This window comes from Glycine soja, chromosome 3, assembly GCF_004193775.1.
Source record: "Glycine soja cultivar W05 chromosome 3, ASM419377v2, whole genome shotgun sequence".
Lineage (NCBI taxonomy): Eukaryota > Viridiplantae > Streptophyta > Magnoliopsida > Fabales > Fabaceae > Glycine > Glycine soja.
In genome coordinates, this window is record NC_041004.1 from 9258916 (window position 1) to 9331004 (window position 72089).

The 72089-nt window shown below is 31.7% G+C and overlaps 1 protein-coding gene, 1 long non-coding RNA gene and 3 other non-coding genes across 5 annotated transcripts; 4 read left to right on the top strand and 1 right to left on the bottom strand.

Moving 5' to 3' along the window:
* The first annotated feature begins 6533 nt into the window (after positions 1-6533).
* On the top strand, positions 6534-8535 carry LOC114405411. The gene is made up of 3 exons (XR_003665202.1): positions 6534-6628; positions 8298-8358; positions 8494-8535. It is a non-coding gene; the product is annotated as an uncharacterized LOC114405411 (long non-coding RNA).
* A 14304-nt stretch (positions 8536-22839) lies between these two features.
* On the top strand, positions 22840-22933 carry LOC114407947. The gene has a single exon (XR_003665754.1). It is a non-coding gene; the product is annotated as a small nucleolar RNA snoR126 (small nucleolar RNA).
* A 9802-nt stretch (positions 22934-32735) lies between these two features.
* LOC114404930 lies at positions 32736-43588 on the bottom strand. The gene is made up of 3 exons (XM_028367649.1): positions 43544-43588; positions 33186-33749; positions 32736-33116 (listed from the first exon to the last, which is right to left on the bottom strand). The coding sequence occupies exons 1-3, from the start codon at positions 43586-43588 to the stop codon at positions 32736-32738; spliced, it is 990 nt and encodes a 329-aa protein (XP_028223450.1).
* Positions 43589-49251: 5663 nt separating this feature from the next.
* Positions 49252-49345, top strand: LOC114407944. Its single transcript, XR_003665751.1, has one exon. It is a non-coding gene; the product is annotated as a small nucleolar RNA snoR126 (small nucleolar RNA).
* A 22285-nt stretch (positions 49346-71630) lies between these two features.
* Positions 71631-71724, top strand: LOC114407940. Its single transcript, XR_003665747.1, has one exon. It is a non-coding gene; the product is annotated as a small nucleolar RNA snoR126 (small nucleolar RNA).
* The last annotated feature ends 365 nt before the right edge of the window (positions 71725-72089 follow it).

The following is a 72089-nucleotide window of genomic DNA, read 5'->3' on the forward strand; positions in this document are numbered from 1 at the left end:
AACGAGGTGAAAGGTCTCGTTTTAAAATTCAATTTAGGCTCAAGAATCACTTAATTTGAGTGCGTAAAATGGGAGTTATGGCCACGAGATAATTCTGGGCAGAGGTGGATTTTCTGGAATTGTGGTTTGAAAGAACAAGGGTGAAGATGAAAGGAAGGAAAGAATCACTCTTTCCAGCGAGGGCAACACACAAAGGTTGTGAAAGTCCTTTGATACAGCCAGGGTGTTCTTGAATCACTCAAGAATTTAGGAGAATCACTTTCACTAAGATAAAAGAGATAAACTCTAATTTTCTGAATAAAACTCAACTTGTGTTTATTGATAAAATGATTCAGCTTATATAGAAGCTTTACAGCAGATTTTAGTAATGACCCCACTAACCTAGAATTAAAATAACTTAATGCCATTAACCTAGGGAATTAAAAAAAAAACTTAATGGCTGAGTGTAACTGAAATTGTGGCAACCAAAAGTCACCCCCAACAGCCAACAAGTCAGCCACCATTTGGTCTCCCAAAAGGCTGATGCCTAGGTTGCCAATTGGGCCCTTATTACAACTTGAACTAAACCTACTAAAGCCCTTTTAGTTGATTAACCCAAAACATATTTTTGGTCAACCAACTTTACAAGGATTGGGCCATTATTTAGTCAAACTAAACACTCTAAAATTGAGACAAAGTGGTGTCATTTAGTCCTCCTCCATTTGGGCCATGATACAACTCACAACCTTGGACTTTTCTCCTTGAAACTTGGGCTTGTATTCAAATAGTATGGACAACACTTGTTGAAGAGCTTCCTTGGCTTTCCTTGCTCTAGCCCTTGTCATAGGCCCTCCAAGTCCTTCAAGTGGATCCTTGCCCTTGCTCTTGATCATGTCCTCATCACACCCTCTACCCTTACAATTATAACTAACTAACTAACTAAATCATACAAAATTTATTTAAAAGTTTATAAACACATAAAAGAAAAGAAGATAAAAAAACATAAAAAAATTAATAATTTTTCTTTAAACATATTTAATTTAAATCAATTCAAGAGGAGAAAAGGTTCACATCCACTTAGTGAAAACATAATAGAATTTTTTTATTTTGAATAAAAGATAAAATTATCCTGGGTCAAAACAAGGCTGTCCACTCTAAATAAATAATACTTAAAAAAACTAAAATAGAAAAGTATAATGCAATTATATCATTCAATAAATCATAATATGTGAAAATCATAATATGTGAAGTAAAATCGTATGCCCCAATGTCACACTTATCAGAGCATATCCATATCACAAACTAAGTCTCCCCATCTCTAACATGTAACTCACCATATGAAGGCTCACCTGAAACAAAGTGGCAATCAGCCCAAACACAAACACACACCGGGAGTAAGTTATCACATTCGTATATAATAAAACATTAGAGCATGTGAAACATATAATACTTAAAGCTGAATTTATATAAATAACATTACCGCACAACATCGCACACATTATTCACACCCATTCAAGTTCACCCACTCCATAAAATAACTTCAACCACAATTGTTAACTCAATGAAATTCAAATACAAGCGTTATGCAACAATTATACTAAGACTCAAGCCTATATGCAATGTGGTACCATTTCAATGAAAAATAACACTAGGGCACTTAGGAGTTCATGACAAGACACACCACACAATGGGTATACTCGGTCACCCTCACTAAGTAACATCATAAGGTGACCACTCAGGGTTACTCTGTTTTGCGAGAATGCCCCAACCACATGGGATCAACATGGGCTTAAAGGAGCACTCAAACCGAGTATCTTTACCCCCAAGGCCTAGACTCCGAAGAATCCGTTTGGGCCTCACCTTCCTGATTCAGGTCCAACCCCTAAAATAATTTTTTTTGCACACAGACACTGTTTATGAGTTATATAATACCCACGACCTCACTCCTATATTTCAAACATATTTAACAAATTGCGCTACAGTTTAACCCTTTAGGATCCTAACTAGGAATCCTACAATTTCCTTTAACACTGCGCATAAAAGTTCTCTCAAGGTAAACACTGGTCAGGTTACTATATAACTCATAACTCACAAGACAAGTAATATCACTACAAATATCAATCACACACTCATTCACAACCATATTTCATGTCTACAGTTTAACATTTCACACTTTAACTAATTACAAAATATACTCAACAATTAAATAACAATGTATCATAATACTAATAACATACAATATTTAACTTCAAGACTTATAAACAAATAACTGTAAAAATACATGTGAAACATATATATATATATATATATATATATATATATATATATATATATATATATATATTAACGTATACGTAGTTAACATAAATATATTAAAATATAAACTTATTAATCTATGTATATATAATATATATATTAACTTAAGCGATACATTAACTTTTCAGCGTAAATGTACATGCATATAAATATAATATAACAAAATGTTAACGTAAACGTACATATTATATATATATATATATATATATATATATATATATATATATATAACACATATAAAATGTATTATAAAATAATCACAATAATATCAAACATATCATTAAGTAAATACAAATTATATATAACAATAAAATATATACTCATATTGATTTATATAAACAAGATGTATACCTATATTCTAAACATATTTCAACTAAGTTACTAACATCAAGAAAATGCCTAATTACAATGTGAATACAACTTTAGTTAATTTCTTTAAATGATTTTAGCCAATTCAATTATCCAACAATCCCTACACATATGAATTTCATGACAAGAAATCACCCAGGTAAAAAAAATATAAAGTTTGTGAAATAAGAGTATCAATATATATGTACACGTATACAGTGCGGTGTGAAAAAAAATAAAAAAAAATAAAAATGAACAAGATTGAAAGGCCAAGATATCTGGTATAAACACAATCACCATCACAGAACTTTTATGCTAATTATAAAGAATTCTAATTCCTAAGGTACACACCAAACACATAAACACATCAATTCTACAACAAACTCGTATCAGAACATCAATTAGTTCATCAAACACACTCAATCCGCGATTAAACATGAAAACATAATTAAACTTCATAAACACCCAAAAATAACCCAAAAATTGATCCTCTAAGGATCCCTACACATGTTCATTCTAATCCCCAAGCGTGAGTAACTCATCCCTTACCTCGATGTAGTCGCTTAAATGTTCTCCGTTAGTAATTGTGGCGTCTCTGGTGCTCTCTAGAGCTCCGCCTCTGGTTGCTCTGTTAGGGTTCTTGTGCGTCAGAAAAGAAGAAAGGAACAAAATGTGTTTTCTAAAAGCCGCTCTAGGTTAATATTTGATTTATATAGTGGGAATTTATGACCTAATCATTTTTTTTACTTACTTATTTATTTATTAATTTATTAATTTATTAATTTCTTATTTATTTATTACAAGTTACGGCTGTTACAGAGATTATGTTGAAAGTGTGCATAGAAGAGGTGAAGGTGAATGCTGGAAATAAACCTCACAACCACTTCACTAAACTTGGTTGGGCAAATATTGCAGAAAAGTTCAATAAGGCAACAAATTTGAGATATGAATATAAACAATTTAAAAATAGGTGGGATTCTTTGAAAAAGGAATGACAATTATGGGCTAAGCTTATTGGGAAGGACACAGGTCTTGCCTGGGATGGGGAGAAGAAAACCATTGCTGCTAGTGATGAATGGTGGGAAGCCAAAATTCAGGTATGCATTATTCAACGAAAATAGAGTTTTTGCGGAGGCCAGCTCTTTTGTTTTTTATGTGTGATTCTGTTTCAATGAAAGAATGATTAATAGTTTATCTTGGAATTCCGATAAAAAAAATAGATAATCATGAAATTGAACAATGTGTTTTAATTACAAAGATTCTTGATCTATGAAAAAAAAAGATTAATTCTTGATTTTAGAACAAAACAATTACACACATTTAGCATTTTAAGAAACAGTGATAATATCTTTTGTTATTTTCTTTAAAATATGAAATAAAGTTATAATAATGAGAATTTTTTATAGTTATTCAAAAATCAACTAAAATAGAAAAAAGAAGAGACAGTAAACGCACAACCTATGTTTTCAAGATAGAGGGAGCAAAAATAATTTTTTACAGGAGCTTAAAAAAAGAATTAATAATGACAACAAAAATTATTGTTTTTTTATTTTTTTAGATAAAAAAATAAAAACGAATTTAACAACATGACACAGTTTTTTGTTATTTTTTTTATGTGTGTGTGTGTGTTTATCAAATATTTGAAAATAATAATATTGATTTATTTAATATCATTAACATAATATTTTAAAATTGACTAATATAAATTAAAAAATATGAGATTTACTATAATAATTTGAATCATGCTATTTCCTATAATGTGATCATTAATATCATAAACATAAATAAAAAAGGTAAAACAAATAACAATGTATTTAAAAGTAATATTTTAATAAGTTCAAAGTTTCAATCCTTACAACTAGAAAAATGTTATTTTGCAACTGAAATTAGTGACCGAAAAATTTTGGTGTCCGGCAACGACCGAAGTAGAGACCACACTGTTATTGGTGCAATACGCGACTGAATTTGCGACCGAATTTGATAATGATGCCTAACGTGTGTCAGCGACGGAATTAGCGACCGAAGTTGAAGGTCGCTGAAGGCTTCGGTGGCTATTTCGATTGTTGTACATGTAAAAAAAACAAAAGTACTTTAACCACTGAAGTAGCGACCGATATGTAGTTGAAGATAGCAACCGAATAGATTTCAGTCGCAATATCAAGGTTATAGCGACCGAACATAATTCGGTCGCTATACGTATTTCTGTTTCGAGATTAGTGACCGAATTAGCGACTGAAATGTCACTTGTCTATGTATGTGAAGTAACAAAAATTTTATTTATTATAAATCGTAATAAATATATAATATACTTAAATATATTTTATACCAGAAAACTATTGAAATTAGTATATTAGTAATATTTTTCAATTAAGAAAATAATATTTAAATTATTTCATTAAGATCAATAAGCCATGCTTATCATTGGTCTTTTAATTTGTGTTTTTTACAAAATAAATATTTAAAAATGACAATAAATACCCTTTATATTCTGAAAAAAAATATATGATAATCAAAATTTATAAAATTAAGTAATTCAAAATATACGGTATAAGTGTAACACCAATTATTCAATAAGTTTAAATATGACATAAGTAAAATTTATGCATTGATGAAGACCCAATTTGACTTTAGTACAACATGTGCATTGAGCAAGGCCCAATAAGATGCAATGTGTAACATATGCATTCACTAAAATCCAAATTTACTTTAATTTAAGGCTTAATTGCAAAATACATCCCCTTATTTTACCTATTTTACCAAATTAGCCCTCCTATTTTTTTAAGAGAAAAAACTATATTTATTTTCAACTTTAAGTGTTTATTTAAAAATTAGGCCCGTGAGGCGGGTGCAGACCAATGTATTAAGTTCGAGTAAGAGTGCGGGGCAGATTGGTCCGTCTGCTACCAATGTGGGCTTATGCGGGGCGAGTCGGCCCACTTACCCACTCCTAATTTTAACCGTTGATGGTAAAATTTCAAAAATTGATTATAATAAAAGGTTGATTAACATTTTTCTTAAAAAAATAAAAACTTTAAAGAAGCTTGAGGAAGGACAAGAACCATGATATTTAGAATGAGAAACACATTCCTTTATGACGACATCAAAGTGCTCATTTGAATATTTCGTGCAAAATATAATATTAATAAAAAATTTATGCAAAAATAGTTCAAATTCAACTTTTTTTATTTATTATATTTTTATAATCTTATATATTATATTTTCAAATATAACATATAACATTAAATTCTATTTTTACATAAATTAGAATATGTATATTTATATAAGTTTTTTATTTTATATATTATATTTAGCTTTTAAAATAATGTTTCTGATTTAGTGACAACATTTTTTTATCTATATTAAAAAATTCATGTTATTTATTGTAATATAGATAAAACAAACTGTCAGTAAATTACATAAATAAATATTTTAAAAATAGAAAATATTCTCATTTTATTTACTATATAAATTAATTTCAGTTCTCACAATTGAATTATATAACATATATATAATGCCTACCAACATTGCTTGTTTTAGCATTCCTGTGAATTTTTATCAAACATTTCTTCTCCCCCAAGGCCCCAACGCTTTCTTTTCTTCTCTCTCGATGTTCCCAGTTCCACTTTCATGGCAAAACTTTTTATTCCATCAAAATCACTTTGAGTCTCACTTGAAATTATAAAACAATGTTCACATATCCATTAGCTTCTCATTGATAGTTCTTAATCCTCAAATCAACTGTATTTTAATTTTCTCTCCTTTTTATTCTTTTTTCTTTTCTGTCAAGTTGTTGTGATCCATATAGGTTCTAGGTAGTAATTTTTAAGATTCCTTGAATTTTGATATTTTAAAGAGTGAATTTTTAAGCTCCTAGAATCTCCATTTGGGTGCAGGAAATAATCTTCATCCATCCTTTCTTCATGTATTTCTCTCTAAGGAAAAGACAAGAGTTGGAATCATTTTGGGTTTTGAAGAGTAAAGATAGGTGGGAAAAGATGAGGATTTTCCTAATCCTATAATTTTCAATTTGCATGCGAATTTGATTCTTAGAGCACTAAGTCTCTCTTTGTCTAATTGGTTGCCGTTGTTAGTCTAATACATATTTAGAACCTGTTTTTGATTTGTATTGAGCCCCATGCCCCAATTTTGTTCTGTAAATATGGATTTATGAACAGCCATGGTAATTGCCTTGGTGTTAAAACAAAGTTGGCCAAGGACTAGTGTCTTAAAGCTTATTAAAATTCATATAATTTATTTTCTTGATTTCCTGCTGTTGGTGAATTTATAAAATTAAGAGGTTTTCATGCAGGCATTTCCCATATGTCTAATGCATGATATATGATTTTAAGTGACGATATTATTGTTGCTCTAAGTTCCAAGTAGAATAGGAGCCTTGCAAGATTGACCAGCCAAGTATTGAGAAGCCTTGCAAGCCTTTAGGAAGATGTATTAGAGTGGTATAGGTCAACATCGAAATTGTAGATGATAGTGATTGTTAGCAATATGCTCGAAACCCATACAAGCAGGCCCAAGAGGAATACGGCGTGAAAACAAATCATATATTAGACATGAAAATATAAAAAACAGTCTCCCTTTGCTCGACTATTTATGTGTGTGTCATGAAAATTTAAATAATTTCAGAAAATATACTTTGATATTTGTTAATTTTATTAGGCGCAAAACTTATAAATTCATTTAATTACCTTATAATCTACTTCAAACAAAATGAAATTTGTTTAGTACACAAACTTATTTTAGTTGTTTATAGTTTATTTTCAAGCTAATTGAAGTAGCAGTTAACTTAAATATAAGTTATTAGCATTTTTTTCTTCTCAAATTTTATTTTCTCTAATTTATTTAAAAATATTTTTTATCCTTTATTGAATTTAAAAACCCTTTTACCTATTTTCATATTGCTAATTTATTATGGGAAACTATATACTAGATGACATGTTTATTACCTTTTTTATTATGAAACTTTAAATACTGCTTTTTATATTTTGTTTCGTAAAACTATTTATTTTAATGAATTATTGCATTGTTAATTTTTTATTTATATGTAAATATTTGGTCCCAAAAAAAAGTTAATAAACAAATCAAGCTTATATGGAAAAAAATTTCTTTGTTGTTTACAAATAATATTCTTAAATAAAGTATTTAAATGTTCAAAAATAATTTTAAACAATATAAGTTTATTTAATTTAATTATAATATATAAAAAATGAAAAAATTATTTAAAATCATATTAGTTGATGAAAATACTTAAATATGTAGGTACGTAATTCCTTCTTTAAGATAAATAAATAATTAGTTCCACCATATCATGAATTTTTTTTTAGTCTCATAGCATTATATTTGGTAAACTATACTCGATAACATTTTTTGCCCACTAAGATATAAATTCTTTTGTATTGCTTGAATACGTGCCATCCTGTTATATATGATTATCTTTGCATGTTATTATATCTCCAACTCTATAACTTTTAGGCATAAGCAAGAAGTTATGTTCTTTCTTCGTGTTTTAAAATATTTTAGAATTATGTTGATATATTATTGTTTTAAAATATTGTGTGCGCTCTGTAATTAATTTTACTTGCAAGCTAAAGTTTTGCATTGTTGCACTTATTAGTTTGATACCTTGCTCCTTTTCTTAGGTATATGCTGTTTTGGCTTGTTATTTTGAGTGCAAAATTTGCGTTTGCTTACTTTCTTCAGGTTAGTGATACATAGTCTTGGGATTAGTAGATATACATTTGGAATTATACATAATTTGTTTGTGTGTATGAAGGTACATATACTGGTGAGCATATATGCATGTATGATTTATTGTCTTATTTGTGTAGTTTGTAGATCAGGCCTCTAGTGGACCAAACAATGACTATTATAAAAGAGGATAATATAAATTATGTTTGTCAAATTCTTTTTTAAGAGTCACTGGATTTGTCAAATTATAAAAGAGGATAATATGAATTTGCTAGTAGAAGGGATTTGAATCCATAATCTCGCCCTTACCTTGTCCCTTCAACCACCAAGCAAACCTATCTATTGGATTTTTATATCTTGACATAGATCTAAAAGGGAAAAAACTGAACGGGCCTGGCTGATTATTTTAGGTTGTGTTTGGAAATCTTTTTTTATCCATGTCAAATGGATGTTTTACACTTCCAATGCTTAAACATAGAAACAAGGTTAATGTTGGATTGGTAATGAATAATATCCAAACACATTTGTCTTTCATAAAGAAGTGTGTTTGCAATTTTTGCTGACAGAAGTAAGACTATAGATCTTATGTTTACCTATTGAATTGCTAGTTAAGATCTTTCACTATTAGAAAATACACTTTCAAAATCGATTATTTACGACATTCTACATCGATTTTAAAACCGATGTTGAAAGTATTGATGTTGAATGTATTATTGTTAACATCGGTTTTTAAAAACTGATGCTAACATCGGTTTTCTAAATAACCGATGTTATATATAAAGAACTACAGCAAAATAAGTGTATACATGATGAATGTTGACATTGGTTTTGATGTAAAACCAATGTTAACTAATAGATTAACATCGATTTTCTCGAAAAACCGATGCTAACTAATAGATTAACATCGGTTTTTTTTATGTATAACCGATGTGAACGTTCATCATCTATACACTTATTTTGTTGTAGTTAGTTATATATAACATTGGTTATTTATAAATAACCGATGTTAACGTTTGTATATTAGCATCGGTTATGTATAAATAACCGATGTTATTAGAAATAACCAACATCAGTTTATTGAAAAACTGATGTTAAGGTGTATGTTGACATCGGTTTTTCTAAATAACCGATGTTGTTTACTATATTAACATTGGTTTTTATTAATAACCGATGTTGTTTTCAAGTTTTTTTTATATAAACTTTATGTTTTTACAATAAACCCAAAATTGTACCTGTAAAATGCAATTTCAGACCCAATTTACAACAAATAAACATTTTATTATGCTTTCAAGCAATTTTAATCACAATAAACAATGAATAATTGATTTATTATTAACAAATATCAACAAATTATTTCAATGTTCAAATAACATAGGAAATGGCAAAAATGTTACACCAAAGTAAACTGAGCTAAATTTAATGTCCCTAAATCCTAGCTCTGAGCTCTAACTCGGAGATAATACTGTCCCCACTGGATCCGAAGCGCCTTTAATCTCTCTGGCTCCAATGGCCTAGGATCGTTAAAATAATGCATGATGAAATAAATGATAAGTTAATAATGTAATACAAATTATAAAAAAAATCGAATTTGTTTAAAATAAACGTACCGCTTTCTAGTTATTCCTAAAACTTCCTAATATGATGGTGGACATCCAGTGCATGACATAATAGCCGCACTCAGTGCTTCCTTTTTGTCTATTACACTAAATACATAATGAAATTTGGATATTAATTAAACAATTAGTGTACCCACACATAAGAAGTATATATAAGTGGAAGTTTTATGTAAATGACGTACCTTGACGACAATCCACCTAGCAGCAACCTTTGATTTAGATTGTGGAGCATCATCAAGACCTTTTAAAGCACTGTACTAGACGAGTAACAATTAAAAATTGATGTTGTTGACGTATTTCAATGCAAATGTATTGAAAAGAATACTAACCTATTAATTATCCCCTTAAGGTAGTTGTATGGCCTGTTATGCAATGAACAAAACCAGACAACTAGGTATTCCTTGGGCAGGATGACCACCATCTGCCAGTGTCCGCTGTAGTGGAGACAAATATGGGTTAGTATATTAGTAAACATTAATTATATTCAGTTATTTTGTGTGACTTACCCATTCAAGTAGGCTCCAAGGTAGACATCACGTTTTGAACTCTGCATCCAACTCTTTATGTATCTTTTAGCCTCAAACTGCGATTGCCAGACCTCTAAATGGACTGTGGCTCTAGGAATCCATACAGATCAAAATTCCCAGCTCGTATACTTGTTTCAGTCAGATTCCTATTTATATTAAGTCAAAGTTAAATATTTATGAATTGAAAGTAATAACTTAGGTAATTAAAAGTAATCTAAAATGACTTACAGAATCCATATTGTAACACTGATATGTTGAGCCATTGACCACCATGTACGATTTCAGAGAGGTCTTCATGCTTTATGTAGAGTGGGAAGTTTGGATTAAAGACCCCAAACACGATGGCATCCCATGTAACACATCCAGGGTGCTCTGGACGTCCAATAACAGCAGTGAGAACATCCTGATGTCCATGGGGGACGAAGGATCCCTGTGAAGCCTGCTCCTCAAAGGAATCCTGCACAGAAAAGGCACATTTTCACATGGCATTCACAAAATAAAGAAATATAATTCTAATGGTTAGTTGAAAATGACTTGCGATCATCTCAGCGATTTCCTTTGCAGCCTCAGCTGTCATCTCCCCTATTTTCTTGGTGCGGGCCATCTTCCACTTCACGTGGCGTCTGACGGGGGATGGAGGGTCGTTGACACCATCAACGCTTCCTGACTGTGCAGCTTCCTCCAGCTTCTTCCTGGTCTTCTCAGCCAGGAGCTTATGCTCTAAATATTCATAACCCCCACGAGACAAAACATGGGGGGTAGTGTTCTATTTTTGGATGACCTTTGCCTTTTTCCGCACATCCTGCAAAAATAAAACAATAATCTTTCAAATTGCTAGAATGAATTATAACAAGTTAATGTTTTTTGAAAAACAACTTAAATAGCAAGGTACATACCTCCCAAGAAGGGTCTTTGCAAGTTTGGCAAAACTGGGCCCATTTTTCCTTGCTTATGTCGTATTTCTCACAGACAGTGTTGTCCACACCATCCTGATTGGCTGTAAGGGCTCATTTCCACGTGGGCCCATTTTAGGCAGCGTGTTGTCCTCTGGAAGCAGATTATGCGTTACCTCAAGCAGTAAGGTTAAACTTTTGTCACTCCACCCATACCTGGCCTTCACATTAACCAGACTTAACACCGCAGACAACAGGGTTAAGGAATTCTTGCACCCTGTATACAAAGGCTTCTTTGAATCACTCTACAATCCTTCAAACACAGGGGCATGTGTTTGCTGAAAAGACTCTTGTCCAAGGTCACGAATCATGTCCTCCAAACGATCTCCCATTTCTACATCAAACAGTTCAGATTGGGACCCACTCTGCATGTCTGTCACTTCACCATGTCATATCCACGTCGTGTAATTCTTCTTAATCCCATCACACAATAGATGGTCCCGTATGTCGTCTAGTAGTTGTCGTCTTCCGTTCAAACAGTTGATGCAAGGACAATAATATTTTCCTTATTCATTCGGTCGACCTCTTTCTGAAGCAAATTGCAAGAACTGCTCGACGACATCCTCATATTCTGGGCTCATGCGACTTTGATTCATCCAACTTAGATCCATCTAAGCAATTCCATGCATGAAAATCTCACTTTTTTATTTATAGGTGTGGCCCTATCCCATTTAGGAAGACTGTCTTTTATGTTAGCTTCATACATCAGGGTTAGCATTATTTTGAAAATTTTGACTAAATTTCGGTAGCATTTCACATTGGTCTCCAAGTACACGACATGACATCGGTGAAATTAATTTCCTGATAATCAAGTATGCACTCAGAGAACAACTTGAAATACATTGTACCAAAATTTCATCAAATTAATTAAAATAATAATAACCTTAATGAATGAATCTAACATAAAAATACCACTCTCCCCAAACTGTCCAAGCGGATAATTTAAGACTAAATACAATGACTAATGCAAACTGTCCGCAAGAATCATTGCATTCAGTCTCAAACGGGAATCTAAGGTTCACTCAGCATGAACAATAGTTGTTTATATAGCAAATTACATTGATGACATATAAGAATATACAAAATGTAAATTTTGATTATAGACAAATATCGACATCAACAGTTGTTTGTATAGAATATTACATTCTATAGAAGCAAGCTTCATGATGATGAATCAAGTTGATTCAAGAAGTTTTGATAATGACAAAGATGATGACAAAAAGCCCAAAGAATGATTTCAAGATTTAGTCAACAAGTTCAAGATCAAGTTCAAGAGAAGTTTGATTTCAAGATTCAAGAAAAGATGAATTCAAGTTTTAAGAGAAGAATTCAAGAAGACTTTACAAGGGGAAGTATTGAAAAGATTTTTCAATAAACAAACATAGCACAATTTTGTTTTTCAAAAGAGTTTTTCACAAAATTTTCTAAGTTACCAGAGTTTTTACTCTCTAGTAATCGATTACCAGTTTCCTGTAATCGATTACCAGTGGAAAAGTTTGATTTCAAAAGCTTTTAACTGAATTTACAACGTTTCAATTGATTTCAAAATGGTGTAATCGATTACAAGGATTTGGTAATCGATTACCAGTGACAAGTTTTGAACAAAAATCAAAAGATGTAACTCTTCCAATGGTTTTCAGGTTTTTCTAAAGGTTATAACTCTTCCAATGGTTTTCTTGACCAGACTTGAAGAGTCTATAAAAGCAAGACCTTGATTTACATTTGTAGTGAACTTACAACATTAACAAACAACTTTTCCACATATTCTTTTACAACATTTGAATCTCTTTGAACATCTTCTTCTTCTTCTTCTTTTGCAAAAAGCTTTCTTAAGTTTTCTAGTTTTCCAAACCTTGAAAACAAAAGTGTGCTATTCATCTTTTTCTTTCTCTTCTCCCTTTGCCAAAAAGAATTCGCCAAGGACTAACCGCCTGAATTCTTTTTGTGTCTCTCTTCTCCCTTTTCCAAAAGAACAAAGGACTAACCGCCTGAATTCTTTTTCGTCTCCCTTCTCCCTTTTCAAAGAATTCAAAATGACACAGTCTGAGAATTCTTTTGATTCTTCCCTTTCCCTTATACAAAAGATTTCAAAGGAATAACCGCCTAAGATATCTTTTGTATCCCCTTCACAAAGTTTCAAAGGACTAACCGCCTGAAAACTTTGTCTTAACATATTGGAGGGTACATCCTTTGTGGTACAAGTAGAGGGTACATCTACTTGGGTTGTTGTAACTGAGAACAAGAGAGGGTACATTTCTTGTGGATCATTTCAAGTGGAGGATACATCCACTTGGTTGTTACAAAGAGAACAAGGGAGGGTACATCCCTTGTGGATCTTTAAAGGATTTTACAAGGTTGAAAAGAAATCTCAAGGATCGCAGGTTGTTTGGGGACTGGATGTAGGCACGGGTTGTTACCGAACCAGTATAAAACTCTTGTGTTTGTCTTCTTCTTCCCTACACTCTTTAATTTCTGCTGTTCACTTTAATTACTGCTTTTACTTTTGGTTAAGTTTCTATTTCTGTTCTTTACTTTCTTAAAAACATAGTAAAAGCCTAAGAAGGATTAGATTTTTAATTAGTAAAGGTTCATTAATAATTAATTCAACCCCCCTTCTTAATTATTTCGAGGCCACTTGATCCAACACATTCATGACATACAAAAAAATACAAAATGTAAATTTCGATTAGACATAAATATCGACATCAACAGTTCTTTATGTAACTAATTTGGAATTCTGGGTTTCGGGGTGCTTATGCTTTATTATTGTAGTTGGGTATGTGTCTTCTTTTATGAATATGTTAGAGGTATGATAGATTCATTTTATCTGTGATTCATTGTTATCTGAGGCTTTTGTATTGGAGAGGGACGGTCTTGAAGCAACAGTCTTGTTTGGCCATTGTTGATTCAATGGAGTTTTTTGAGTTGAATCCTATCTTCCAAAACCCCAAATCCATGTCTTATTCTGTGCTTCCCCTCCAACTTGGTGTGGGATTGGCGTTTGGAGGGCTGATTTGTAAGGACAAGTCTGGTTGTGCTGGGAATATCTCCTAACAGACATGACTTTATCTCTTTATGCTGCTGATAAATAACTTGATATTATTAGTTGGTTTGAGCCTTTTTTGGAGGAGGTGGTGGTAGAGAGTGGTAATAGTATGGTTTTTTCTTTGGTGGGGGTGCTGGTGAGTGGTAGACATAGGGAGGGTGTGGGTGTGGATGAGGATGGGGGTGAGGGTGAGGGTACACTGGAGGTGGGAGAGATGGGTACTTGTAGGGATTCCTAGGAGGAGGTGGTAGGGAGTGGATGCTTTTTAGTAGTGGGGTTGGAGAGGGCTGGCTTGGCTATGAGCATCTATATGGATGTGTATACTTGTATAAACTGTTTAAGGCTTCAATTCACTTACTAATCATTTTGTGGGTGAGTGTAAACTGTGGACAAGGGTCATGATTTGGCCAGTGTTCAACCATGGGTTGTTGGGGATGTTTTAGATTTACTTTTCCGAAAATCCATGAGGTGTTAATGGAGTTGTGATTGAAATTGGATGATGGATTGATCATACAGGTAATTAGGAAGGTCCTTAAAGATCAACATAATGTATTAAGAGAAGAAAAAGAGATGAGAGAGAAGAAAATCAGAGAGAAAAATTTATTTTTCTACTCTGCCAAGGGAGAAAACCCTTCTACAATTGTTAAGTTTGCAAACTTAGTGCATGTTTGCATTAAACTTAAGCTTGCAAACGGATTTCAAGGTGGATTTCAAGGATAACAGGTCAGTGAACCCAGAGAAATACACTTTCAGCCTAACAAGAAGGAAGCCTATTGGTTTGGAAGAGAAAAGGAAGCCTATTAGTTGGGCACTTTTCTGATCCAATTTCTATCAACGAGTATAAGAGGATTAGAGAAAAATGGAGACACTTACATCACATTTTTGTGTTATAGTAGGAGGATTGAAAGTTAATTTTGGGCTGCATGGCTTGGTCACCTCAATGTTGCAAGGAAGTATGATATTTGGGGTTTATATTGTCATATTCTAAGGCAGCACAACATTCCAATAAGTCCTAAGATTGCAAGGCAGCATGATTTTGGTAAAATTTTAGTGGAATCGGGCTCTAAGAAAGCTATTGGGTTTGTGTTAGATGGATGCCCTACATCTACATCTACATTGCTGCATCATTGTTTCCCATTCTGTCATGAGTTGAAAGCTCTAACCTCTGCTACAAATCAGAAATCAAGCAAACCTTAGATCAACACATTGAAAGTGGTTCACTTTCATCACAAATCAATAGCAGTGCTTCTCAAGTGGATTCACCCTAAGCTATTATTACTAGTCCTGGTAATGCTAATCCAGTAGCTGTTGCTGCTCTAGAAAATAAGGATCTAGCATTCCTAGTCACTCAACTTGGTTCAGATTCACACCAAAGCAACAACAACAACAATAGTGATGGTGATGATAGCCAATTTTATCCTCTCCTACCTTTCAATCACTCCAGCCTAAAAGACAAAAGTTGGACACCAAAGAAAATGAATAGAGAAATGGGTGCAGCTGTATGAGCAACACGTATCCGAGACAATAGTGAGATTTCATTCAGGAAAGTAGCAGAAAATATGCCGCAGCCTTCATGTGCTTGTATTGCAAGCAGGCTAGGAAAAGGTGATTAGTGAACTGGAATATACAATATGGAAAGGAAAAAAAAACTGCCTAACGTTCTCTAATGAAACGGGGCTTATAAACAGTGCTTGCTTGCTTGCTAGCTAGCTTACACCATTCTTTCCTGGGGAAGGATAGGACGACTATAGATGTAATGTAATTTAGTTCTCAAGATAGTAATAAAAGCCCCTTAAATTTCTATTTCTATTTTTTACACCTTTAATACTCAAACATATAAAATATAAAATATAAAATATAAAATATATAAGAAACTAATAAAGATAAAGACAAAAAAACAAGGAAATATAAACTAGCCTCACTTTTTCAATAGAAGGAACAGATTGTACGAAGGCTAAAGGATTCAATCTTACTTCTGATGCTGATAGAGGTTGAGATATTCCAGTGCTTGTAACCTCTGAACAAAGAAGCTATCAGTAAAGCAATAAATAATTATAGCCATGCTACATAGCCTAACTGCTTTTTTTTCTAAATTATAGCCATGCTACACAGCCTAACCCACTATTAAAAAGTTGATGGGTTGACCTTCAAATAAGTTTTAAAAAAGGGCAGTTGACCCACCATCCCACCATTGGCCTAGGTTGACCTGTTTTTCCATCTAGAAATCATGCATCATATATAAATGGAAAAGCTGCTTCCCACAAACTAACTACCACTATTCTTTTTGGCCAAGCAAAGACAAGCAAAAGTTAAAGCTAGTTTCATATGTTTTACCAACAAAATTCCACCCTAAATTCCAGACTCAATTTTTATTGTCTTTGTAATGTCATTCTATAAAAATCCTATCAGTTTTAAAAGATTTGGAGAAAGAGATTCTCATGGAAAGACAATACAAAGGCAATACAAGTTGATCTGATAGCTTTAGATGCAACTATAAAGTAGTTCCATGAATAAGATGGAGCTACTAGTTCAAAAATTGAGAGTGCAAAAAATGGGGAAAGGTCAAAACCATTGAATATTTCTATTCTTTATTTCTATTAGTTTCAATACTATTACTTCAGTACAAATTTTCAAATAAAAATAATAGAGTTAATCTATTTTTAATTACTATGATACACACAAGAAGAAATTTCATCATCTTTAGCAAATTCTCTTCCAATGAAATCTGCAACTACAAAAGATTTTCAACAAGTCAAACTGCCCCGCAACAAGCTTTAGATGCAACTCACTTGAATTCAACATTAATTCCCCCTCTCAAATGTGTATTACCACATTCAAATTCTCAACAAGTCAAACTGCCCCACAATATGACTACACAAACATGGACCAAAATCAAAGCCCAAACTATAACCATTGCCCCCAAATATTCAAAGTGAATTAAACTCTAACAAGGACTTGCACAGGCATGCAAGTCCTTGAATTTCACAGACTTCCACCCATATGTAGCTGTTTTTGAATTTCAATATCTTATTCCTAGCTTTTTTTCCTTCTCTCTGTGCCCAACAGAACAAACATAATTAAGAAAACTAATAGAGTGAAATTGATTGAAAATCGGAATGATACAAAATATGTATGATAAATGCATATAATGTAGGGACTTCATCATCATGATGCATAATATTAAAAGTAAAAAACACACAAAGGTATTTTCTACCTTACAAAGGTTATGGGTTGCTGGAAATCAATTTCTCATTTTTAGGAATATATGAGACCATTTGTGTTACGGGGATTAAATTTTGTTATCAACTTCTACAAACAAATCTCAACTCAAAAGCCAACTACCCTCAAGCCAAATAATTGTTGGTGTTTTAATTTAAAATTTATAAATATATTAATTATATTAATTCTATTTTATAAAATAAAATATTTATTTTAGATTTTCTTAAGATTTTGTTTTAATGAGTCAAACTAGTTTGTTAGATTTGTTTTGACAACTGTAGGTTAGTTTCCAACGGTCATATTTCCAACGGTCATATTTTGTTTGTTGCTTAAGGTGATCTGTGCCTATATATTATCTTTCCTCATTTCTAAAAAGGGGACAGAACAACAGTCTCACCTTTTTCTCCCAAAATTTTCTATTTCTTCTCTTATAAAATAATTTATTTCTTGAGAGTAAGAGCATTGGTGTTCATAAGGTTCGGGGATCCTTTCGCTGCACACGATCGGAACCAACGGGTTGTCGTATCTTGGGAGAGGAGCGCAATCAGAATTTCTTATCCGTGCAGTGGGGGCGTTTTCTCTCTAAGGATAGCGTTTACGCGCTTCAACCCAGGCTATATCTTTCTTCCCTTAATTTTTTTTTCTTGTACTTATTGTATGTTATAATGCATTATTCATGTGCTGTCAATTAAATTTAATTTACTACTGCTATTTTGTTATTTAATTCAAGACTGTGCATCTTCTTCATATTTATTTTCTTTCATTTTTTATTTTATTTTCCAACAGTCTTAGAGAGAAAATTGTTTTAGAGAGAAAATGTTTTATACTTTCTTCTTGCATAGTCTTTTCTACATTAGCATGATGATTGTATCAAAATATCTATAATGGATATGATTGAGTTCCTTTTTAGTAAGTCTCAAAAATTAATGGATGAAGACACAATGTATTATGTTTTATTAAGAATGTTTTATTATATTATTTCATTTCCTTAAATTTTACATTAGTGAGAGATTGTTGAAAAATATTTTCTTATAATTTGAAATTTAAAATATATTTTCTTTATTAATGATGGTTTTGAAGATAAAATGCTTTTAGAATTAGTTTATGTGAAAAACTAAAAGCATACTTCTAATTTCATTCCTATATGATTAGAAAACTATCTTTTACTTGGTCAAATGATCCTGTGAACACAAGTCTTTAAAATCAGGACATTTGTTGTTTGGTTTTTAATTTTTATTGTTTAACGTCATTATTATTACTGCAAGTATTTTGTTGCTACATGTTGACTGATTGTCTCTTTATTTATAACTCATTGATAAAAGATAAGCCTATGAAAATATAACACACAAAAATAATAAAATAAATACTTTGGTGAAACTTTATATTTTGCATGTCGTATTCTTAAAAGAGTACCTTATAAACAAAAGAAAAATCTTTATGAGCTATGGAGAAAAAGAGAATCAAATCTGAAATATCTTAAAGTGTGGGGGTGTCTAGTAAAGGTTAATATCCCTATTAATAAGAAAAGGAAAATTGAAAAAAAAAATATTAATTATATTTTGTTGGATATTTTTTACATAATACTACTTATAGATTCTTAGTTATTAATTCAGAAGTATTTGAAATTTCTAATGGTACTATTATGGAGTCTATAGATGTGACTTTCTTTGAAAATATTTTTTCTTGAAAAATAAATTGTTAAATCTTTGTATGGTTTGAAACAAGCTCCAAAGCATTGACACAAAAGTTTGATTAAGTTATTCTTTTGTATGATTTTCAAATTAATGATAGTGATAAATGTGTGTATGTGAAACAATTTGATGATAATGGATGCGTCATTTTATGTATCTGGATGACATATTGATATTTGGTAGTAAATGAATTTCATAAATGATGTGAAGTTTTTTTTGTCTAGAAATTTTGATATGAAAGACCTTGGTTGTGTAGATGTGATTTTGGGTATTAAGCTTATAGAGAAAAATGATGGTATGATTTTTTTTTATCCAATCTTAGTATGTTGAAAAGCTATATATCAAAGAAGTTTAATCATTTTGATGTGAAAACATGTTTCTGCTCCTTATGACTCATCTATTGAGTTAAAGAAAAGTTTGAGTAAACTAATTTTTTTTTACATGAATATTCTCAAATTATTGGTTCTATGTTACATTTGACAAACTTCTCTAGGCTTGACATTGCATATGCAATTGGTAGATTAGAAAGTAATTGAGGGATTTAGTGATACAAAATTGAAGTTTTGATTTTGATGAAATAAAATTGACGAGTGATTATGTCTTTGCTTTAGATGGTTGTGTAGTATCATGAAAATTTACTAGACAAATTATTATTTCACATGAAAGCAAAAATTATTGCTTTAAACACTGCTACTAGTGAGGCTGAATTTCTTAAAAATGTATTATATGATTTGTCATTGTTAATTAAGCGTATACCTCTAATTCCAATGCATTGTGATAGTCAAGTTGCTATATCTAAAGTTACTAGCAAAAATTTTAATGAAAAAAGAAGACACTTAAGAGTGAGACATAAGTCTATCAGAAATTTGATTTCTCATGGTGTCATTTCTCTTGACTTTGTCAGGTCAGAAAATAATATTGCGGATCCGCTTACAAAAAGTTTGACATGTCAACAAGTATTTGAGTCGTCGAGGGGAATGAGATTAAAGCCCATTATTTAGTTACAACAATGAACACCCGTCTCCGTGTGATTGGTGATCCCATGAATGGAGTTCAACGGGTAAAAACGAAATTGTTTGTTAACTAAAGTACACCAAAATGAAATTTGGCAGAGTTGTTCCGTTTCTCATTCCTATGACGAGGTGTATTATAAATTGTGGCAATATTAAGGTTGAGGTATTTATATATTTATATTTTTGGTAAAAAAACAAAATACCTCTTAATGAATCCGATGACAATTATTGTAGGGGTGAGGGTCACAACTCACTCTTTGAGGATTCACCTAGTGAGTGTGGTGATGGGGCCGCCACTGTGAGATATGGGCTAATCTTTAAGGGACACTCACGAAACAAGATACAAGCGCAAGGCCGTGTAACGCGCTACCACTGATTAGAACCTAATTGAACGCCAATATTGTAGGGGTTGTGTACTAAAGTCCGGTTAAAGAATATGTAGTTCAAGACAATCAAGTCACTACATTTTTCTCGGATGGAAGTTCATAAACACTAGGTATAAGGCTCAAACCCAGAAGGTTCCTTATACCGAAATACAATATCACATGCTCTTACTCTCATGTTTCTATACAAATTATCTTTTAGAAAAATATATCTTAAAATTTTAAATTATGTGGGGGAATGTCGGTGTTTTAATTTAAAATTTATAAATATATTAATTATATTAATTCTATTTTATAAAATAAAATATTTATTTTAGATTTTCTTAAGATTTTGTTTTAATGAGTCAAACTAGTTTGTTAGATTTGTTTTGACAACTGTAGGTTAGTTTCCAATGGTCATATTTCCAACGGTCATATTTTGTTTGTTGCTTAAGGTGATCTGTGCCTATATATTATCTTTCCTCATTTCTAAAAAGGGGACAGAACAACAGTCTCACCTTTTTCTCCCAAAATTTTCTATTTCTTCTCTTATAAAATAATTTATTTCTTGAGAGTAAGAGCATTGGTGTTCATAAGGTTCGGGGATCCTTTCGCTGCACACGATCGGAACCAACGGGTTGTCGTATCTTGGGAGAGGAGCGCAATCAGAATTTCTTACCCGTGCAGTGGGGGCGTTTTCTCTCTAAGGATAGCGTTTACGCGCTTCAACCCAGACTATATCTTTCTTCCCTTAATTTTTTTTCTTGTGCTTATTGTATGTTATAATGCATTATTCATGTGCTGTCAATTAAATTTAATTTACTACTGCTATTTTGTTATTTAATTCAAGACTGTGCATCTTCTTCATATTTATTTTCTTTCATTTTTTATTTTATTTTCCAACAATAATCACATCCACTGGCATACCTATCTCCCTCTCCTACCTAGCAAACACACAAAATCTCAACCACCCAAAAAAAAAAAAATTCTATATGAGAATGCTTTTTGTAGAATAAGTATAATACAAGCACTATTTGTTGGTCAATGGCATGAGCCATTGAACAATAGAGAGAATCTTCTTTGCATTCGCACTGTCACAGTCACAAGAGATACACAAGCCTCAGGATTGAATTAGTCTTTGAAACTATGGATATACATTAACCCAATGAATATTATAGTGTATAATTTATCCATATTCCTTCTCTCATTTATTAGTTACTGCTTACATATCTTAATGGTATCAGAACTTGAATGATCAAACATAACTCTGCCTAGTATCGTATCTATTACATCCCAAACCTAAAATTAGACGAGGAAGGGTGTGTTTGTTTTAGTATTAACAAGTCTCAAACGCTAGTTGAATCCAATGTCACAAGATTCTTGGATTGATCTAAGCATGCATCAAAACGTGTGCCGACTACAAACAAACACATATGAAAACTATATTTTTGAAACTAAGTGTCTAATAGATAGGAGCAATGAATGACTATATTTTTGAAACATAATCATAGTAATACGAATGGGTAAGAAAAACTAACTGGTTTTGAAACAAAATTAACTATAATGAATAACCGATGTTAACCGTGCGATGTTAAATCTAAAAATTGTAGTAGTGTTTGAATGAATGTATTTAGGGTTACTTTTGACAATCTCCCTCCTCTGCTTGAACTTATTAGTTACAGTTTAGATTTAGAGGATATAATGTGAAACAAATCCCTTTCCTAGCAACTGATAAAACAAACAAAGCCATTTCCTAGCTTATTATAGGTGGATTGGTCAAACGAAGGCTTGTATAAACCCCTTGTGTGTGGTTTATTGTGGATACACTTATAGACCCTCAGATTCATCTCATCCATAGCCATATGGTGCACCTTTACTGCATTTTTTTTCTTCTTTTACCCACTTCCTCCTTTTTTGTTTTTTTGTCATGCACCAGAAAAAAAAAAACTTGCTGCTCTTTTATGTTGGGGTGATTTCCAGTGAAGGCGACCCTCCCCCGCAGCATTTTTATTTATTTTTACATTTTTTAATTTGGGTTCTTCTATTGTTCTTTTTAATATGAGCAAGGGTTGTGATGACTGAGAACATTCCTTGATTCTGATAAGGACCAAAGCAAGTTGTTTGGTCTGTGATGACAATGTTTGTGTGTGTCTCAGCCTCTAACATCTCCTTTCAACTTATGTTTAACTGTTAGAACTTAGAACTCATTGCACATCTTTGCTATAAACGATTTAAGTTCATTTATTTCCTTATATGCATTATAAGCTGATTGATACAATGCAACCCTTCTACAAGGAGAAGACAATTGAAAAAACAAATTAAAAAAATGTATGACAAGAAGTCCTTAAAGTTTGGTGTGAAGTGGCAGGGTTGTTAATATAGCATGTTTCTGTTATGCAGTCTCATAGTGTGTTTGGATTAGCTTTATTTAAATTCAATATAAGTTTTTCAGCAACAAACTCTTTCTTGAGCAGTTTTAAAATGACATTCAGGTGTTTGAAAATATTACATACTTATCTCTTGTAATTTGAAATATTATATCATCACAAGTTGCTGAAAAAATGAGAAATCTAATAAACAAAAAAATTATATTTACAGCGGGTAATTATTAAACAGGTTAAAATCTAATAAATGAAAAAATCTACTAAATCTTAATCTTAAAAATTATATTTACAGCGAGTAATTATTAAACAGGTTAAAATCTAATAAATAAAAATAATGGCATATTTTCTTTGAACAATCAAGTTGTTTTTTAATTTATTTTAAATTTAAAAATTGTTAAACTAGACCAAAAACATTTAAAAAACATTTTAGACTGTAAAATTAGCGACCGAATTAGCAACCGAAATTATTATTTTTTAAAACTTTATTATTTAATAGCGACCGACCTTTATTTTAATTTATTTTACAATTAAAATTTAATTTTTTATTAGCGACCAAATTAATAACCAAATCTTATTTTAATTTATTTTATTTAAAAATTAATTACTTGTTAGCGACCGAATTAGCTACCCCAAACCTCGGTTGCTGATTTAGTCCCAAGAAAAATAGCAACCAAATATCTAGCTACCAAATTTTGTGTGCTAGCGACTCAGTAGTTCGGTGGTGAAATAGTAACCAAATGGAAATTCGGTCGCTGAGGGTTTAGCGACTAGGGTTTTTGTGAGGTAAATTATTCGGTTGCTATTTCGGTGGCTAAGAGATTTAGCCAACGAATTTAGGGATTTAGCGACCGAATCTGTCGATCGCTAAAGCATACATTTTTTCTAGTGCCTTAGAGTTCCAATATTCATTGTATTTAAAGTCAAATCAAACAATTATAAAAATTTTGATCGGTTGGATTTTGATTGGATTTCGTAGTTGATGGCAATTGCTCCCCTTTAAGTAGTGTTTTCAAAGCATCACATTCCTAGGGTAATATTTTTTAATACATTCGTAATTAAATTAATAACTCTATCAATTATAATTAATTAATAAATTAAAAATTCTCTTGCCACGTTACTAATTATTTTGGTCAACATTTACATCTTGATGGTCAACAGAAGTAATTTAACATCTCGACCAAAATTGTCCATCTTTCAAATCAAGGATCAAAATTTCAATTTAATCTACATATAATTTAGGAATGACTATTTAATTAACTAAATATTAGAAGATGACTAAATAAAATTAAAAGTTTAATGTTCATGTATTGATAGTGTCGTATAGTTTTATACTGTCATTCAATCATACATCATTATTTGAATTACATTAGGATAAATATTTTAAAAGTTAACAAATTTATCATACATGATAGATTAAGATTGAATACAACTTTTTACACTAAGAGTGTATTATCTTTTTTCTCTAAAATTCAATACCTGAGATTGAATCTTGAGCATACAACTACATTAAATATTTACCGGGAGGATTCAGTCAAAACAAATATTTAGTGAGTTTTACTATTCATAATAATATATTTTACCCCACTCAGGCATGATTGTCTTTGGTAAAATGATATATGTGGTCTATAAATAATAATTTTGATGATAAATACATTTGATTGCAAATTAATTGATCCATATATTGAATATTTGGTTTTCTTAAGTTAATTCATTTGTATATGTTAATGGTACTTGACTACTTGATTCAATAAATATATTTGATTGCAAATTAATTGACCGATATATTGAATTTTTCAAGTTTGCAGTTTCCTGAACAGAGGTTTTGAAAGAGATGGAAACAATTACTTTTACAAAAAACTAAATAAATTGAAACAAACTTGAGTTTAAAAGTTGCAATTAGTATGATATATTTTTTTAGTTCTTGTTTCCTCAACACCAATTTTATGTGTGCACGTGTGAGCTTTTGCCTTTATTAAGAAGTTAATTCAAATACCTGAACCTTTATATATACTATGTTTTAAAATTAAATTTTTTTTCCTAATGAAATTTCAAAGTGGCAGTTGGTCAGAGATAGATAGATAGATAGATAGATAAATAAATAGATAGATAGATAGATAGATAGATAGAGAAGCTTTTTTTTTTTGGGAGGGTTTAGATTGCTTTGAACATTTGGTATTAGAAAGGTTGGTCATGCTTACTGCCTGTATTTGAAAATTTTGCTCTAGAGCATTTTTGGGAGACTTTCTTTGAATGTGGTAATGCTATATGCATATCCCAGGCCAGAAAAAAGAACATAGAAGGGGCATTCTTGGGAAGCATAATAAGATATAATAATGTGACAGAGTAAAAGCAAAAACCAAGTAAGCAAATTGCAGAGGTAATTTTCTTTGTTGTTTGGTTAAAATGATTTTGATGCTTCTGAAAAGTTTTATTGATCATTTTGAGATGTGTGGGAAGAGAGTGTCAATCTGTTGTGAATTGTGATTACACTTTCTTTCTGTGTAATGATTAATCACTAATGATCTGAGTCACATATTTTTTATTAAGCACCTGATTTCATTGAATTTGAAAATGCTTATGTTCTATTGGATGCCGTTAGAAATATTGTTGTTTTCACTTGTTTCTTGATGAACTCGATAATGTTAAATGTTTGATCACTTTTGTATTGGAATTGAAAACTACAACATTTAATCTTATAAAATCTTTACAATGGGTGTAATGCATAAAAATGATCTTCCAAACATTTGATGTTATCTTTTACTGTTGTAGATGTGCTCATCAGGAAACAATATCACCTTATATCATTTTGTTATAGGTTAATTGAGAAAGAAGTGGACCAGGCGGGCAACTAATTTAGCCCATTAAGGGTGTGCTTATGTCAGCAAACCAACAACTGCCTATAAATAGGAATAACTGTAAAGTGTAATCAGTTTAGGAGACTTTTGGAAACTGAGAGGGGAAGAGAGGTACATTTCTCAGGTACACACAAACTCATTCTATTTTAATTGTTTCGTTCTTTTCTTCTTTGCATATGATTTAGATGAAGATTGCAAGATTGTTTCCAGGATTAGGCAAAGATCGTCGTGGACATGGATGGATTCAAGCATCTCGATCTCCAGCAGGTATACACATATTATAAAACCTTTCTAATATTAAATTGTGTGAAAATAACCAACGTGGGTGTTACACTAATTAATTATGCGTTTATTCTAAATCAAGAACCTTAATTTCTTTCAAGGAACAAGAATGTTTGTAACTAAATTACGTTCCAAGATTATGAATCCCCTTCTTTCAATTTCACCGATTAATTAATTTTGTAAATTCTTGGAAAAAGATTTGCACTAATTGCTAATGGATCTCTGGGTCGAATTTCTATATGATTAATTTGGGTTTGTGTTGTTATAATTGCAGTGTGAGAAATTTAAGGAATTTGGAGCACCTGAGTTTCATCATGACTGCGCGAAGGAACTCGAAATTCATAGTGAGTTCAAAGTCTGTTAGGTGGCCCTATTCATAACACGTGTGAAAGGTAAGTGTGCATATAGAATCACATGAAGGTGCAATTAATTAAGGTGATGCATTCTTGCATGCAAAACTGCTCCTTTTGGACCCACTTTGGCCATCCTCATAACCCTAGCGAAATCTACCCTCGTAGGACCATGATTCTACTATGAATTTCGTGTTCCATCCTGCAGCCATGGCTGATAGCAACTCTGGTACCCCCAATTCCTTTAATTTCTCACACTGCAAAAACAACAATCAAAGGCCAAGAATATCAATACATCATATTGAAATTCAACCGGAAGATATATCCATCCATTTGGTATGTGTTTAATTACTACAGAATCTTTAAGTTTATAATTTATCAATTACTTTGTTGCATGCATAACCAAATTTACATACATCATATACAACCAAAGTTGTAACTGTGCCAAACAAATTACGTATATGCAAATCAAGAGGGAAAGAAAGGGATAAAGAACAAGAAAAGAAAATGAAGCAGCTAAAGAAAGAAAGTTATACATTATTATGTGATTGATTCTTATCTTGAATTAAAGAGTCCTTATTGATTTAACAGTGTCGATGTAGGCTTTCAATGCTGATTCTGGACACCAAACGAGCTTCATGGTGTGTGACTGTGTGTGAGTGAGTCTTTCTTTTTGTTTCTTTCTCTCTAGCTGTGCACAGTTATATATCTTCAATTTCTGAGTTTTTTTGGATATCTTGTGAGGGTGATTAATAGAGGTAGTGAGGGGACACTTTGGCATACGGGGTAGAGTTAGGAATATATATATATATATATATATATATATATATATATATATATATATAGTAGGCAGCTTGATTTCTTAGTTTTTTTCTTCTCAATATGCAACTTAAAAAAAAATTAGTCGTGTCTGTTAGTTGTGGCCCATAAGAAAATATTTATCGAGGAACAAGAAAGGAGCTTCCATATAAACTTGATCATGCAAAGAAAAGGGTATGTTATTTCTCTACTCCATATCTATGCCTATAAGTTTGAACTTGAATTGATTTGAGAGTGAAAATTCTTGTAGATGACATTTTCCATAGTCATGGTGCTCGAAGACTGACATAAAATGATTACATTTTTTTATCAAGATTGTAAGAGACACTTCATTGTCACATCTAAATTTTGGTATGCGGAATAAATTGAAATAAAAATAACTTTAATTTAATAAAATATTACATTCAATATTAAATAATGTTCATATATTTCTCTGGTGAATAATGTATTACTGATCACATTAATTTTTTTCCTTTATTATTTTTTTAAAGTTGTAGTGGTGTAATGATTTAGGAAGTTATTAAATAATTTTAGTTATAAAAAAAATTAAATTCATTTGTTCGAATTATCATTCATTAGAACAATATATTGAGGTAAATAATGTAATGGCGGCCTTTTTAAAGTATGTTTGTTCAAACCAGCTACTCTCTCTATTAATCTTCCTTTAATGTACATGTTATCAATTTTAAAATATGTACTACTTACGAGTTATAATAGTTCAGAGTTGAAAAAAAAAAACAAGACATCGTGCCTTTGTTTCTCCCTCACAGAATGTAACTTAAGAAGCTAACATTATATGAAAAATATGTGTTTTGTATAATAGTAAATTGGTCTATAAGTAAACTAAGGAATTTGTTTCAACATACAATTTTGACTTAAATAATTTTTTATTGTCAGTAAAATACATCGTCTTGATTTTACTACTTAAATTAATATTGTTTCTATTTTAGTACCACATACTTTTTATATTTTAATACTCACTTTTATTGAAAGATTCATAAATGATTTATAATTAATGATGTGATACTTTATCCTTATTAAATGATATGTAATTGATGATATGATACTTTATTAATTTGTTACGACATCATTTAATGAAATTTTACTTATCATATATATACTAAAATATATCTTAACATAAAAATGTAAAATACAAAAATAAAAAAGAATGACAATTTTAAGTAATAAAATCAAAATGAAATATTTTTCCGGTAGTAAAATGTTAGTTAAGCCAATAATTTTGTTATGCCTTCAAATGTGCATAATGTGGACCGCAAATCTAATTGTTAGCATGATTGAAATCCAAATGAAACCACTTTTGAGATTAGAATAATAAAATACTATTGGTTTATTGGTATGTTTGAGTTCATATTCAGTGTAAGGTGGCACGCGTACTCATGCTAATTGAACATACAAACCTAAAATATAGGTTTTTTATCTATTGGATAAAGTCGGTTAGACCACTCATACATATATTGCATAAGAAGATGAAGGGTAAGCTTTAATATCTTTTTAGTGTGCAGCCCTCTGTTTTTTCATTCCATAAGAAAATCAAGACAATTGAATATTATAGATTGGATTTAACACTTTACTATTAGATTGACTATACCAATAATATTTGAAGTTAAATAGTAACAAATTACAAGTGTAAATAGTGTAATGAATTGTTTCGAGCACAGACACACAGTTTAATCTAAAACTAAGAAAAATGTTGATTTGAAACTGAAAAACTAATTTTTTAGAATACAATTCAGTTAAAAAAATAGTTAGCTCGATTAATAGAGCATTTTGATTCGAACTTTTACAACTTTTTTCAATTAAGTTTGGTTCGAACGAATTGTTTTCAGTTCGGCTTAATTCTCACACAATTCAATTCACTTTTTTTGTCCGTCCCTATTCTAGCAGCATACATGAAAATTTCAAGTGAACTTTATTTTACATAAACACCCCTTATAGCATGTGCTTAGCCTATATATCATACAATACAAGGTAAATTTAATAGGAAAGGTTTTTTTTTTTCACCAAAGCACTAGCGTAAAATATTTATTAATTTTATTAATGATTAAATTTTAATCATCAGGATCATTTTTATCAAACATATTTTTTTATTTATAAAATTTGAGCTTGAAATCTTACTTAAAGTTTAGGAAATCGAATTTAACTCATTATCATTCATACTTATGACTTCTTGATATTTAATTAAAAAATTAAATATAAGATATCATCTCCGAGATTTATTTTTGAACTGTCATGGATAGATTTTCTTAAATGTAAAAAAGCAATTGAATATAATTAAAGATACATTATAGATTTTTGTAAGAAGCAAAATGAAATGCTATTAATATAGAGATGGAGTGGAGTACAAGATGGAGTGGTGTACAAAGACGATATATTATAACTCATTCATTGCATAGATTTATTTAAATATAAAAAAATATAGTTTGGATACATTGTATTTATCTTTCTATTTTTTGGCTATCATTTGTCTTTTTCACTCTATTTTTCTTGCACTAAACAAATGATAACTGGGGTTAGTTGCAACTGTATTCATTTACAAGCGTAAGGTGATGGGGTAAGAGAGGAGGGTGGACAATAAGTTCAATCTTTCTTTTCTCGTACCACCATATAATTAATTATGTTGAGAATACCATAGTTAGAGAGAGAACTGTCAGGAAATTTGAGTAAAAGTAAAAAAAATGATAGAAAATTAGAAGAAAATATTTACACCAAGCAAAAAAAAAAAAATAAAGACATTTTCACTGTAAATGTCATCACTATGAGAGAAAATCGAGAGAATGCAACAATTAGCAATATGTTGTCTGAACAAACTAAGAAACAAATCCATAAAGCTAAACTATACAGCTCTATGATTTACCATGTACTCTATCCAGATTTATTACTATGATAACTATTAGACATTCACTATACAAGGTAGTTTGTTACTAAGGTCATAAAAAAAATGATCAAATGTGTAGTTGTGTGTGCAGACAAGTTTTTACTTACTTAGAGGAATGCACATATACAAACGGTATACGGGTCCATTTGGATGCAGCCCAAAATATCTTTTACCATCTTATCTACTAGAAAAAATCTTTTACCATCTTATCTACTAGAAAAAAATCTTTTATTTTTTTTTAAGAGTGTTTGGTTATTAAATTTGTTTTTAGCTTTTATAAAAGTAAAAGCTTTCAACAAATCTTTTTTTGAAGCTCAGATTTCCCGTTTGTGAAATTTTCTTTTCGGGAATCTGTTCCCTAAATAATGCTTGGACAATTATGTCCTCAAAAAATTTCAAAATGACAAAGCATGCCCTCCTCATTTTCTAAACCCTCAAAATTTCTCTCTCTTGTTCCTCAAAATTTCTCTCTCGTGTTTCCAATCATCCTTTGTCATTCTTTCCGATCATCCTTCGTCATCTCTTCTTCTTCCTTTGTTAGCATCACAGGTTAACCAATTCTTCATTAATTTCTTTTTCTTCTCATTAAAGTTTGAATTGTTATGGATTAGGGTTATGCTTTTGTTTGTTTCATTAAGCTTGTGAGATGTCTCTCAATCATGTTCTGGTGAAAAGAAAGAAAGCAGAATGGTGTGATAAAATACTGAGATTATGTTGAAAGTGTGCATAGAAGAGATGAATGCTGAAAATAAACCTCACAACCACTTCACTAAGCTTGGTTGGGCAAATATTGCAGAAAAGTTCAATAAGGCAACAAATTTGAGATATGAATATAAACAATTTAGAAATAGGTGGGATTCTCTGAAAAAGGAATGACAATTATGGGCTAAGCTTATTGGGAACGACACAGGTCTTGGCTAGGATGGGGAGAAGAAAACCATATAATTAATTTACAAGCGTAAGGTGATGGGGTAAGAGAGGAGGGTGGACAATAAGTTCGATCTTTCTTTTCTCATACCACCATATAATTAATTATGTTGAGAATACCATAGTTAGAGAGAGAACTGTCCGGAAATTTGAGTAAAAGTAAAAAAATTGATAGAAAATTAAGAAAATATTTACACCAAGCAAAAAAAAAAAATAAAGACATTTTCATTGTAAATGTCATCACTATGAGAGAAAATTGAGAGAATGCAACAAATTAGCAATATGTTGTCTGAACAAACTAAGAAACAAATCCATAAAGCTAAACTATACAGCTCTATGATTTACCATTTACTCTATCCAGATTTATTACTATGATAACTATTAGACATTCACTATACAAGGTAGTTTGTTAGTAAGGTCATAAAAAAATGATCAAATGTGTAGTTGTGTGTGCAGACAAGTTTTTACCTAAGCAGAGGAATGCACATATACAAACGGTATACGGGTCCGTTTGGATGTAGCCCAAACGATCTTTTTTCCATCTTATCTAGAAAAAAATCTTTTACCATCTTATCTACTAGAAAAAGATCTTTTATTTTTTTTAAGAGTGTTTGGTTATTAATTTTTTTTAGCTTTTATAAAAGTAAAAACTTTCAGTAGATCTTTTTTTGAAGCTCAGATTTCCAGTTTGTGAAATTTTCTTTTCGGGAATCTGTTCCCTAAATAATGCTTGGACAATTATGTCCTCAAAAAATTTCAAAATGACAAAGCATGTCCTCAAAATTTCTCTCTCTTGTTCCTTAAAATTTCTCTCTCGTGCTTCCAATCACTTCATCATTCTTTCCGATCATCCTTCGTCATCTCTTCTTCTTCCTTTGTTAGCATCACAGGTTAACCAATTCTTCATTAATTTCTTTTTCTTCTCATTAAATTTTGAATTGTTATGGATTAGGATTATGCTTTTGTTTGTTTCATTAAGCTTGTGAGATGTCTCTCAATCAAGTTCTTGTGAAAAGAAAGAAAGCAGAATGGTGTGATAAAAATACTGAGATTGTGACACCCTCTAAACTAAATGTGACACCCTCTGCCCTTACAATTATAACTAACTAACTAAATAAATCATACAAAATTTATTTAAAAGTTTATAAACACAAAAAAGAAAAGAAGAAAAAAAAACATAAAAAAATAATTAATAATTTTTCTTTAAACATATTTAATTTAAATCAATTCAAAAGGAGAAAAGGTTCACATCCACTTAGTGAAAACATAATAGAATTTTTTTTTTGAATAAAAGATAAAATTATCCCGGCTCAAAACAAGGTCGTCCACTATAAATAAATAATAATTAAAAAAACTGAAATAGAAAAGTATAATGCAATTATATCATTCAGTAAATCATAATATGCGAAACACTCTCCCTGTGGTCCTTGGTAGTCCACTCTGGTTATTCTAACTTCCACTCCTCTTCTCCCTCCTTGGATATGGGCAACTGGTACTGAGGTGGCCTTTACCTTGGTAGTTAAAGCAAGTCACCTCTCTATCTCTGCACTCACGAGCAATATGCCCAAGCCGACCACACTTCCCACACCTGAGTGGTGTAGTAACAATAGCATGAGCACCACTACCTCTACCCGCAGGCTGAGACACCCTGTTAATTGGCTGAGAACTCCCACCAACTGGTTGAAGTCCTCCACTGGTCCTTTGTCCTCCATAATGGTTTCCATATTTCCCGGGAGGGGCAGAATATGGCTTAGCACGATTGTGAGTCACGTGCTTCTTCTCTTTCCCATGACTAGCATTGACATTCCTGTAAAAAGCAGCCTTTTCCCGCTAATCTTCATCAAAGATTCTACACATGTTGGTCAACTGTGCAAAGTTGTGAATACTGTGATAATTTACCATCATCTTTACTTCTGGTCGAAGGCCATTGACAAATTTCACACATTTGGACTTCTCCCTAGCTTCCCCCTGATAATGAGGAAAATACCTTACAAGGTTCTCAAACCTCGCCGCATACTCTGCCACCGTCATACTTTCCTGTTTTAGCTCGAGAAACTCCATCTCCTTCCTATTCTTCACATCTTCTGGAAAATACTTCTCTAGAAAAGTTTGTCTGAAAGTCTCCCATTGGACAACAACACCACCTGCTCCCTCTAGACGTGGGCGAGTGTTCTCCCACCAGTACTCCGCCTCATCTGCTAGCATGTGAGTAGAAAACATCACCTTCTGATGGTCCTGACACTCCATCACCCGAAAGATCTTCTCAAAATCCCTCAACCAAGCCTCAGCACCCTCAGGATCATAACCCCTTTTGAAAGTAGGTGGGTTGTTCCTGTGAAAGCGATCTAACCCATGGTACATAGTTACTCCTCCACCGCCTCCCTGATTGGCCATAACATGCGCCAAGTTGTTCAAGGCCTCGGTAAGAAGTCGTTCTCGCTCATTTCTCGCAGCCGTTACTTCCTATATCACACAAGAAACAAAACTTTGAAAAAAAAATACCAACACAATAAAGTACACCTCTAATCAAACAAAACAAACACAACGCAATCAGAGTACACAAGGAAACACAGAAAGCTCATAACACACATAGCTGAAAGGTCCGACCTGCTCTAATACCACTAAATGTGACACCCTCTACCCTTACAATTATAACTAACTAACTAACTAAATAAATCATACAAAATTTATTTAAAAGTTTATAAACACATAAAAGAAAAGAAAAAAAAAACATAAAAAAAAATTAATAATTTTTCTTTAAACATATTTAATTTAAATCAATTCAAAAGGAGAAAAGGTTCACATCCACTTAGTGAAAACATAATAGAATTTTTTTTTGAATAAAAGATAAAATTATCCCGGCTCAAAACAAGGTCGTCTACTCTAAATAAATATTAATTAAAAAAACTAAAATAGAAAAGTATAATGCAATTATATCATTCAGTAAATCATAATATTTGAAAATCATAATATGTGAAGTAAAATCCCATGCCCCAATGTCACACTTATCAGAGCATATCCCTATCACAGACTAAGTCTCTCCATCTCTAACATGTGACTCACCATATGAAGGCTCACCTGAAACAAAGTGACAATCAGCCCAAACACAAACACACACCGGGAGTAAGTTATCACATTCGTATATAATAAAACATTAGAGCGTGTGAAACATATAATTCTTAAAGCTGAATTTATATAAATAACATTACCGCACAACATCGCACACATTATTCACACCCATTCAAGTTCACCCACTCCATAAAATAACTTCAACCACAATTGTTAACTCAATGAAATTCAAATACAAGCGTTATGCAACAATTATACTAAGACTCAAGCCTATATGCAATGTGGTACCATGTCAGTGAAAAATAACACCGGGACACTTAGGAGTACATGACAAGACACACCACACAATGGGTATACTCGGTCACTCTCACTTAGTAACATCATAAGGTGACGAGTCAGGGTTACTCTGTTTTGTGAGAATGCCCCAATCACATGGGATCAACATAGGCTTAAAGGAGCACTCAAACCGAGTATCTTTACTCCCAAGGCCTAGACTCCGAAGAATCCATTTGGGCCTCACCTTCCTGATTCAGGTCCAACCCCTAAAATATTTTTTTTTGCACGCAGACACTGTTTATGAGTTATATAATACCCACGACCTCACTCCTATATTTCAAACATATTTAACAAATTGCGCTACAGTTTAACCCTTTAGGATCCTAACTAGGAATCCTACAATTTCCTTTAAACACTGCGCATAAAAGTTCTCTCAAGGTAAACACTGGTCGAGTTATTATATAACTCATAACTCACAAGACAAGTAATATCACTACAAATATCAATCACACACTCATTCACAACCATATTTCATGTCTACAGTTTAACATTTCACACTTTAACTAATTACAAAATATACTCAACAATTAAATAACAATGTATCATAATACTAATAACATACAATATTTAACTTCAAGACTTATAAACAAATAACTGTAAAAATACACGTGAAACATATATATATATATATATATATTAATTTATACGTAGTTAACGTAAATATATTAAAATATAAACTTATTAATCTATGTATATATAATATATATATTAACTTAAGCGGTACATTAACTTTTCAGCGTAAATGTACATGCATATAAATATAATATAACAAAATATTAACGTAAACGTACATATTATATATATATATATATATATATATATATATATATATATATAACATATAAAATGTATTATAAAATAATCACAATAATATCAAACATATCATTAAGTAAATACAAATTATATATAACAATAAAATATATACTCATATTGATTTATATAAACAACATGTATGCCTATATTCTAAACATATTTCAACTAAGTTACTAACATCAAGAAAATGCCTAATTACAATGTGAATACAACTTTAGTTAATTTCTTTAAATGATTTTATTCAATTCAATTATCCAACAATCCCTACACATATTAATTTCATGACAAGAAATCACCCAGGTAAAAAAAATATAAAGTTTGTGAAATAAGAGTATCAATATATATGTACAGGTATACACTGCGGTGCGAAAATAAAATAAAATAAAAATGAACAAGATTGAAACGCCAAGATATCTGGTATAAACAAAATCACCATCACACAATTTTTATGCTAATTATAAAGAATTCTAATTCCTATGGTACACACCAAACACAGAAACACATCAATTCTACAACAAACTCGTATCAGAACACCAATTAGTTCATCAAACACACTCAATCCGCGATTAAACATGAAAACATAATTAAACTTCATAAACACCCAAAAATAACCCAAAAATTGATCCTCTAAGGATCCCTACACATGTTTATTCTAATCCCCAAGCGTGAATAACTCATCCCTTACCTCGATGTAGTCGCTTAAATGTTCTCCGTTAGTAATTGTGGCGTCTCTGGTGCTCTCTAGAGCTCCACCTCTGATTGTTCTGTTAGGGTTCTTGTGCGTTAGAAAAAGAAGAAAGGAACAAAATGTGTTTTCTAAAAGCTGCTCTAGGTTAATATTTGGTTTATATAGTGGGAATTTATGACCTAATTATTTTTTTTACTTACTTATTTATTAATTTATTAATTTCTTATTTATTTATTAAAAGTTACGGCTGTTACAGAGATTATGTTGAAAGTGTGCATAGAAGAGGTGAAGGAGAATGCTGGAAATAAACCTCACAACCACTTCACTAAGCTTGGTTGGGCAAATATTGCAGAAAAGTTCAATAAGGCAACAAATTTGAGATATGAATATAAACAATTTAGAAATTGGTGGGATTCTTTGAAAAAGGAATGACAATTATGGGCTAAGCTTATTGGAAAGACACAGGTCTTGGCTTGGATGGGGAGAAGAAAACCATTGCTGGTAGTGATGAATGGTGGGAAGCCAAAATTCAGGTATGTATTATTCAACCAAAATAGAGTTTTTGTGGAGGCCAACTCTTTTGTTTTTTATGTGTGATTCTGTTTCAATGAAAGAATGATTAATAGTTTATCTTGGAATTCCGATAAAAAAAATAGATAATCATGAAATTGAACAATGTGTTTTAATTACAAAGATTCTTGATCTATGAAAAAAAAAGATTAATTCTTGATTTTAGAACAAAACAATTACGCACATTTAGTTTATGTAACACACATTTTTTCACACAATTTAATATCAGAAAGGTTTAATCATATGCTTACCTGCTAGAGAGATGCTTGAATCCATGTCCACGATGTTATTTTTCAAACCCTGGAAATTAAAATTATTGAATTATGCTTGAAATTATTCGTCGTCTAAATCATATCCATACAGAAAAATGAACGAAAAAAAAATTAGGAGTGTATACTTAAGAAAACTTTACGTGTTCTCCATTCTCCTTCTTCAGGCTTTGATGGTTGTCCTACTCATTATGATACTTCTAGTTCTAAAGAAATGCAAGTCGATCTCCCCATAGTCTTGGATATATAAAAGATACAAAGATAGCATGAGGTTTATAATTATCTTATCTATTTCTATTTTCAATTGATTAATATATTTATTAATAATTAGAAAATGTTTTTTTACATATTTCATGGTTTTAATTAAGAATTTTAAGAAACAGTGATAATATCTTTTTTTATTTTCTTTAAAATATGAAATAAAGTTATAATAATGAGAATTTTTTATAGTTATTCAAAAATAAACTAAAATAGAAAAAAGAAGAGACAGTAAACGCACGACCTATGTTTTCAAGATAGAGGGAGCACAAATAATTTATTTTACAGGAGCTTAAAAAAAGAATTAATAATGACAACAAAAATTATTATTTTTTTATTTTTTTAGATAAAAAAATAAAAACGAATTTAAGAACATGACACAGTTTTTTGTTATTTTTTTATGTGTGTGTGTGTGTGTGTGTGTGTTTATCAAATATTTGAAAATAATAATATTGATTTATTTAATATCATCAACATAATATTTTTAAATTGACTAATATAAATTAAAAAATATGAGATTTACCATAATAATTTGAATCATGCTATTTCCTATAATGTGATCATTAATATCATAAACATAAATAAAAAAGGTAAAACAAATAACCATGTATTTAAAAGTAATATTTTAATAAGTTCAAAGTTTCAATCCTTACAACTAGAAAAATGCTATTTAGCAACCGAAATTAATGACCGAAAAATTTTGGTGTCCGGCAGCGACCGAAGTAGAGACCACACTATTATTGGTGCAATTCACGACTGAATTTGCGACCGAATTTGATAATGATGCCTACCGTGTGTCAGCGACTGAATTAGCGACCGAATTTGAAGGTCGCTGAAGGCTTCGGTGGCTATTTCGATTGCTGTACATGTAAAAAAACAAAAGTACTTTAGCCATCGAAGTAGCGACCGATATGTAGTTGAAGACAGCAACCGAATAGATTTCAGTCGCAATATCAAGGTTATAGCGACCGAACATAATTCGATCACTATACGTATTTCTGTTTCAAGATTAGTGACCGAATTAGCGACTGAAATGTCATTTGTCTATGTATGTGAAGTAACAAAAATTTTATATATTATAAATCGTAATAAATATATAATATACTTAAATATATTTTATACCAGAAAACTATTGAAATTAGTATATTAGTAATATTTTTCAATTAAGAAAATACTATTTAAATTATTTGATTAAGATCAATAAGCCATACTTATCATTGGTCTTTTAATTTGTGTTTTTTACAAAATAAATATTTAAAAATGACAATAAATACACTTTATATTCTGAAAAAAAAAATATATGATAATCAAAATATATAAAATTAAGTAATTCAAAATATAAGGTATAAGTGTAACACCAATTATTCAATAAGTTTAAATATGACATAAGTAAAATTTATGCATTGATGAAGACCCAATTTGACTTTAGTACAACATGTGCATTGAGCAAGGCCCAATAAGATGCAATGTGTAACATATGCATTCACTAAAATCCAAATTTACTTTAATTTAAGGCTTTTTAATTGCAAAATACATCCCCTTATTTGACCTATTTTACCAAATTAGCCCTCCTATTTTTTTAAGAGAAAAAACTATATTTATTTTCAAATTTAAGTGTTTATTTAAAAACTAGGCCCGCGTGACGGATGCGGACCAATGTATTAAGTTCGTGTAAGAGCGGTCCGTCTGCTACCAATGTGGGCTTATGTGGGGCGAGTCGGCCGCTTACCCACTCCTAATTTTCACCGTTGATGGTAAAATTTCAAAAAATGATTATAATAAAAGGTTGATTAACATTTTTCTTAAAAAAAACTCTTTAAAAAAGCTTGAGGAAGGACAAGAACCATGATGTTTAGAATGAGAAACACACTCCTTTATGACGACATCAAAGTGTTCATTTGAATATTTCGTGCAAAATATAATATTAATAAAAAATTTATGCAAAAATAGTTCAAATTCAATTTTTTTATTTATTATATTTTTATAATCTTATATATTATATTTTAAAATATAACATATAAGATTAAATTCTATTTTTACATAAATTAGAATATGTATATTTATATAAGTTTTTTATTTTATATATTATATTTATCTTTTAAAATTATGTTTCTAATTTAGTGACAACATTTTTTATCTATATTAAAAAATTCATGTTGTTTATTGTAATATAGATAAAACATACTGTCAGTAAATTACATAAATAAATATTTTTAAAATAGAAAATATTCTCATTTTATTTACTATATAAATTAATTTCAGTTCTCACAATTGAATTAAATAACATATATATAATGCCTACCAACATTGCTTGTTTTAGCATTGCTGTGAAATTTTATCAAACATTTCTTCTCCCCCAAGACCCCAACGCTTTCTTTTCTTCTCTCTCGATGTTTCCAGTTCCACTTTCATGGCAAAGCTTTTCATTCCATCAAAATCACTTTGAGTCTCACATGAAATTATAAAATAATGTTCACATATCCATTAGCTTCTCATTGATAGTTCCTAATCCTCAAATCAACTGTATTTTAATTTTCTCTCCTTTTTATTCTTTTTTCTTTTCTGTCAAGTTGTTGTGATCCATATAGGTTCTAGGTAGTAATTTTTAAGATTCCTTGTATTTTGATATTTTAAAGAGTGAATTTTTAAGCTCCTAGAATCTCCATTTGGGTGCAGGAAATAATCTTCATCCATCCTTTCTTCATGTATTTCTCTCTAAGGAAAAGACAAGAGTTGGAATCATTTTCGGTTTTGAAGAGTAAAGATAGGTGGGAAAAGATAAGGATTTTCCTAATCCTATAATTTTCAATTTGCATGCGAATTTGATTCTTAGAGCACTAAGTCTCTCTTTGTCTAATTGGTTGCCGTTGTTAGTCTAATACATATTTTGAACCTGTTTTTGATTTGTATTGAGCCCCATGCCCCAATTTTGTTCTGTAAATATGAATTTATGAACAGCCATGGTAATTGCCTTGGTGTTAAAACAAAGTTGGCCAAGGACTAGTGTCATAAAGCTTATTAAAATTCATATAATTTATTTTCTTGAATTTCTTGCTGTTGGTGAATTTATAAAATTAAGAGGTTTTCATGCAGGGATTTCCCATATGTCTAATGCATGATATATGATTTTAAGTGACGATATTATTGTTGCTCTAAGTTCCAAGTAGAGTAGGAGCCTTGCAAGATTGACCAGCCAAGTATTGAGAAGCCTTGCAAGCCTTTAGGAGGATGCATTAGAGTGGTATAGGTCAACATCGAAATTGTAGATGATAGTGATTGTTAGCAATATGCTCGAAACCCATACAAGCAGGCCCAAGAGGAATACGGCGTTAAAACAAATCATATATTAGGCATGAAAATATAAAAAGCAGCCTTCCTTTGCTCGACTATATATGAGTGTGTGATGAAAATTTATTTAAAATCATATTAGTTGATGAAAATACTTAAATATGTAGGTACGTAATTCCTTCTTTAAGATAAATAAATAATTAGTTCCACCATATCATGAATTTTTTTTAGTTTCGTAGCATTATATTTGGTAAACTATACTTGATAACATTTTTTGCCCACTAAGATATAAATTCTTTTGTATTGCTTGAATACGTGCCATCCTGTTATATATGATTATCTTTGCATGTTATTATATCTCCAACTCTATAACTTTTAGGCATAAGCAAGAAGTTATGTTCTTTCTTCGTGTTTTAAAATATTTTAGAATTGTGTTGATATATTATTGTTTTAAAATATTGTGTGCGCTCTGTAATTAATTTTACTTGCAAGCTAAAGTTTTGCATTGTTGCACTTATTAGTTTGATACCTTGCTCCTTTTCTTAGGTATATGCTGTTTTGGCTAGTTATTTTGAGTGCAGAATTTGTGTTTGCTTACTTTCTTCAGGTTAGTGATACATAGTCCTGGGATTAGTAGATATACATTTGGAATTATACATAATTTGTTTGTGTGTATGAAGGTACATATAGTGGTGAGCATATATGCATGTATGATTTATTGTCTTATTTGTGTAGTTTGTAGATCAGGCCTCTAGTGGACCAAACAATGGCTATTATAAAAGAGGATAATATAAATTATGTTTGTCAAATTCTTTTTTAAGAGTCACTGGATTTGTCAAATTATAAAAGAGGATAATATGAATTTGCTAGTAGAAGGGATTTGAATCCACAATCTCGCCCTTACCTTGTCCCTTCAACCACCAAGCAAACCTATCTATTGGATTTTTATATCTTGACATAGATCTAAAAGAGAAAAAACTGAATGGGCCTGGCTGATTATTTTAGGGTGTGTTTGGAAATCTTTTTTTTATCCATGTCAAATGGATGTTTTACACTTCCAATGCTTAAACATAGAAACAAGGTTAATGTTGGATTGGTGATGAATAATATCCAAACACATTTGTCTTTCATAAAGAAGTGTGTTTGCAATTTGTGCTGACAGAAGTAAGACTATAGATCTTATGTTTACCTATTGAATTGCTAGTTATGATCTTTCACTATTAGAAAATACACTTTCAACATCGGTTATTTACGACATTCTACATCGGTTTTAAAACCGATGTTGAAAGTACTGATGTTGAATGTATTATTGTTAACATCGATTTTTAAAAATCGATGCTAACATCGGTTTTTTAAATAACCGATGTTATATATAAAGAACTACAGCAAAATAAGTGTATACATGATGAATGTTGACATTGGTTTTGATATAAAACCAATGTTAACTAATAGATTAACATCAATTTTCTAGAAAAACCGATGTTAACTAATAGATTAACATCGGTTTTTTATGTATAACCGATGTGAACGTTCATCATCTATACACTTATTTTGTTGTAGTTAGTTATATATAACATTGGTTATTTATAAATAACCAATGTTAACGTTTGTATATTAGCATCGGTTATGTATAAATAACTGATGTTATTAGAAATAACCAACATCAATTTATTGAAAAACTGATGTTAAGGTGTATGTTGACATCGATTTTTCTAAATAACCGATGTTGTTTACTATATTAACATTGGTTTTTATTAATAACCGATATTGTTTTCAAGTTTTTTTATATAAAATTTATGTTTTTACAATAAACCCAAAATTGTACCTGTAAAATGCAATTTCAGACCCAATTCACAACAAATAAATATTTTATTATGCTTTCAAGCAATTTTAATCACAATAAACAAAGAATAATTGATTTATTATTAACAACTATCAACAAATTAATTCAATGTTCAAATAACATAGGAAATGGCAAAAATGTTACACCAAAGTAAACTAAGCTAAACTTAATGTCCTTAAATCCTAGCTCTGAGCTCTAACTCGGAGATAATAATGTCCCCACTGGATCCGAAGCGCCTTTAATCTCTCTGGCTCCAATGGTCTAGGATCATTAAAATAATGCATGATGAAATAAATGATAAGTTAATAATGTAATACAAATTACAAAAATAAATCGAATTTGTTTGAAATAAATGTACCGCTTTCCAGTTATTCCTAAAACTTCCTAATATGATGGTGGACATCCAGTGCATGACATAATCACCGCACTCAGTGCTTCCTTTTTGTCTATTACACTAAATACATAATGAAATTTGGATATTAATTAAATAATTAGTGTACCCACACATAAGAAGTATATATAAGTGGAAGATTTACGTAAATGACGTACATTGACGACAATCCACCTAGCAACAACCTTTGATTTAGGTTGTGGAGCATCATCAAGACCTTTTAAAGCACTGTACCAGACGAGTAACAATTAAAAATTGATGTTGTTGACGTATTTCAATGCAAATGTATTGAAAAGAATACTGACCTGTTAATTATCCCCTTAAGGTAGTTGTATGGCCTGTTATGCAATGAACAAAACCAGACAACTAGGTATTTCATGGGCAGGATGACCACCATCTGCCACTGTCCGCTGTAGTGGAGACAAATATGGGTTAGTATATTAGTAAACATTAATTAAATTCAGTTATTTTTTGTGACTTACCCATTCAAGTAGGCTCCAAGGTAGACATTGCGTTTTGAACTCTGCATCCAACTCTTTATGTATCTTTTAGCCTCAAACTGCGATTGCCCAGACCTCTAAATGGACTGTGGCTCTAGGAATCCATACAGATCAGAATTCTCCGCTCGCATACTTGTTTCAGTCAGATTCTTGTTTATATTAAGTCAAAGTTAAATATTTATGAATTGAAAGTAATAACTTAGGTAATTAAAAGTAATCTAAAATGACTTACAGAATCCATAATGTAACACCGATATGCTGAGCCATTGACCACCATGTACGATTTCGAAGAGGTCTTCATGCTTTATGTAGAGTGGGAAGTTTGGATTAAAGACCCCGAACACGGGGACATCCCATGTAACCTGGTAAGGCCTCAAGAAAAGCTCTGGGATGGTCAATGTCATCAGATAAAGCAGATTATCGACCTCTGGATCTGGGTTTTGAGGTGGTTTTTCCGGAGACACAACCGTCTATTCATGAAACAAAGTTAAATGGCCTAATTTGAGGCATATTGAATGAATTAATTAAAAAAGAAGAAACATATAGTAAGAGTAAAGTACCTGCTATGATAAATGCTTGACCAGGTGTGTTAGCCAAGCAAGGAAGGTGTGAATTGTCTGCCCCACTAAGGAAACCTCATCAGTGGGTACAGGAACGGGAACATCTGGATCTTTAACCTCCTCCACACCCACCTGTGCTTCGATGTATAAGCCGCACTTGTCTGAGTCACCCGTCTCAGGATTGTTTCCTGAGGGATCAACATAACTCTCCTTTGTGCTTACTCGAGGACCTGAGGGACCAACCAGAGGCTCCAGAGGTGGCGTAAGTCCCTGAGATTGCATCTGGGACTGAAACTGGGACTACATCTTGCTGAACGATGCCATGAGCTGTCGAGTCACTTTTTCTGTGATCGACTCCTCTAACTGGTCCCTGATTTGCTGGGTTAGCTGCTGCAATTCTGCAGGAGGCAATGAGGAAGAGTTGCAGGACGTCCGTGGAGCCGATCCGAAGTATTTCTTGATGGTGACACTGACTCCAGCAGCACGGACACATCTAGGGTGCTCTGGACGTCCAATAGCAGTAGTGAGAACATCCTGATGTCCTTGGGGGACGAAGGATCCCTGTGACGCCTGCTCCTCAAAGGAATCCTGCACAGAAAAGGCACATTTTCACATGGCATTCACAAAATAAAGAAATATAATTCTAATGGTTAGTTGAAAATGACTTGCGATCTTCTCAGCGATTTCCTTTGCAGCCTCAGTCGTCATCTCCCCTATTTTCTTGGTGCGGGCCATCTTCCACTTCACGTGGCGTCTGACGGGGGATGGAGGGTCAATGACGCCATCAACGCTTCCTGATTGTGCAGCTTCCTCCAGCTTCTTCCTGGTCTTCTCAGCCAGGAGCTTATGCTCTAAATATTCATAACCCCCACGAGACAAAACATGGGGGGGTAGTGTTCTACTTCTGGATGACCTTTGCCTTTTTCCGCACATCTTGCAAAAATAAAACAATAATCTTTCAAATTGCTAGAATGAATTATAATAAGTTAATGTTTTTTGAAAAACAACTTAAATGGCAAGCTACATACCTCCCAAGAAGGGTCTCTGCAAGTCTGGCAAAACTGGGCCCCTTTTTCCTTGCTTATGTCGTATTTCTCACAGACAGTGTCGTCCACACCATCCTGATTGGCTGTAAGGGCCCATTTCCTCGTGGGCCCATTTTAGGCAGCATGTTGTCCTCTGGAAGCAGATTGTGCATTACCTCAAGCAGTAAGGTAAAACTTTTGTCACTCCACCCATACCTGGCCTTCACATTAACCAGACTTAACACCGTAGACAACAGGGTTAAGGAATTCTTGCACCCTGTATACAAAGGCTTCTTTGAATCACTCTACAATCCTTTAAACACAGGGGCGTGTGCTTGCTGAAAAGACTCTTGTCCAAGGTCATGAATCATGTCCTCCAAGCGATCTCCCATTTCTACATCAAACAGTTCAGATTGGGACCCACTCTGCATGTCTGTCACTTCACCATGTCATATCCACGTCGTGTAAGTCTTCTTAATCCCATCACACAATAGATGGTCCCGTATGTCGTCCAGTAGTTGTCGTCTTCCGTTCAAACAGTTGATGCAAGGACAATAATATTTTCCTTATTCATTCGGTCAACCTCTTTCTGAAGCAAATTGCAAGAATTGCTCGACAACATCCTCATATTTTGGGCTCATGCGACTTTGATTCATCCATCTTCGATCCATCTAAGCAATTCCATGCATGAAAATCTCACTTTTTTATTTATAGGTGTGGCCCTATCCCATTTAGGAAGACTGTCTTTTATGTTAGCTTCGTACGTCAGGGTTAGCATTATTTTGAAAATTTTGACTAAATTTCGGTAGCATTTCACATTGGTCTCCAAGTACACGACATGACATCAGTGAAATTAATTTCTCGATAATCAAGTATGCACTCAGAGAACAACTTGAAATGCATTGTATCGAAATTTCATCAAATTAATTAAAATAATAATAACCTTAATGAATAAATCTAACATAAAAATACCAGTCTCCCCAAACTGTCCAAACGGACAATTCAAGACTAAGTACAATGACTAATGCAAACTGTTCGCAAGAATCATTGCATTCAGTCTCAAACGGGAATCTAAGGTTCACTCAGCATGAACAATAGTTGTTTATATAGCAAATTTCATTGATGACATATAAGAACATACAAAATGTAAATTTTGATTATAGACAAATATCGACATCAACAGTTGTTTGTATAGCATATTACATTCTGTAGAAGCAAGCTTCATGATGATGAATCAAGAAGTTTTGATAATGACAAAGATGATGACAAAAAGCCCAAAGAATGATTTCAAGATTTAGTCAACAAGTTCAAGATCAAGTTCAAGAGAAGTTTGATTTCAAGATTCAAGAAAAGATGAATTCAAGTTTCAAGAGAAGAATTCAAGAAGACTTTACAAGGGGAAGTATTGAAAAGATCTTTCAATAAACAAACATAGCACAGTTTTGTTTTTCAAAAGAGTTTTTGACAAAATTTTCAAAGTTACCAGAGTTTTTACTCTCTAGTAATCGATTACCAGTTTCCTGTAATCGATTACCAGTTGCAAAGTTTGATTTCAAAAGCTTTTAACTGAATTTACAACATTTCAATTGATTTCAAAATGGTGTAATCGATTACAAGATATTGGTAATCGATTACCAGTGTATCTGAACGTTGAAATTCAAATTCATTTGTGAAAAGTCACATCTTTTCATAAAAATCCTTGTGTAATCGATTACAAGGATTTGGTAATCGATTACCAGTGACAAGTTTTGAACAAAAATCAAAAGATGTAACTCTTCTAATGGTTTTCAGGTTTTTCTAAAGGTTATAACTCTTCCAATGGTTTTCTTGACCAGACTTGAAGAGTCTATAAAAGCAAGACCTTGATTTACATTTGTAGTGAACTTACAACATTAACAAACAACTTTTCCACATATTCTTTTACAACCTTTGAATCTCTTTGAACATCTTCTTCAACTTCTTTTTCTTCTTTCTTTTCAAAAAGCTTTCTTAAGTTTTCTGGTTTTCCAAACCTTGAAAACTAAAGTGTGCTATTCATCTTTTTCTTTCTCTTCTCCCTTTTCCAAAAAGAATTCGCCAAGGACTAACCGCCTGAATTCTTTTTGTGTCTCTCTTCTCCCTTTTCCAAAATAACAAAGGACTAACCGCCTGAATTCTTTTGTGTCTCCCTTCTCCCTTTTCAAAGAATTCAAAATGACACAGTCTAAGAATTCTTTTGATTCTTCCCTTTCCCTTATACAAAATATTTCAAAGGACTAACCGCCTAAGATATCTTTTGTATTCCCTTCACAAAGTTTCAAAGGACTAACCACCTGAAAACTTTTTCTTAACACATTGGAGGGTACATCCTTTGTGGTACAAGTAGAGGGTACATCTACTTGGGTTGTTGTAACTGAGAACAAGAGAGGGTACATTTCTTGTGGATCAGTTCAAGTGGAGGATACATCCACTTGGTTGTTACAAAGAGAACAAGGGAGGGTACATCCCTTGTGGATCTTTAAAGGATTTTACAAGGTTGAAAAGAAATCTCAAGGACCACAGGTTGCTTGGGGACTAGATGTAGGCACGGGTTGTTGCCAAACCAGTATAAAACTCTTGTTGTTCACTTTAATTACTGCTTTTACTTTTGGTTAAGTTTCTATTTTTGTTCTTTACTTTCTTAACAACATAGTAAAAGCCTAATAAGGATTAGATTTTTAATTAGTAAAGGTTCATTAATAATTAATTCAACCCCCCTTCTTAATTATTCTGAGGCCACTTGATCCAACACATTCATGACATACAAGAAAATACAAAATGTAAATTTCGATTACACACAAATATCGACATCAACAGTTCTTTATGCAACTAATTTGGAATTTTGGGTTAAATTTTGTCATCAGTTTCTAGAAATAAATCTCAACTCAAAAGCCAACTACCCTTAAGCCAAATAATCACATCCACTGGCATACCTATCTCCCTCTCCTACCTAGCAAACACAAAATCTCAACCACCCAAAAAAAAAAAGAATTCTATATGAGTATGCTTTTTGTAGAATAAGTATAATACAAGCACTATTTGTTGGTCAATGGCGTGAGCCATTGAACAACAGAGAGAATCTTCTTTGCATTTGCACTGTCACAGTCACAAGAGATACACAAGCCTCAGGATTGAATTAGTCTTTGAAACTATGGATATACATTAACCCAATGAATATTATAGCGTATAATTTATCCATATTCCTTCTCTCATTTATTAGTTACTGCTTACATATCTTTATGGTATCAGAACTTGAATGATCAAACATAACTCTGCCTAGTATCGTATCTATTACATCCCAAACCTAAAATTAGACGAGGAATGGTGTGTTTGTTTTAGTATTAACAAGTCTCAAACGCTAGTTCAATCCAATGTCACAAGATTCTTGGATTGATCTAAGCATGCATCAAAACGTGTGCCGACTACAAACAAACACATATGAAAACTATCTTACGTGGAGACAATAGGTTGTTGCAACAATAAAGGGTTATCAGCTGCATAAGCTTATATCAGAAAATTGAGGCCAACAAGGTTATTGAATGAAGAACATGAACTAATTACACAACAAAAGCTAGAGTACCTAAACTGGGAGCAGCAAGACAAACAATTAGTGTCTTTGGCTTCTAGCATCAATGGCACCGAGTCTTCACACAAAATAATGGTTGGAAGATACTTGAAACTTAAGCTTTTAGACCAAAGCCAAAATCAAACAACTAAAACTGAAACCAAGTGTCTAATAGATAGGAGCAATGAATGACTATATTTTTGAAACATAGTCATAGTAACACGAATGGGTAAGAAAAACTAACTGGTTTTGAAACAAAATTAACTATAATGAATAACCGATGTTAACCGTGCGATGTTAAATCTAAAAATTGTAGTAGTGTTTGAATGAATGTATTTAGGGTTACTTTTGACAATCTCCCTCCTCTGCTCAAACTTATTAGTTACAGTTTAGATTTAGAGGATATAATGTGAAACAAATCCCTTTCCTAGCAACTGATAAAACAAACAAAGCCATTTCCTAGCTTATTATAGGTGGGTAGGTCAAACGAAGGCTTGTATAAACCACTTGTGTGTGGTTTATTGTTGATACACTTATAGACCCTCAGATTCATCTCACCCACAGCCATATGGTGCACCTTTACTGCATTTTTTTTTCTTCTTTTACCCACTTCCTCCTTTTTTGTTTTTTTGTCATGCACTAGAAAAAAAAAACTTGCTGCTCTCTTATGTTGGGGTGATTTCCAGTGAAGGCGACCCTCCCCCACATCATTTTTATTTATTTTTACATTTTTTAATTTGGGTTCTTCTATTGTACTTTTTAATATGAGCAAGGGCTGTGATGACTGAGAACATTCCTCGATTCGGATAAGGACCAAAGCAAGTTGTTTGGTCTGTGATGACAATGTTTGTGCGTGTCTGAGCCTCTAACATCTCCTTTCAACTTATGTTTAACTATTAGAACTTAGAACTCATTGCACATCTTTGCTATAAACGATTTAAGTTCATTTATTTCTTGAATGTTTTTTTTCCTGATATGCATTATAAGCTGATTGATACAATGCAACCCTTCTACAAGGAGAAGACAATTGAAAAACAAATTAAAAAAAATGTATGACAAGAAGTCCTTAAAGTTTGGTGTGAAGTGGCAGGGTTGTTAATATAGCATGTTTCTGTTATGCAGTCTCATAGTGTGTTTGGATTAGCTTTATTTACATTCAATATAAGTTTTTCAGCAATTACAAACTCTTTCTTGAGCAGTTTTAAAATGACATCTTCAGGTGTTTGAAAATATTATATACTTATCTCTTGTTATTTGAAATATTATATCATCACAAGTTGCTGAAAAAATGAGAAATCTAATAAATGAAAAAAATTATATTTACAGCGGGTAATTATTAAACAGGTTAAAATCTAATAAATGAAAAAATCTACTAAATCTTAATCTTAAAAATTATATTTACAGCGAGTAATTATTAAACATGTTAAAATCTAATAAATAAAAATAATGGCATATTTTCATAGGACAATCGAGTTGTTTTTTAATTTATTTTAAATTTAAAAATTGTTAAACTAGACCCAAAACATTTAAAAAACATTTTAGACGGTAAAATTAGAGACCGAATTAGCAACCGAAATTATTATTTTTTAAAACTTTATTATTTAATAGCGACCGACCTTTATTTTAATTTATTTTACAATTAAAATTTAATTTTTTATTAGTGACCAAATTAATAACCAAATCTTATTTTAATTTATTTTATTTAAAAATTAATTACTTGTTAGCGACCGAATTAACTACCCCAAACCTCGATTGCTGATTTGGTCCCAAGCAAAATAGCAACCAAATATCTAGCTACCAAATTTTGTGTGCTTGTGACTCAGTAGTTCGGTGGTGAAATAGTAACCGAATGGAAATTCGGTCGCTGAGGGTTTAGCGACTAGGGTTTTTGTGAGGTAAATTATTCGGTTGCTATTTCGGTGGCTAAGAGGTTTAGCAACCGAATTTAGGGATTTAGCAACCGAATCTGTCGATCGCTAAAGCATACCTTTTTTGTAGTGCCTTAGAGTTCCAATATTAATGGTATTTAAAGTCAAATCAAAAAATTATAAAAATTTTGATCGGTTGGATTTTGATTGGATCTATAAATTTAAACCAATGACCCAACCCATAAGATTTTGATCGATTTGTTCAATTTTGACCCACATAAATAAATGACTCAACAAAAAATCAAACCAAATACATAAATGACTTAATCAATACTGTTCCAATCGGATTTGATTAATTTGAATTCCCGAGTGACCCCTAACCATACACACCCCTACTTAACATCTCTACATAGGCGGATGTATAAATATGTTTCTGAGATCGTTTTTTTAATAGCCTACAATGCACACAACTTAATGCTCAACTCAAATAATTATATTATTAATAAAATCTTTTTCTTATTGAAAAAATATAATATTATTGCATTTCGTAGTTGATGGAAATTGCTCCCCTTTAAGTAGTGTTTTCAAAGCATCACATTCCTAGGGTAATATTTTTTAATACATTCGTAATTAAATTAATAACTCTATCAATTATAATTAATTAATAAATTAAAAATTCTCTAGCCACGTTACTAATTATTTTGGTCAACATTTACATCTTGATGGTCAACAGAAGTAATTTAACATCTCGACCAAAATTGTCCATCTTTCAAATCAAGGATCAAAATTTCAATTTAATCTACATATAATTTAGGAATGACTATTTAATTAACTAAATATTAGAAGATGACTAAATAAAATTAAAAGTTTAATGTTCATGTATTGATAGTGTCGTATATAGTTTTATACTGTCATTCAATCATACATCATTATTTGAATTACATTAGGATAAATATTTTAAAAGTTAACAAATTTATCATACATGTTAGATTAAGATTGAATACAACTTTTTACACTAAGAGTGTATTATCATTTTTCTCTAAAAATCAATACCCGAGATTGAATCTTGAGTATACAACTACATTAAATATTTAGCAGGAGGATTCAGTCAAAACAAATATTTAGTGAGTTTTACTATTCATAATAATATTTTACCCCACTCAAGCATGATTGTCTTTGGTAAAAGGATATATGTGGTCTATAAATAATAATTTTGATGATAAATACATTTGATTGCAAATTAATTGATCCATATATTGAATATTTGGTTTTCTTAAGTTAATTCATTTGTATATGTTAACGGTACTTGACTACTTGATCCAATAAATATATTTGATTGCAAATTAATTGACCGGTATATTGAATATTTCAAGTTTGCAGTTTCCTGAATAGACGTTTTGAAAGAGATGGAAACAATTACTTTTACAAAAAACTAAATAAATTGAAACAAACTTGAGTTTAAAAGTTGCAATTAGTATGATATATTTTTTTAGTTCTTGTTTCCTCAACACCAATTTTATGTGTGCACGTGTGAGCTTTTGCCTTTATTAAGAAGTTAATTCAAATACCTGAACCTTTATATATACTATGTTTTAAAATTAGAATTTTTTTTTCTAAGGAAATTTCAAAGTGGCAGTTGGTCAGAGATAGATAGATAGATAGATAGATAGATAGATAGAGAAGCTGTTGTTTTTTGGGAGGGTTTAGATTGCTTTGAACATTTGGTATTAGAAAGGTGGTCATGCTTACTGCCTGTATTTGAAAATTTTGCTCTAGAGCATTTTTGGGAGACTTTCTTTGAATGTGGTAATGTTATATGCATATCCCAGGCCAGAAAAAGAACATAGAAGGGGCATTCTTGGGAAGCATAATAAGATATAATAATGTGACAGAGTAAAAGCAAAAACCAAGTAAGCAAATTGCAGAGGTAATTTTCTTTGTTGTTTGGTTAAAATGATTTTGATGCTTTTGAAAAGTTTTATTGATCATTTTGAGATGTGTGGGAAGAGAGTGTCAATCTGTTGTGAATTGTGATTACACTTTCTGTGTAATGATTAATCACTAATGATCTGAGTCATATATTTTTTATTAAGCACCTGATTTCATTGAATGTGAAAATGCTTATGTTCTATTGGATGCCTTTAGAAATATTGTTGTTTTCACTTGTTTCTTTACAATGGGTGTAATGCATAAAAATGATCTTCCAAACATTTGATGTTATCTTTTACTGTTGTAGATGTGCTCATCAGGAAACAATATCACCTTATATCTTTTTGTTATAGGTTAATTGAGAAAATTTTGCAGTTTCCATTCGTGGCCCAACTTATTTCAGGTATCATTCTTATTTGGGATTTGCTAGGGGCACCCAGCAGCATTGCTGGTGCACCCAGCAAATTTCAAATGGCAAAAATGCCCTTCAGCTTTTTTCGAACCTTCTTCCGCCAGAGTCAACGGAAGAAGGTTCTTCCGTGGGTTAATTAGTTAAATTATTTTGTTAATTTTAAGATTATTTGGTATTAGTTAAATGATATTTTCCTCTCACAAGTTGACCAATGGCCGATTCTTGTATGCACCGCATGATATGTGTTGGTCACTTTTTTCCTTAAATTATTTACAGTAAAATTCATTTTGGACTCGTCGTTTTTCACAGTTACACACACTCTAGTCACGCACTTCTTCCTCTCTCCATTTCTCTAACTCTGACCATGCAATTGGTGTTGGTCTCATTGCATTGTCGGTAGAAATGACGAACAAGGCCAAAGGAAAAGGCAAGGAGGTCGCTGGAAAAGGTTCTGCCGGCAAGCACAAGGCGCCTTCGACGATGACAAGACCGGTGGCATCCAAAAGAGAAACAAGCGAGGTGTCCTTCAGTTATTTCTGATGACGAATTAAATGCCGCGCCAAGAAGGATGGACATGCCAGAGGAAATGTTGGCCCGAAACTAACTTTTGTGAGTTTTGGGCCTTTTGTTGCAGGCCTTGTTCGAATGAACCAGTGTCTTCTGTTATTTTTTTTGGATTCATTGACGTGCAAACATGAGACAGACCACCTTTGGAGAGTCTCACGGTTTTCCCAGATAATTTTAAAAAAACCCTGAACAGGGGTACTTAGGCAAGTTTACATGGCCCGAAACTAACTTTTTTGAGTTTTGGGCCTTCCGTTGCAGGCCCTGTTCGAATGAACCGGTGTCTCCTATTATTTTTTTTTGGATTCGTTGATGTGCAAACATGAGACAGACCACCTTTGGAGAGTCTAACGGCTTTCCCAGATAATTTTTAAAAAACCCTGAACAGGGGTACTTAGGCAAGTTTACATGGCCCGAAACTAACTTTTTTGAGTTTTGGGCCTTCCGTTGCAAGCCTTTTTGGAATGAACCGGTGTCTCCTGTTATTTTTTTTGGATTCGTTGACGTGCAAACATGAGGCAGGCCACCTTTGGAGAGTCTCACGGCTTTCCCAGCTAATTTTTAAAAAATCGCGAACAGGGGTACTTAGGCAAGTTTACATGACCCGAAACCAACCTTTTTCTCATACGACAATGACTGACGTGACCCGACAGTGAACGACGTGACATGAGGTTGCTTTAGTTTTACGCTTCACAATGTAAAATAGTCACGGGTCTGGTAAAAGGGAAGCCATGTGCCTGGCTGGGTCATTTATATAAATGATAGATGGGGATGTCCATGGTACTCAACAGCAACTAGTATTCAGAGTTTGTCAAATTAATTTTCGATAAACAATGACATTCTTAGGAGAGACTTCGTCCCAGACGATCGTGAACTCAAGGTTGGCATTCATTTTTCGAAATGGAACTGTCATTCACAACGAGTGTGGGGTTTATTTTCAAAGTTCTAGTCCAGTGCCCATGCGAGTACCAAACCTATGCGATTTTTCAAATCTCAAAAGCAGAATACACAACAGTCTTCAGCTAAACAACAATGAAGTTGTGGATGAAATTCATTACCGGCGACCAGTGGAAGATACAGGTAACAACATTTACTTTGAAAGTATGCAATTGAAAAATGGCATGGATGTGAACACCATGTTAATGTATAATGATGAATTTTCATTTGTTGGACCGATTGAGTTGTTATGTACCGTTGGTAGAACAACAGATGCAATTTTAAACTTACTTGAATGCCCCAGCATCCCTACACATGATGCGGTTCTGTATTACAACGGAAGGTGGAACATGTCACGCCAAAACAACTTTGTGGGTTACGCGTTCACCGGAATAAATCCAAAAAAATTTGATATTCCAAAAGGATGTAGCATAGATCAACTGAAGGATTTGATCAAGCAAGTAGCACCTAAAGGGAATCCTCCTCATGGGATTCACGAATCCCAAGTTGTAAGGCGTTTGTTTTATCGACAACCTAGTCATTTGGAGTATTTTGAGAAAGTTTTAGAATTTAAAATTGTTGAGCTGAAATGTGATGACGACGTGCTGAAGGTGCTGGTAGAGTCTAATTACTGGAAACAATTTGTGTCAATAGAAATTTTGGCTCTCTTTCATAAAGTGGTTATGGAAAATGAGGACGATGTGGTTACGTCCTTGCGTGATTGAATGCTAATTAAATGTTAGGCTGTTTCGTGCAAATTAAATTTGTGTCCATCATGTTCTAGTCGATGTAATATGTCTTAGTGTGTCAATTTGTTATGTTTGTGATCCGTTTGTAATGTGTAGTATGTATGAAAAAGGAATAAAAGTTTTATTATCAACTTTTAGAAAAAAAATTTATAAGGAATAAATAATTGTGACCCGTTCGTGCAAATTAAAATTTGTAACTTATTTTGTCCAATCAATTACATTTAATTAAAATTTGTAACTTATTTGTTTCAATCAATTTAAATTTGTAATTTATTTGTTTCAATCAATTAAAATTTGTAACTTATTTGTTTCAATGACTAACTTATTTTTTAAAAAATTTCTAGCTTTTTTTTTTAAATTTGTAACTTATTTTTTTAAATTTCTAACTTATTTTTTTAAATGACTAACTAATTTTTTTTAAAATTTCTAGCTTATTTTTTTAAATGTCTAACTTATTTTTTTAAAGTTTCTAGCTAAGTTTTTTTAAAAATTTCGAACTCATTTTTTTTAAAATTTCTAACTTATTTTGTAAATGTGTAACTTATTTTTTTAAATTTCTAACTTATTTTTTTTAAATTTGTAACTTGTTTTTGATTAAATAATATAATAATTTTAAGTAAAAATTAAAATTTGTAACTTATTTGTTTCAATGACTAACTTATTTTTAAAAAAAATTTCTAGCTTTTTTTTTAAAATTTGTAACTTATTTTTTTAAATTTCTAACTTATTTTTTAAAATGACTAACTAATTTTTTTAAAAATTTCTAGCTTATTTTTTTAAATGTCTAACTTATTTTTTTAAAGTTTCTAGCTAAGTTTTTTTAAAAATTTCTAACTCATTTTTTTTAATTTCTAACTTATTTTGTAAATGTGTAACTTATTTTTTTAAATTTCTAACTTATTTTTTTTAAATTTGTAACTTGTTTTTGATTAAATAATATAATAATTTTAAGTAAAAATTAAAATTTGTAACTTATTTGTTTCAATGACTAACTTATTTTTTAAAAGTTTCTAGCTAAGTTTTTTTTAAAATTTCTAACTTATTTTTTTAAATGTCTAACTTATTTTTTTAAAGTTTCTAGCTAAGTTTTTTTTTTAAATTTCAAACTCTTTTTTTTAAACTTCTAACTTATTTTGTAAATGTGTACCCCGTTGTCTAACTTATTTTTTTAAAGTTTCCATGCTGCCATGTAGCAAAGAAAAGGATGATTAGAAGATGTGCTTTTCTGGAGTATCTTTTATACTATTTAAAGCTATTTTATATTCTTACAAGTACAAGCTAGTCAAGTTGGTTGGAATTTATGTTTTTATGTGGTGTGGTGTGCTAGCTAATTTTTATGGATCATGCAAATTTTGTTTTAGACTTGTTTTAACATTGGTTGACCCGCGCTCATTGCCTATAAGACACTCGTGCCAACCAATATAGTTGCCATTCTCTTTAAATTTTAAAAGCACACTACCGCTTTCTCTAGTTCTTATTTTTAAAGAATCACTACTCGATCTTAAGCCAGTAACAATAATTCAACTTCGATGATTCATGTTTGATCAACATAACTCAGTGCATGTTTAGCTTGACATCCATGATTCATGTTTGATCAAATTTTCATATCAACATGTATCAAAAGCAACTAAAATTTGTTTCTATGATTCATATTTGAGTTGTAATTGTTAGCTAATTGACAACCACAGTTATGGATGGGAATAGGCTAGGCCGGCCTACAGGGGCCTATGACCTGGCCTACGTAAAGCCTGGTCTTATTAAAAAGCCTTATAAGCCTGATAGGCCGGCCTATATATATATATATATATATATATATATATATATATATATATATATATATATTATTTTTTGGGTACAATTAATATTATTTTTTAAAAAAACTAGCAGATTTCATTCCTATAATTAAGTAAAATTTTAATTACAAGGTGTGAGTTTCTTTATATTTCTCATTATTTTTATTAGTTTTCTTATTTCTGTTAACAGTTCATTTTTCTATTCCTATTAGGTTTCCTTTATTCTAGAGCAAATAAAAATCATATCCTATCATATCCTACATTCTTATACAAAAATCATATCCTATCATATCCTATTACGTTCCTATACAAAAATTATATCCTATCATATCCTATTGCGTTTCTATACAAAAATCATATCCTATCATATCCTATTACGTTTCTATACAAAAATCATATCCTATCTTATAGTGGATATGGAGGAGCTAATGATGAAATGACGTTACTATTAATTTTATTGGTAGATATTTTATACATCGGTTCTGTTCAAATAGAATGGAGATGTAGGCTTTATTTCTTTATTGTAATAATTAATATGTTGGTTTGATAGACTTGGATGATACTACCTCAAGTATGAGGTTTTCTTTTGTTTTAGATTATTTTATATCATTTGGTGATTTCTGTTTATATTATTAATATATTTTTAGGACCACCAACTAAATTAACGTTAGATTAAAAATTAAGGCAAATTATATATTAAGGCCTTGTTTAGCCTATTATAGAAGGTCTGTTATTTTATTTTTTTTTGGTAAAAACAACTAGGAATATTAAAGATTTAATGTGAAGAAAATTTTTAAATAGGCTACCAGGCCAGGCTAGGCTTTTAAAAAGGTCAGGCCGAGCCAAAATAAAAGTCTTTGATAGGCTATAGGCCAGGCTCAGGCCTCAAAATTTAATCGTAGGCTAGGCTCAGGCCTTTTAAAGCCTGGCCTGGCCTGGCCTATTCCCACCCCTAACCACAGTGCCTTAGCTGAATACCATTAGCTAATTGACAACCACACTGCCCACAACTTAGCTTCATTAATCATCCAACTCAAATCACACCAAATTGTAATTCAATTTACACATATACATGCATATTTAAATCACACCAAATATAATATCAATTTACACATACAAATGCATATATAAATAACACAAACTAAATAATAATATGAACAAAAGATGGTTTGGAATAATTTTAAAAAAAATCCAAAATTCTATAAAAACAAGTACTCGCGGAAGAAGGTTCTTCCGCAGGAAGGAAAAGCACTCCCACGGAAGAACCTTTCTTCCACGGACTCCAGCGGAAGATGACAGAAATGGCACTTCCGTGGGATCCCGCGGAAGAACCATCTTCCGCGAGAAGGTAATGGAACGTCTTTGGCACACGCGGAAGAAGCTTCTTCCGCGGGTATCTAGTCCGTGACATTTCCTTCTCGCGGAAGATGGTTCTTCCGCGGGATCCCACGGAAGTGCCATTTTTGTCATCTTCCGCTGGAGTCCGCGGAAGAAACGATCTTCCGCCCGACCTCCAACGGCACCCAGACACGCGCGGAAGAAATGAACCTTCCGCGGAAGAAGGCTCGTCTTCAACCTCGCGCAACCAAAACCATCAAAAACCAAACTAGACCAAGCATGTCTTCTACCCTATGGCCATCAAAAGCGATTAAAGGAGAAAAATGAGGTTAGAACACTAACCTATAGGGCGTAACGCGAATGCTTCAAAGCTTCAAATGCCGGCAATGGAGGACGACGCGCGCGGAGAAGAAGACCTGGACGCGGGGAGAAGATTGCTAGACGCGTGGAGCTCTGGTCGCGGAAGAAGAAGAACTCAAAGGTGAAGAAGCTTTGGGTCGCGGAAGAAATTTTGAAACAAAACGGCTTTTTCATTTAAAAATTTTAATTTATTAATTTTATTATAAGGGCCAATTGTGTAACTTCATATAATTGCTGGGTGCACCAGCAATTATGCTGGGTGCACCTAGCAACAGCCTTCTTATTTTTGGGTTTTAGTTTTGTTAGTCAAGAAGTGGACCAGGCGTGCAACTGATTAAGCCCATTAAGGGTGTGCTTATGTCAGCAAACCAACAACTGCCTATAAATAGGAATAACTGTAAAGTGTAATCAGTTTATGAGACTTTTGGAAACTGAGAAAGCGGAGTAAGGAGTGGATCCAAAGCAGTATGATACCAGTTCATTAAATAAAAAAATCATTCTTTCTCGCTGTTATGATACCAGTTCTATCAAAATATCAAATCAAGCATACACATCAGCCTTCCAAAATAAATGAACAGGTGAATTCTACAGGGTGTAGGACGGTCCCTTGCACTATTTTCTGAGTGGAGACGAGGGAGGAGAGGGGAAGAGAGGTACATTTCTCAGGTACACACAAACTCATTCTATTTTAATTGTTTCGTTCTTTTCTTCTTTGCATATGATTTAGATGAAGATTGCAAGATTGTTTCCAGGATTAGGCAAAGATCGTCGTGGACATGGATGGATTCAAGCATCTCGATCTCCAGCAGGTATACACATATTATAAAACCTTTCTAATATTAAATTGCGTGAAAATAACCAACGTGGGTGTTACACTAATTAATTATGCGTTTATTCTAAATCAAGAACCTTAATTTCTTTCATAGAACAAGAATGTTTGTAACTAAATTACGTTCCAAGATTATGAATCCCCTTCTTTCAATTTCACCGATTAATTAATTTTGTAAATTCTTGGAAAAAGATTTGCACTAATTGCTAATGGATCTCTGGGTCGAATTTCTATATGATTAATGTGGGCTTGTGTTGTTATAATTGCAGTGTGAGAAATTTAAGGAATTTGGAGCACCTGAGTTTCATCATGACTGCGCCAAGGAACTCGAAATTCATAGTGAGTTCAAAGTCTGTTAGGTGGCCCTATTCATAACACGTGTGAAAGGTAAGTGTGCATATAGACCCACATTAAGGTGCAATTAATTTAAGGTGATGCATTCTTGCATGCAAAACTGCTCCTTTTGGACCCACTTTGGCCATCCTCATAACCCTAGCGAAATCTACCCTCGTAGGACCATGATTCTACTATGAATTTCGTGTTCCATCCTGCAGCCATGGCTGATAGCAACTCTGGTACCCCCAATTCCTTTAATTTCTCACACTGCAAAAACAACAATAAAAGGCCAAGAATATCAATACATCATATTGAAATTCAACCGGAAGATATATCCATCCATTTGGCATGTGTTTAATTACTACAGAATCTTTAAGTTTATAATTTATCAATTACTTTGTTGCATGCATAACCAAATTTACATACATCATATACAACCAAAGTTGTAACTGTGCCAAACAAATTACGTATATGCAAATCAAGAGGGAAAGAAAGGGATAAAGAACAAGAAAAGAAAATGAAGCAGCTAAAGAAAGAAAGTTATACATTATTATGTGATTGATTCTTATCTTGAATTAAAGGGTCCTTATTGATTTAACAGTGTCGATGTAGGCTTTCAATGCTGATTCTGGACACCAAACGAGCTTCATGGTGTGTGACTGTGTGTGAGTGAGTCTTTCTTTTTGTTTCTTTCTCTCTATCTGTGCACAGTTATATATCTTCAATTTCTGAGTTTTTTTGGATATTGTGTGAGGGTGATTAATAGAGGTAGTGAGGGGACACTTTCACGTACGGGGTAGAGTTAGGAATATATATATAGTAGGCAGCTTGATTTCTTAGTTTTTTTCTTCTCACTATGCAACTTAAAAAAAAAAATTCGTCGTGTCTATTAGTTGTGGCCCATAAGGAAATATTTATCGAGGAACAAGAAAGGAACTTCCATATAAACTTGATCATGCAAAGAAAAGGGTATCTTATTTCTCTACTCCTTATCTATGCCTATAAGTTTGAACTTGAATTGATTTGAGAGTGGAAATTCTTGTAGATGACATTTTCCACAGTCATGGTGCTCGAAGACCAACATAAAAGGATTACATTTTTTTTTATCAAGATTGTAAGACACACTTGATTGTCACATCTAAATTTTGGTATGCGGAATAAATTGAAATAAAAATAACTTTAATTTAAAAAAATATTACATTCAATATTAAATAATGTTCATATATTTCTCTGGTGAATAATGTATTACTGATCACATTAATTGTTTTCCTTCATTATTTTTTTAATGTTGTAGTGGTGTAATGATTTAGGAAGTTATTAAATAATTTTAGTTATAAAAATAATTAAATTCATTTGTTCGAATTATCATTGATTAGAACGATATATTGAGGTAAATAATGTAATGGCGGCCTTTTTAAAGTATGTTTGTTCAAACCAGCTACTCTCTCTATTAATCTTCCTTTAATATACATGTTATCAATTTTAAAATATGTACAACTTACGAGTTATAATAGTTCAGAGTTGAAAAAAAAAAAAAACAAGACATCGTGCCTTTGTTTCTCCCTCACAGATTGTAACTTAAGAAGCTAACATTATATGAAAAATATGTGTTTTGTATAATAGTAAATTGGTCGATAAGTAAACTAAGGAATTTGTTCCAACATACAATTTTGACTTAAATAATTTTTTATTGTCAGTAAAATAGATCATCTTGATTTTACTACTTAAATTAATATTGTTTCTATTTTAGTACCACATACTTTTTATATTTTAATACTCACTTTTATTGAAAGATTCATAAATGATTTATAATTAATGATGTGATACTTTATCCTTATTAAATGATATGTAATTGATGATATGATACTTTATTAATTTGTTGCGACATCATTTAATGAAATTTTACTTATCATATATACTAAAATATATCTTAACATAAAAATGTAAAATACAAAAATAAAAAGAAATGATAATTTTAAGTAATAAAATCAAAATGAAATATTTCTCCAGTAGTAAAATGTTAGTTAAGCCTATAATTTTGTTATGCCTTCAAATGTGCATAATGTGGACCGCAAATCTAATTGTTAGCACCATTGAAATCCAAATGAAACCACTTTTGAGATTAGAATAATAAAATACTATTGGTTTATTGGTATGTTTGAGTTCATATTCAGTGTAAGGTGGCACGCGTACTCATGCTAATTGAACATACAAACCTAAAATATAGGTTTTTTTATCTATTGGATAAAGTCATTTAGACCACTCATACATATATTGCATAAGAAGATGAAGGGTAAGCTTTAATATCTTTTTAGTATGCAGCCCTCTGTTTTTTCATTCCATAAGAAAATCAAGATAGTTGAAAATTATAGATTGGATTTAATCCTTTACTATTAGATTGACTACACCAACAATATTTGAAGTTAAATAGTAACAAATTACAAGTGTAAATAGTGTAATGAATTATTTCGAGCACAGACACAGTTTAATCTAAAACTAAGAAAAATGTTAATTTGAAACTGAAAAACTAATTTTTTAGAATACAATTCAGTTTAAAAAAATAGTTTAGCTCGATTCATAGAGCATTTTGATTCGAACTTTTACAACTTTTTTCAATTAAGTTTGGTTCGAACGAATTGTTTTCAGTTCGACTTAATTCTCACACAATTCAATTCACTTTTTTTGTCCGTCCCTATTCTAGCAGCGTACATGAACATTTCAAGTGAACTTTATTTTACATAAACACCCCTTGTAGCATGTCAACAACCATTGTGCTTAACCTATATATCATACAATACAAGGTAAATTTAATAGGAAAGGTTTTTTTTTTTTTCACCAGAGCACTAGCGTAAAATATTTATTAATTTTATTAATGATTAAATTTTAATCATCAGGATCATTTTTTTCAAACATATTTTTTTATTTATAAAATTTGAGCTTGAAATTTTACTTAAAGTTTAAGGAAATCGAATTTAACTCATTATCATTCATACTTATGACTTCTTGATATTTAATTAAAAAATTAAATATAAGATATCATCTCCGAGATTTATTTTTGAACTATCATGGATAGATTTTCTTAAATGTAAAAAAGAAATTGAATATAATTAAAGATACATTATAGATTTTTGTAAGAAGCAAAATGAAATGCTATTAATATAGAGATGAAGTGGAGTACAAGATGGAGTGGAGTACTAAATCATTATAACTCATTCATTGCATAGATTTATTTAAATATAAAAAAAATATAGTTTGGATACATTGTATTTATCTTTCTATTTTTTGGCTATCATTTGTCTTTTTCACTCTATCTTTCTTGCACTAAACAAATGATAACTGGGGTTAGTTGCAACTGTATTCATTTACAAGCGTAAGGTGATGGGGTAAGAGAGGAGGGTGGACAATAAGTTCGATCTTTCTTTTCTCATACCACCATATAATTAATTATGTTGAGAATACCATAGTTAGAGAGAGAACTGTCAGGAAATTTGAGTAAAAGTAAAAAAAAATGAAAGAAAATAAGAAGAAAATATTTACACCAAGAAAAAAAAATAAAGACATTTTCATGGTAAACGTCATCACTATGAGAGAAAATCAAGAGAATGCAACAAATTAGCAATATGTTGTCTGAACAAACTAAGAAACGAATCCATAAAGCTAAACTATAAAGCACTATGATTTACCATTTACTCTATCCAGATTTATTACTATGATAACTATTAGACATTCACTGTACAAGGTAGTTTGTTACTAAGGTCATAAAAAAAATGATCAAATGTGTAGTTGTGTGTGCATACAAGTTTTTACCTACATAGAGGAATGCACATATACAAACGGTATATGGGTCCATTTGGATGCAGCCCAAAAGATCTTTTACCATCTTATCTACTAGAAAAAATCTTTTATCATCTTATCTACTAGAAAAAGATCTTTTATTTTTTTTAAGAGTGTTTGGTTATTAAATTTTTTTTAGCTTTTATAAAAGTAAAAGCTTTCAGCAAATCTTTTTTTGAAGCTCAGATTTTCAGTTTGTGAAATTTTCTTTTCGGGAATTTGTTCCCTAGATAATGCTTGGACAATTATGTCCTCAAAAAATTTCAAAATGACAAAGCATGCCCTCCTCATTTTCTAAACCCTCAAAAAATTTCTCTCTCTTGTTCCTCAAAATTTCTCTCTCGTGCTTCCAATCATCCTTCATCATTCTTTCCGATCATCCTTCGTCATCTCTTCTTCTTCCTTTGTTAGCATCACAGGTTAACCAATTCTTCATTAATTTCTTTTTCTTCTCATTAAATTTTGAATTGTTATGGATTAGGGTTATGCTTTTGTTTGTTTCATTAAGCTTGTGAGATGTCTCTCAATCAAGTTCTTGTGAAAAGAAAGAAAGCAGAATGGTGTGATAAAAATATTGAGATTATGTTGAAAGTGTGCATAGAAGAGATGAATGCTGGAAATAAACCTCACAACCACTTACTAAACTTGGTTGGGCAAATATTGCAGAAAAGTTCAATAAGGCAACAAATTTGAGATATGAATATAAACAATTTAGAAATAGGTGGGATTATTTGAAAAAGGAATGACAATTATGGGCTAAGCTTATTGGGAAGGACACAGGTCTTGGCTGGAATGGGGAGAAGAAAACCATTGCTGCTAGTGATGAATGGTGGGAAGCTTAAATTCAGGTATGTATTATTCAATGAAAATAGAGTTTTTGTGTAGGCCAGTCTTTTGTTTTTTTGTTTTTTATGTGTGATTCTGTTTCAATGAAAGAAGGATTAATAGTTTATCTTGGAATTCTGATAAAAAAAATAGATAATCATAAAATTGAACAATGTGTTTTAATTACAAAGATTCTTGATCTATGAAAAAAAAAGATTAATTCTTGATTTTAGAACAAAACAATTACACACATTTAGTTTATGTAACACACATTTTTTCAGACAATTTAATATCAGAAAGGTTTAATCATATGCTTACCTACTGGAGAGATGCTTGAATCCATGTCCACGACGTTCTTTTTCAAACCCTGGAAATTAAAATTATTGAATTATGCTTGAAATTATTCGTCATCTAAATCACATCCATACAGAAAAAAGAAAGAAAAAAAAATTAGGTGTGTATACCTAAGAAAACTTTACATGTTCTCCATTCTCCTTCTCCAGGCTTTGATGGTTGTCCTACTCATTATGATACTTCTAGTTCTCAAGAAATGCATGTCGATCTCCCCATAGTCTTGGATATATAAAAGATACAAAGATAGCATGAGGTTTATAATTATCTTATCTATTTCTATTATCAATTCATTAATATATTTATTAATAATTAGAAAATGTTTTTTTTACATATTTCATGCTTTTAATTAAGAATTTTAAGAAACAGTGATAATATCTTTTGTTATTTTCTTTAAAATATGAAATAAAGTTATAATAATGAGAATTTTTTATAGTTATTCAAAAATCAACTAAAATAGAAAAAAGAAGAGACAGTAAATGCACGGCCTAATGTTTTCAAGATAGAGGGAACAAAAATAATTTATTTTACAGGAGCTTAAAAAAAGAATTAATAATGACAACAAAAATTATTAATTTTTTATTTTTTTAGATAATAAAATAAAAACAAATTTAAGAACATGACACATTTTTTTGTTATTTTTTGTATATATTTGACAACATTAGCCTCGTATCTAATTTGAAGTTAGAAACTATGGGTATTGTATATTATATTATGTATTTCCTTCATAAAAGAATATTAGATGAAATTTCCTATAGTTGAAATTCAAGTCATATTTATTTAAATTTGATTTTTTTAAAATTATTATTTTATATCATAATTCATCCAAATATTTAGCATGGTTAAAACAGTATTATCAAATATTTAAAAATAATAAAATTGATTCATTTAATATCATCAACATAATATTTTAAAATTGACTAATATAAATTAAAAATATGAGATTTACTATAATAATTTGAATCACGCTATTTCCTATAATGTGATCATTAATATCATAAACATAAATAAAAAAGGTAAAACAAATAGCAATGTACTTAAAAGTAATATTTTAATAAGTTCAAAGTTTCAATCCTTACAACTAGAAAAATGCTATTTAGCAACCGAAATTAGCGACCGAAAAATTTTGGTGTTCAACAGCGACCGATGTAGCGATCACACTATTATTGGTGCAATTCGCGACTGAATTTGCAACCGAATTTGATAATGATGCCTAACGTGTGTCAGCGACTGAATTAGCGACCGAAGTTGAAGGTCGCTGAAGGCTTATTTGGCTATTTTGGTTGTTGTACATGTAAAAAAACAAAAGTACTTTAGCCACCAAAGTAGCGACCGATATGTAGTTGAAGATAGCAACCGAAGAGATTTCGACCGCAATATCAAGATTATAGCGATCGAACATTATTCGGTCGCTATACGTACCTCTGTTTCGAGATTAATGACCGAATTAGTGACTGAAATGTCATTAGTCTATGTATGTGAAGTAACAAAAATTTTATTTATTATAAATCATAATAAATAAATAATATACTTAAATATATTTTATACCAGAAAAATATTGAAATTAGTATATTAGTAATATTTTTCAATTAAAAAATAATATTTAGATTATTTGATTAAGATCAATAAGCCATGTTTATCATTGGTCTTTTAATTTGTGTTTTTTACAAAATAAATATTTAAAAATGACAATAAATACCCTTTATACTCTGAAAATATATGATAATCAAAATTTATAAAATTAAGTAATTCAAAATATAAGGTATAAGTGTAACACCAATTATTCAATAAGTTTAAATATGACATAAGTAAAATTTATGCATTGATGAAGACCCAATTTGACTTTAGTACAACATGTGCATTGAGCAAGGCCCAATAAGATGCAATGTGTAACATATGCATTCACTAAAATCTCAAATTTACTTTAATTTAAGGCTTAATTGCAAAATACATCCCCCTATTTTACCTATTTCACCAAATTAGTCCTCCTATTTTATTAAGAGAAAAAACTATATTTATTGTCAAATGTAAGTGTTTATTTAAAAACTAGGCCCGCGAGGCGGGTGCGGACCAATGTATTAAGTTCGTGTAAGAGTGTGAGGCAGACTGGTCTGTCTGCTAGCAATGTGGGCTTACGTGGGATGAGTCAGCCCGCTTACCCACTCCTAATTTTAACCGTTGATGGTAAAATTTCAAAAATTGATTATAATAAAAAGTTGATTAACATTTTTCTTAAAAAAATAAAAACTTTAAAAATGCTTGAGGAAGCACAAGAACCATGATGTTTAGAAACAAAAACATACTCTGTTATGACGACATCAAAGTGCTCATTTGAATATTTCGTGCAAAATATAATATTAATAAAAATTTTATGCAAAAATAGTTCAAATTCAATTTTTTTCTTTATTATATTTTTATAATCTTATATATTATCCTTTAAAATATAACATATAAGATTAAATTCTATTTTTACATAAATTAGAATATGTATATTTATATAAGTTTTTTTATTTTATATATTATATTTATCTTTTGAAATAATGTTTCTGATTTAGTGACAACATTTTTTATCTATATTAAAAAAATTATGTTATTTATTGTAATATAGATAACAAATACTGTCAGTAAATTACATAAATAAATATTTTAAAAATAGAAAATATTCTCATTTTATTTAAGTATATTTATTTACTATATAAATTAATTTCAGTTCTCACAATTGGATTAAATATCATATATATAATGCCTAGCAACATTGCTTGTTTTAGCATTGCTGTGAATTTTTATCAAACATTTCTTCTCCCCCAACGCTTTCTTTTCTTCTCTCTCGATGTTCCCAGTTCCACTTTCATGGCAAAGCTTTTTATTCCATCAAAATCACTTTGAGTCTCACATGAAATTATAAAATAATGTTCACATATCCATTAGCTTCTCATTGATAGTTCCTAATCCTCAAATCAACTGTATTTTAATTTTCTCTCCTTTTTATTCTTTTTTCTTTTCTGTCAAGTTGTTGTGATCCATATAGGTTCTAGGTAGTAATTTTTAAGATTCCTTGTATTTTGATATTTTAAAGAGTGAATTTTTAAGCTCCTAGAATCTCCATTTGGGTGCAGGAATAATCTTCATCCCATGTAACACTGATATGCTGAAACATTGACCACCGTATACTATTTTGGAGAGGTCTTCATGCTTTATGTAGAGTGGGAAGTTTGGATTAAAGATCCCGAACACGGTGGCATCCCATGTAACATGGTAAGGCCGCAAGAAAAGCTCTGTGATGGTCAATGTCATCAGATAAAGCAGATCATCGACCTCCAGATCCGGGTTTTGAGGTGGTTTTTTTGGAGACACAACTGCTTGTTCATAAAACAGTTAAATGTCCTAATTTGAGGCACATTGAATGAATTAACTCAAAAAGAAGAAACATATAGTAAGAGTAAAGTACCTACTATGATAAATGTTTGACCAGGTGTGTTAGCCAAGCAAGGAAGGTGTGAATTGTCTGCCCCACTAAGGAAACCTCATCAGTGGGTACAGGAACGGGAACATCTGGATCTTTAACCTCCTCCACACCCACCTTTGCTTCAATGTATAAGCCGCACCTGTCTGAGTCACCCGTCTCAGGATCGTTTCCTGAGGGATCAACACAACTCTCCTTTGTGCTTACTCGAGGACCTGAGGAACCAACCAGAGGCTCCGGAGGCAGTGCAAGTCCCTGAGATTGCATCTGGGACCGAAAGTGGGACTGCATCTGGCTAAATGATGTCATAAGCTGTCGAGTCACTTTTTCTGTGATCAACTCCTCTAGTTGGTCCCTGATTTGCTGGGTCAGCTGATGCAATTCTTCAGGAGGCAACGAGGAAGAGTTGCGGGACATCCGTGGAGCCAATCTAAAGTATTTCATGATGGTGACACCGGCTCCAGCAGCACGGACACGTCCAGGGTGCTCTGGACATCCAATAGCAGTAGTGAGAACATCCTGACGTCGATGGGGGACGAAGGATCCTTGTGACGCCTGCTCCTCAAAGGAATCCTGCATAGAAAAGACACATTTGCACATGGCATTCACAAAATAAAGAAATATAATTCTAATGGTTAGTTGAAAATGACTTGCGATCTTCTCAATGATTTCCTTTGCAGCCTCAGTCGTCATCTCCCCTGTTTTCTTGGTGCGGGCCATGCATCTTCCACTTCACGTGGCGTCTGACGGGGGATGTAGGGTCGATGATGCCATCAACACTTCCTGATAGAGGTTGAGATATTCCAGTGCTTGTAACCTATGAACAAAGAAGCTATCAGTAAAGCAATAAATAATTATAGCCATGCTACATAGCCTAACTGCTTTTTTTTTCTAAATTATAGCCATACTACACATCCTAACCAATTATTAAAAAGTTGATGGGTTGACCTTCAAATAAGTTTTAAAAAATGGGCAGTTGACCCACCATCCCACCATTGGCCTAGGTTGACCTGTTTTTCCATCTAGAAATCATGCATCATATATAAATGGAAAAGATGCTTCCCACAAACTAACTACCACTGTTCTTTTTGGCCAAGCAAAGACAAAAGCAAAAGTTAAAGCTAGTTTCATATGTTTTACCAACAAAATTCCACTCTGAATTTCAAACTCAACTTTTATTGTCTTTGTAATGTCATTCTATAAGAATTCAATCAGTTTTAAAAGGTTTGGAGAAAGAGATTCTCATGGAAAGACAATACAAAGGCAATACAAGTTGATCTGATAGCTTTAGATGCAACTATAAAGTAGTTCCATGAATAAGATGGAGCTACTAGTTCAAAAATTGAGAGTGCAAAAGATGGGGAAAGGTCAAACCATTGAATATTTCTATTCTTTATTTCTATTAGTTTCAATACTATTACTTCAGTACAAATTTTCAAATAAAAATAATAGAGTTAATCTATTTTTAATTACTATGATACACACAAGAAATGTCATCATCTTTAGCAAATTCTCTTCCAAAGAAATCTGCAACTACAAAAGATTTCCAACAAGTCAAACTGCCCCACAACTAGCTTTAGATGCAACTCACTTGAATTCAACATTAATTCCCCCTCTCAAATGTGTATTACCACATTCAAATTATCAACAAGTCAAACAGCCCCACAATATGACTCCACAAACATGGACCAAAATCAAAGCCCAAACTAACCATTGCCCCCAAATATTCAAAGTGAAATAAACTCTAACAAGGACTTGCACAGGCATGCAAGTCCTTGAATTTCACAGACTTCCACCCATATGTAGCTGTTTTTGAATTTCAATATCTTATTCCTAGCTTTTTTTTCCTTCTCTTTGCGCCCAAGAGAACAAACAGAATTAAGAAAACTAATAGAATGAAATTGATTGAAAATCAGAATGATACAAAAAATGTATGATAAATGCATATAATGTAGGGACTTCATCATCATGATGCATAATATTAAAAGTAAAAAACACACAAAGGTATTTTCTACCTTACAAAGGTTATGGGCTGCTGGAAATCAATTTCTCATTTTTAGGAATATATGAGACCATTTGTGTTACGGGGATTAAATTTTGTTATCAGCTTCTAGAAACAAATCACAACTCAAAAGCCAACTACCCTCAAGCCAAATAATCACATCCACTGGCATACCTATCTCCCTCTCCTACCTAGCAAACACACAAAATCTCAACCACCCAAAAAAAAAAAGAATGCTTTTTGTAGAATAAGTATAATACAAGCACTATTTGTTGGTCAATGGCGTGAGCCATTGAACAATAGAGAGAATCTTCTTTGCATTCGCACTGTCACAGTCACAAGAGATACACAAGCCTCAGGATTGAATTAGTCTTTGAAACTATGGATATACATTAACCCAATGAATATTATAGCGTATAATTTATCCATATTCCTTCTCTCATTTATTAATTACTGCTTACATATCTTTATATCAGAACTTGAATGATCAAACATAACTCTGCCTAGTATCTTATCTATTACATCCCAAACCTAAAATTAGACGAGGAAGGGTGTGTTTGTTTTAGTATTAACAAGTCTCAAACACTAGTTGAATCCAATGTCGCAAGATTCTTGGATTGATCTAAGCATGCATCAAAACGTGTGCCGACTACAAACAAACACATATGAAAACTATCTTACGTGGCGACAATAGGTTGTTGCAACAATAAAGGGTTATCAGCTGCATAAGCTTATATCAGAAAATTGAGGCCAACAAGGTTATTGAATGAAGATCATGAACTAATTAGACAGCAAAAGCTAGAGTACCTAAACTGGGAGTAGCAAGACAAACAATTAGTGTCTTTGGCTTCAAGCATCAATGGCACCGAGTCTTCACACAAAATAATGGTTGGAAGATACTTGAAACTTAAGCTCTTAGACCAAAGCCAAAATCAAACAACTAAAACTGAAACTAAGTGTCTAATAGATAGGAGCAATGAATGACTATATTTTTTAAACATAATCATAGTAATACGAATGGGTAAGAAAAACTAACTGGTTTTGAAACAAAATTAACTATAATGAATAATCGATGTTAACCGTGTGATGTTAAATCTAAAAATTGTAGTAGTGTTTGAATGAATGTATTTAGGGTTACTTTTGACAATCTCCCTCCTCTGCTCAAACTTATTAGTTAAAGTTTTGATTTAGAGGATATAATGTGAAACAAATCCTTTTCCTAGCAACTGATAAAACAAACAAAGCCATTTCCTAGCTTATTATAGGTGGGTAGGTCAAACGAAGGCTTGTATAAACCACTTGTGTGTGGTTTATTGTGGATACACTTATAGACCCTCAGATTCATCTCACCCACAGCCACATGGTGCACCTTTACTGCATTTTTTTCTTCTTTTACCCACTTCCTCCTTTTTTGTTTTTTTGTCATGCACCAGAAAAAAAAAACTTGCTGCTCTCTTATGTTGGGGTGATTTCCAGTGAAGGCGACCCTCCCCCACAGCATTTTTATTTATTTTTACATTTTTTAATTTGGGTTCTTCTATTGTTCTTTTTAATATGAGCAAGGGCTGTGATGACTGAGAACATTCCTCGATTCTGATAAGGACCAAAGCAAGTTGTTTGGTCTGTGATGACAATGTTTGTGCGTGTCTGAGCCTCTAACATCTCCTTTCAACTTATGTTTAACTGTTAGAACTTAGAACTCATTGCACATCTTTGCTATAAACGATTTAAGTTCATTTATTTCTTCAATGTTATTTTTCCTGATATGCATTATAAGCTGATTGATACAATGCAACCCTTCTACAAGGAGAAGACAATTGAAAAAAAAAAATTAAAAAAAATGTATGACAAGAAGTCCTTAAAGTTGGGTGTGAAGTGGTAGGGTTGTTAATATGGCATGTTTCTGTTATGCAGTCTCATAGTGTGTTTGGATTAGCTTTATTTACATTCAATATAAGTTTTTCAGCAACTAACTCTTTCTTGAGCAGTTTTTAAATGACATCTTCATGTGTTTGAAAATA

Coding starts and splice junctions, on each gene's coding strand:
- LOC114404930 (XM_028367649.1), bottom strand. CDS start 43,588: ATGGTGGTCAATGGCTCAGCATATCGGTGTTACATTATGGATTCT. Junction 33,750..43,543: donor GGTGTTACATTATGGATTCT/GTAAGTCATTTT, acceptor TGTGTGATATAG/GAAGTAACGGCTGCGAGAAA. Junction 33,117..33,185: donor GACCAGAAGTAAAGATGATG/GTAAATTATCAC, acceptor GATGAAGATTAG/CGGGAAAAGGCTGCTTTTTA.